Raw genomic sequence first — 72,089 nt, forward strand, 5'->3', positions numbered from 1 at the left:
AAGTTGGAGGTCTCACTCCGACTAGGGCAGGGACGTTCGCAGCTTCGCATGAGCGAGGAAAGGTCCAGCGGGAAGGAAAAAGTTATTCCTTTAAGCCTGAAGGTCAGGGAAAGGCTGAGCGACAGGCTTCATTGCCGAGAGCGGAAAGGAGATCCTCCCGCCGAAAGGCAATAAGATCGTTATTGCTGGAGAAGAGGCCTCAAGGGAAGAGGTATATCTCCCACGACACCAACCACCGAAGACTCTTCACTTCGCCTGGAAGACCCCTGCGGATGACTATCGCAGATGACGCGACCTCCGTCCCGCGACTGTAGCAGGTTGTCTCTTCTTGAGGAGGAGGCGTAGTGTCTTCAGGCATGAAGCCGAAGCGAAGCCCCGGCTCGTGAAAGATGTTGCAGTGTGGTTGTTTGAGTAGCCTGTGCCGTGGGAGAAGCTCTCCCGGGAGTTCCGTCAGGGGAAGCAGAGGGTCCGGAAACCGTACTGCGCATAGTCCCAGTGGAGCTCTCAGGGCCATTGAAAGGTTGACAGACAACCTGGTCTTGTTGAGACCCATTCTCAACAGACCACAAAGGAGGGAAGACGCAGGCGTCGATGTTGTCCCACCATCACCGGAATGCATCTTGCCAGAGTCTCGGGGTCTGAGACTGGGGGGAAGAACAGCGGAAGCTTGAGGTTCCAAGCTGTCGTGATCAGGTCCCCCAGACCAGGACTTGCTGGTTACTCAAGGTCAAAGACCCCCAGGTACACTCTCTCTACGAGGCTCTGCTCGGATAGTCGGAGAGAACATTCCTCTGCCTGGAATGAGAGAGCCGATGGTGGTATTGAGAGTATCCCAAATCATCTCAGTATCTCTACTGCAAGATGCGAAGGTGTGAAAATGCGTCCCCTGCTGGTTAGAACACGCCAGAATCATGAAGTCGATGCGCACGGAGCGACTCGGCAGGAGCTGTAGGATCTGTAGAGGGGCCAGACTACGGCCCCTAAGCCTGCCTGAATGATGGAGAGGTATCCTTCAGGTCCTGAACATAGGCCTGGACCGGAACATGCCCCCCCCCCCCCCCCCCCTTTACTTTGACGAGTCCGAGAACAGCATAAAAAATGTGGGGAAAGGAGGAGAATATCCACTCCCATCAAGAGGTTCCATAGGTCAACACCCATTGCAGGTCTAATCGTTCCGCTGGTCCCATAGGGGCCAGAAAGTCCGGTTAATCGTTGCTTTGAAACCACCGGAACTTGGGCCGCCCCACAGGGAACTTATCCTGAGGCGACCGTTCGGAACTTTAGACGGGTTAATGAGGAAAAGAGAACTAGGAAACGTTCCAAGGTAGGGCTGAAAGCTCTGCTTGACTGAGAACAGGTACTGCGACTCTCCTCAGCCTTGCCACAGTCAACTGAAGGGAAGGCTCGGAGGAGGTAGCAACAGAATCTGGCGTCCCCAGGCGGTCACCCATCCAAGTACCGACCAGAACCGACGTTGCTTAACCTCGCTGGACGGACGAGAAGCGGGGTTTCCAACGTGGTAAGGCCGTTGACTCAATATCATGGCTAGATATTCCAGATGTTGAGGCAGAAGAACAGAAGACTCCTAGCAAAATACCATGAGCCCACACTCATGGTAAGCATCCGAAAGCTTGTCCCGGCGCTGAAGAAGGTTGAACCCGAGCCTACCGGAGTTGACCAGACCTCCAAAAGGCGAAGGAGGCGGAAGCCTGCACCTGAGCGGCCATGAGGAAAGCAGGGAGAGTTCTCTGGGGAAAAAATCTGCGATGCCACGGCGGGATCGCCACACTGCATCTTAAGCAGGAATACCTGAAGTCTAGGCTGAATTCCACGAGCTTCCTGGAAGATGGATGGAATGGAAACTGAAAGTACCCGTCCTTCCGATCCAGGGCCTAAGGAGTCCTGTCGCCTCGTTACCAGTCTGATCGATTCTGCTGTTCCACGCTGGACGAAGTTTGTTCGACAAACTTGATCAGGGCTGAGAGGTCGACTACGGAACTCCCGTCTCAGATACTTCCTTACAAGAAAGGATCGACTGAAGAAGCCGGGGGTGAAGCCGTCGACGATCCTATGGAGGACCTTCTCCTAAGGCATGGATCATTCTGCCCAAACGGGCAAACTCTTGCCGACCCTATGGCATAGAGGTTCAGAGACACTGAATTCGCTGACAGAGACGGCAGGCGCGATATCCTTGGCTGATCACAGAGATCGTGCAGGAATGGGCATCGGGAAGCTGTCATCCGGATGAGTAACCTTAGACATCCTCCCAGCGTGAAACCTGCAAGGGGGGGTGCCAATCCTAGAGTTCGTGAACTCTGCCGCTCCCTCTAGGACCATGCCCTCCCGTGCCACCTGTTCCTGACAGGAGGGAACTGCAATTGGACACCTTGTCTCAGTTGTCGTAGCCGGTCCGATAACTTAGGCCGACGTAGCTGAAAGAAAGAGGCGCTGGAGCCCTGCAGGGTCTGGAAGAAAGCGCCTTGGAGGAGTGAAAACGGAAGTCGACTTCCTCCGCACAGACGCTGTCTATGTCTCTGTCCTTGGGCACAAACTAACTCTTCTCAAGGATGGAAGGGTGTCTGAGGTTGTCGACATCCACGGATGAGACACCCGAAAGGAAGCCCTCGGTCATTGCGTCCAGATGGTCCAACATCGAGCTTGCCCGCAAGTTCGATACTTGACGACGAAACGCCAAGGTGCTTGAGCCCGAGAGGAGGAAAGTACCCATGACCTTCCTGTAGCTTCCTTGAACAAAACCTCGGGTCGCAACCGAGGAGGGAAAGGACCTGGTAAGCCCCTTTCACGAGATGGAGAAGAGGAAGGGGTAAACCAGTCACCCCTTGGACGATGGAGAAATCTCGAACGGAAGGACCCCGCCAAAAAACCCTTCCAGGAATGACGGGGAAGGGCTAACCCAGGTTCTGGAAAGAAGAATGTTGCTCAGACCTCCCTGAAGATTCTTCCTATTCTTGCATGTGCCATGCTCTGCGTTTACGGGGTGAGGCCGTGTTCTGGAAATACGCTCCAGAAGACTCGTCAGGCTGGCCATGCTGCGAAACCCCAATGGGAATCGCGGTCGCAATCGCCCTGGCGCTCGCGCGATGGTAAATCAATGGTTTGTGCGTGGGCGAACGTGGAAGCGCCCATGCGCGGGCACGCAGGAACGCAAACGAAGGTGAGCGAAGGAGCGCAGAAGGAGGGTGAGTGTGGTAGGAAGGGCGAGCAAAGGATACTGCAAGAATTAAGCCGACGTTCGCGCGACGGAACGCCGCCCGTCCGCGCGACGGAACGCCGCCCGTCCGCGCGACGGAACGCCGCCCGTCCGCGCGACGGAACGCCGCCCGTCCGCGCGACGGAACGCCGTCCGTCCGCGCAACGGAATACCGTTGGTTCACGCGTGGGCGAACATTGGAGAGCATGTGCGTGGTCGCGCATGAGCGTAGGCGTGCAGGCACGTGGGCGTGCGGACGCGCAGGCACGTGGGCGCGCGGGTGAGCGCAGGCGGTCGGGAGACCGATGACGCGTAGGCGGGCGATGGCGCGTTGACGAGCGATGGCGCGTTCTGGCGAGCGATAGCCCGCAGGAGAGTGAAGGCGCGTCGGCAAGCGATGGCGCGTTGGCGAGCGATGGTGCGTTAACAAAACGCTAGCGCGCAGGTGAAGAATCGCGTGGGCGCGTAGGCGATTGCCAACGCGAGAGAGACTAGTGATGGTTAGCATGCATCGCGCTAACAGAAGGCGCGCAGGTGCATCAGGAAGGTGAGCGCTGAAGCAAGCTGTTAATCAGGCGATCCTAGACGGTCAGAAAACCCATTGGTGCGTGGCAAAGAAGGGCGCGCAGATGTGCGCTGGCGATTGAAGAAAGCTGGCGCACAGAAGGACAGAAGTAAAGGTGAGCGCTGGCGAGTAGGAGGAAGATCTACGGCAAGACTCAGCTACCGGAGATCGTGGTCCACAGCAGACGAGCGCTAGATCGCTACTGATGGTGTTCAGGGGAACTGACACGCGTGGCCGATCGATGGCGATCGGTGACGCGTAGGAGATCGCTGACGAGCAGGTGAACGTTGACGCGTCTAAGGTCGCTGGCGAGCTGGTGATTGCTGGCGAGCAGAAGGCAACGCGTGGAAGCCTGTGCGTAGAAGAAGAGTCCTTGACCCAGCCCTGAACCGAAGTTCTAGATCGCGAGGGCGAACGTGGGCGCGTAACAGGAACCATCAGGAACAGCAGAGATGATCATCAGGAGAGCGCTGACGAACAGGAGAGCGCTGGTGAAGAGGAGAGCGCTAGCGACCAGGAAAGCGCTGGCGAACAGGAGAGCGCTAGCGACCAGGAAAGCGCTGATGAGCAGGAGAGCGCTAGCGACCAGGAAAGCGCTGATGAGCAGGAGAGCGCTAGCGACCAGGAAAGCGCTGATGAGCAGGAGAGCGCCTGTGCGCTAACACTGAGCAGGAGCAGAACACAGCAGAAGGGCACGCAGGGGAACCCTGACACGCAAGGGAAGAACCCCCGTGGGAGGCAACCCTTTGCCCCGAAGGGATCGTTGTCCGTTGGGAGACTGATGTCCGTCGGAAGACCGTTGTCTGTCCGCCGGGAGACTGATGTCCGTCGGAAGACCGTTGTCCGTCGGGAAGACCGTTGCCCGTCGGAAGACGAGGTCAGACTGCTGTCCATCTGCACCAGGGGCGGAAGATCAAGAAGAAGGAGTTGTAGGCTGCATACGGAAATTCAACAAATACAATTAGAGTCATAAACTGAGACAAAACGTACGGCGTAGCAACCCCCTCACACGGGAAGGAAGCTACAAAAGGCGTAGTAAAGTAGTAAAAGGGTGAACGACCTCAAGAGAGAGAGAGAGAAAGACCGAAGTCAAACTCGATCGCGACCCAAAAAAATACACCGTGGTGGCCTAAACTGCCGAGGGCTCCACGGAGATATCGTACACTACACACACAAGTACAAATCTCTGAAAAGGAAACTTACTGATTTCTATACTCAAATATATATACAAACATGAAAAAATGTTTACATATATATTGAGTAAAAGAAAAGTAAGTGATTAAGTAAAGACAAAACAAACAATGGCTGCCAAGCGAGGACAAAGACAGAGATGTCTGTCCCAGTCCGAGCCAAAAGTGAAAGTGAGCTTCACCGGTGTGTGAGGGGGGGGAGGGGTAGCTAGCTACCACTCCCCTAACCCCCGCTAACTAGCGCGGGGGTAATACACCCTCGTTAAATTCTAATGGCTCGCCATTTCAGCTACGCTAAAAGGTAAACCCAATGTAAATAGCGTGGTTTGTATTTCAGTTACGGAACAACTGTACTTTGAACAACTGTACTTTTTGGGGGGTGCCAAGAAATTTTTAAAATCTCCAAAGCACAATATCAACAGATAAAGTACATAAGATTATCAACTCTGCTTAACATACAGCACATGGCTATACAAAATACCGTAATTATGGTAATCAATAGTTATCTAAATCAAATAACCTCTGGAAGCTAATACTACACATGGAACACTGAAGTGCTGGCTAAATAGTAAAAACCGTGAAGAATCTGACAGCTAAAGTTAAAAAAAAAATTAGTCCAGACCTGGTTGAACGCAAAAATATAAGTTTGACATCAATAAATGACTGACAAATCGTTCGATCAGTCTGGAAATATTGCCATACTACAAATCGAGGAGTACGTCATTGAGATTTGTGGAAAACAGGCGGTAGTTCTTAATGGTGATGAGCTTGTCTCCTTGATTTATTCCTTGAGAACATATTGACAACCAATATCAAAGAATTAAGCTAACCAATAAGATAGGGAGGGTAAGCATCTTTGGCTGGATTACGGTAAGGAGGGTTTAGTTAGGATGAATCCCTGCTTTTCACTATAATCTATAACATCTAGACGAGGAGTTAGGTATGATTAGAATGCATTCTGCATCTAGCTTTATAATCTACCATATTGCAATCAAGATCCAGTTGGTTGGAAACGCTCATTGTCAGGTAGGACTCGGCATCTTAGATACTGTTCTCTTGGGATGCAGATTTATTTTCAACAATAAGAATTGTAGCATGTAGGTCAGGATAGGATGCAGACCCTAGTGAGTAAAGGTACCAACTTAGGTCGGAACAGGGATATCAAGTGTTATTGTATTCAGATCAGATCAGATTCAGGTTGAGGCTTTGCCTTTGCAATGGCGCCTCTGTGTCTTTTAGTTTTGTGTGTTCCTTATTTTCACTAGTTTTTTCTCTTTTCATCCACATTTGTTGTAGTACACTTTTCTTATTTTCAATATTTTCTTCACAAAAAAGGAATTTTCCAACTGTTTGTGCACTATCTTCTTCGTATGGTTGTTGGAGCTTAATTGCTTTTATTCTTATATCACTAAACTGTGGACAATATAACAAAGTGGTTAGCATTTTCTTCTACATCACAGAATACAGAGTTTATATTTCCATCTTAGTGTTATTGTATTTGACTCAATATTCCTTCGTTAAATTACAGCTAGCTAAATCAAGTTACGTTTGGAATCAAAAAGGGTGTAATCCAGCCATCTATTTAGATGTACCCAGAAAAACTCCTGCATCCTTAGTTAGGTTAGGAAAGGTTTTAGGTTGTCTTCATGTTAGTATTTCAGTAGAGCAATTGCCTTTTATGGCATATTTTAATGCTTCACCAGTTACCTTTAATTCATGGAGTGAATGCAGTTTGTTGGGACAGGCGTAAACTTTCTTATTACTTGTCAAATCAATTTTCTTTATGGATAAAATTATGTTTATCTTTGTTTGAAATGCGATAATATGAAACGAGTTTTACAATTTACGAAATATGATTTAGTGTTACCTTGCCATGAATGGAGCCAGTTGGGAAGCAAACACAGGGCTGAGACTTAGTATTGGGATTAGCTAATGATACGGCAGTCTGAGCGGGATTACAGATCGCCCCCCCCCCCCCACCCCTGCGTAGATAAGGATACAGCTCCTAGGTTAGGTTAGGTGGGAAGCCTTAAGTTGGGTGATGTGCTGCTGTTCATTTCCCTTTTAAATTGTGGTTTTTCCAACATATCTTTTGAAATTTTATACCCAGTCTGCCCCAACCAACTAGAAAGGCACCCATATTATTACTGTTTACAAACATTATCCATATACCAGTACTCTTCATTTTTTTTTTTTATCACCGCTTGGAGAAAGTTTACCCTACCTCTAGGGAAAAGATACATAGATATACAAAGAACAATACTTAAGGGCACGGCTGCCATAGTTCATGTTTTAAAGAATATGAGGTTTTAATATTTAAGAGTGCTGGTGAAGGGTAAAGGAAGTTATGCATGCGTGAGAGAGAACTACAGGATTACCTCAATTGGGATGCATCCAAGCCACCGGTATACCTTACCTAACTCAACGTAGTAGGGGCTGTATGTATGATAGCGGTCATCTGTTTGTATGATGACGGTGTGACGGTCTGAACTATCCCCCGGTCTCAGAATTCTCCTTGACATTGTATAATGGTTCTTTTCCGCCATTAGCTCGCTTCGCTCGCATGAAAATAAAACATCAAGCTCGTATGTACTGGCAAGCGGTATGTTGAGCTGCGCACGCTAATATTACAGGAAAATAAAACATCAACCTCGTATGCACTGGCAAACGGCAATGTTCGCGCATGCGCAGATTATCAAGGAGAATTCTGAGACCGGGGGATCGTTCAGACCATCACAACGGCCGGCCAAGAATAAGGCGATTTAAGGGGGGGGGGGGGCCATTAGTTAAGTAGGTAAAGACACGACTTGTACATTAGGTTAAGCGAGGAAGTTTATGTTAAGTGGTGTTCATGAGTAGACGTTTTGCAGAAAGTGTCTTACAAATAACTAGAAAATGGGAAGAAAATTTCCATTTTCTAAGCACGCGAGGAACTGGCCGCTGATATACAAAAGCTCTCATAGTAAGTCGATTCTTAACCTTCCATAGGATGACGTCGTCTAACCTGATGAGCAGGATTTACTGCCCCAGATCTCCCAAAATATTTTCACCACCCTAAACCCCAGGTTCCCAATCAGTGGGCCCCGTTGCTAGCATATATATTGGGGTATAGCTCACTATTCATTTGCGTCAGAAATAAAGATCATTTTCATAAAAATGAGAGTTTCCCTATTAAATAAATTTTCTTTATTAGAAAATATTGTCCTGACCAGAACTATAATTATACCTTTCCTTGTCATTGAGAGAGTACAGTATATTCTCACACATAGTATAGACATCTATAAGGGTAGAGCTTTGTATATTTGCACCTTTTAGTAATCATATATATATATATATATATATATATATATATATATATATATATATATATATATATATATATATATGTGTGTGTGTGTATGTGTGTGGTTTTATCATAGTTACATATATGTTAAAATTACGAACACAAACGTCAAAGCAATTAGAGAAAATAACACATGGTTCGCCTACGAGACATCAACTACTCATCCAAAATCATTAAAAATACATCAATAATTAAATTTTTACCCTCATTAACAGCAGAATTTGAGGTATTTGATATTATCTACCAATATAACTCAATGTGAACAATGTTTAAATACCTAAATAGATCCAGATTAGCCTCGAGTTGTATTGCCGTGAAATTTGCAATGTTGTGGTGAGAGCAACGAGGAACCTGGAACGCAGTGTTGCCAGATGGGTTAGTGTGAAAATCCCTAAACATCGTGATAAAAAATCCACAAAACCACCCAAAAATCCCCATTTCCAAGAATATATTTTCTTCTCATACAGAAATTACTCACTATGCTTCATGTAATTGTAAATAAACTAATTGCAACAATATAAGGGTTTACTCATCTCTATTTCTTCGTCATAGATATGTGTACAGAGTATCGTCACCAGTCATCCAAAATCCCCAAATCTAAGGATAAATTCCCAATTGTAGGGATAAGTCCCCAAATCTAGGGATAAATAGCCATATCTGGCAACCCTGCCTGGAACGTGTTATTTAATGTTTGGTTCGTCAAGTCATAACCTCTATAACGGCTACCCTTCTTTTTATGTGTTTTACTTTACAATGTTGTTTTATAGTTCGTATAATATTTCTCTTTTTTTGTTATAAAATTTGTAAATAATATTCTATATTCAAATATATTTCCATCATTTTTTAAATAATATCTATATATTCCAATTTGTTTTAGTTTTCCTCATTTTCCTTTTCAAATAGTACCACGCTTTTTGTTTGTTTAATATTTCTCTTTTTTTGTTACAAAATTTTTAAATAATATTCTCTATTCAAATATGTTTCCATCATTTTTTAAATATCTATATATTCCAATATATTTTATAGTTTTCTTCATTTTCCTTTTCAAATAGTAAGTCTTTTTATTGTTTCTTCTGTCTTTTCTGGGTGTGGTTTCAATAGTAAAATTCAATCATTCTATATAGTATTTACTTTTTTAGTCTAATAAGAGTTGCATAAAAGTTTCTTCTTCCTCTTCACATAATTTTAATTTTGTATCACTTTCAAATTTATTCCTCCATTGAAGATCTAGTGAAGTTTTGCTGAGAAAAAAAATGTATAGGATATGTCCCCTGATATCAAGAAAAAATCTCCTTGGTTCGAGGGGGAGACTTTAGAAAAAATACAGAAAAGACATAAAGAAAGATAGTGGAATCTACTAAAAATTGACAGTGCACGGGTGGGATACAAAACAGTAAAGTGCCTAAAAGTAAATGAAAATAAAAGTGAATTTATGGTAGTAACAAATAACACCACTGAAGAACCCTTGGCTGTCTTCCTAGTTTCTCATCTCTCACTAGACATTATGATTGCAGTTATGGTACCAGTGTAAGCTCAATATGCTGCAAATTTCAATTTTCATTGTAATTAGTTACCTTGGACATAAACAGCACAGATTGCTTACTTTTATTTTAAACCCTGATAGCCACTCTAATGTAAATAAGTTAAAGTTGCGGGTTTTAGATCTCCCCTGAGACGATCTTCATCATCTCCTCGGGCAACCATGAGCCAGCAGGGACTATCACTAGCCCCCTCTAACCTCCCCCGCAGGGAGTACCCCCGATAGAAGGTCTCACACTATTCGCGCCTTAGCGAGGACGCGAACTCGGGACCTCTGAAACAGAAGCCCGCGACGCTACCAACCTAGCTAATGGGCAACTTCTTTGGTTGGTAATTCCAATTCACAAAATTCTATGCTACTGCTAAACAAATGCTCCGTTGTATCACATGCCTATCTTCAAAAGTTACAGAGGGCATTATTCTCATTCCTGTTTCTATAAGGTTTTCTTAGATCTATCACATAAATTCAACCTTTTTATCACTACTATGACAGGTTCCTTAGCTCAAAAGTATAATAGCTTTGTACATTACCATTTAAAATCTTTGTCATTTTTGCTTTAATTTTTTTCCTTTGAAACTGCATATACTGTAGTTTATATTTCCGTTCCTCAACTCTTGTCACACTAATAGAGCAGGTGTAGAGCGCTGCAATATGCAGAAAGTTAATTGTCATTATTAACAGACGCGGAAGAGAAGCTTGGTCGATTAGTGACAGAATTTGGAAGGGTGTGTGAGAGAAGGAAGTAAGAGTTAATGTGGGTAAGAGTAAGGTTATGAGATGTACGAGAAGGGAATGTGGTGTGAGCTTGAATGACATGTTGAATGGAGAGTTACTTGAGGAGGTGGATCAGTTTAAGTACTTGGGGTCTGTTGTTGCAGCAAATGGTGGAGTGGAAGCAGATGTACGTCAGAGAGTGAATGAAGGTTGCAAAGTGTTGGGGGCAGTTAAGGGAGTAGTAAAAAATAGAGGATTGGACATGAATGTAAAGTGTTTTCTGTATGAGAAAGTGATTGTATGGATCGGAGTTGTGGGGAACGAAAGAGACAGAAATTGAATGTGTTTGAGATGAAGTGTCTAAGGAGTATGGCTGGTGTATCTCGAGTAGATAGGGCTAGGAACGAAGTAGTGAGGGTGAGAACGGGTGTAAGAAATGAGTTAGCAGCTAGAGTGGATATGAATGTGTTGAGGTGGTTTGACCATATTGAGAGAATGGAAAATGGCTGTCTGCTAATGAAGGTGATGAATGCAAGAGTTGATGGGAGAAGTACAAGAGGAAGGCCAAGGTTTGGGTGGACGGATGGAGTGAAGAAAGCTCTGGGTGATAGGAGGATAGATGTGAGAGAGGCAAGAGAGCGTGCTAGAAATAGAAATGAATGGCGAGCGACTTTGACGCAGTTCCGGTAGGACCTGCTGCATCCTCCGGTGCCTTGGATGACCGCGAAGGTAGCAGCAGTAGGGGATTCAGCGTTATGAAGCTTCATCTGTGGTGGATAACAGGGGAGGGTGGGCTGTGGCATCCTAGCAGTACCAGCCAAACTCGGTCGAGTCCCTTGTCAGGCTGGGAGGAACGTAGAGAGGAGAGGTCCCCTTTTTTGTCTCATTTGTTTGATATCTGCTACCCCCCCAAAATTGGGGAAAGTGCCTTGGTATATGTTTGTTTGTACAAGAACAGTATTACAGTACCTGTTTATAATCATTTCACATTCATTTCCTAACTCTATCTAATCTAATACGTTGACAATAAAGGCTGTTGGTGTTACCTCGTCTGGTTTTCACAGGATCCTTAGCTTTAGGATATTACATTTAATATCTATTCTTTTTTCATCTCTACTGCTCAAAATATGTTCTGTGACGTCAGGTTTCTCAGCACAACTAGCATTGCCTATCTTCTTCACTGGATTTTCTGCATCTGTAATTTTCTAGATATAAAATGAACAATCTTTTTTCATCGCAATAGTTTGTTTGGTGTAATTCCCACTTACAAGTCTTAAATTAATTATATCTGACTTATACTCTTCTAATTTACTTTTCTACCTTATTTGCTTTTTATCTTTCTTGAGTTTCTGCTTTTTATTTTATTTTACCTCTGCCAGTTTAGCTTAATTCCATCGTTTTTCAAATTAGACTTTCCTGTTTCCCTGTCATTCACCATGAATTCTCTTTTGGTGGCATGAAACACATTGACTTTTAATACAAAATTATAATCCACCTGACTTTTCCCTAGTAAGGTGTTCCTGTTACTTGATTAGATATTGCTTCAGGTAATGGCCACCAAAGTCCTAAATCTTTAATTTCTTTTTCTTTTACACAACTCCCAAATACTTTCTCAAATACAAATTTTCAATCTTACCTACATGACAAAACTCCCATCTGGTTACTATTCCCACATTTCCTAATTTCTTTCAGCAAATATTCCAACTATTCCTGGCTTATTTTGAATTTTTGCTGCTGTCTCCATTTAAACATTAATTAACATCTTTTACTGTTTTAATTCTTCCGCTGCAGTGGTTAGCACTTCCCTCAACTTTCTTAAGTTTCCTGCAGTGCGCGATTCATGCAATTGAGGTACGTGAACAATCGAACATCTTTGTTTGCAATGGACGCTCATATTCTGGAGAACACCCATTAAGATGAGCACGATCTCTACGTCTATATAGGTGAGAATGACGAGAGCTTCTGTTGAGAATTTGATGGTGTGAAGTAGAAGGATGGTTCCACAAATTTTCCATAGAAGGAGAGCTCAAGCAGTTTGGCCTATTCAGGTAAGTGGTAATTGGTTACTTTCCCTTCGAACTAGTACACTATACTGTATCTCCTTGGTCTGCTGTCCTGAAATTATAGACTAGGAGGGTAAGTTTACATCGGTTATTTTTGCTACATGCTTAGCAGGTAGAGACGATCACTTGCAGTAATTTGTACATTCTAGTCAAGTGTCTTTAAGGACATTTCCTCCGCGTTCAGAGGAATTCCCGGCAGCTTACTAAGAGAAGTCAGACATATTGCTACTTCACAGTTTCTTTCGTAGTTTCCGAGGCAATATCACCATCAATCTTTATCACCTCGGTGGATGGAGACGGAGAAGGGTCAGAGGTCAAATTACCATGAGAGGAAGGAACTACACTCATTGCAGGAGGAAGACTGAGAACAATCATGGTCTCTGCATGAGGGGCATAACAAAAGGAAAGCATGTCTGCTCTTGGTTTCTCCATCAGCAAACAGACTTTCACTGAAAACTGAAAGAAAAAAATTAAATACTCAATGTAAAGTTTGTGGTAGCCTATTGGAAATGTTCATGTTTGGCAATTTGCTGGACTGGGGTCTGAGACCCAATCAAGTTCAATAGTTTCTTGTTGTGTCTGCAACCTCACCATCCTTGTGAGCTAAACATGGGAGCATATAGGTCTATCTGCTGAATCACTAACAATCTTTGGTTGGCCATTCCAAGCAGGGCTGGATTTAGGTATGTGGAGGCCCCTGGGCAATCTATGTGTGGAGGCCCACCCTGCTTGAGGCGGGTGGCGAGCGAAGCAAGCCTCACCGGGGGGCGCTGTAAGCTCCACCGGGAAATCATCATTGCCGGTCCTGCCAGTCATGAATTTTTGTCATCTTAATCCCATGTGCAAAATAACCTCTCCTGACTGTACACTCGAGTATAAAGAGATTATGAAAAGCAATTTCATGAAAGAAGATAAATCATTTATATCCACAATTTTGTTTTATTCCTGACATAAAAACTTTTATTCCTTATATATTTACTGAAATTAAAAATTATTTAAGCTTGGGTCCTTTTATTGAGGCCCCCTAAAATGTGGAGGCCCCTGGGCAGGTGCCCTCTTTGGCCCCCTCTAAATCCGGCCCTGATTCCAGTTCATAGCTTGGGTGCAGAGGGGGTTTGTGCAGTGATCATGTGTATATATATAAAAGGGCAGAATCTAGGGCATTGTCCTGCTTGCCTCTGCCATTCATGAACGACCTTTAAGGTCTGTGCACCTCAGCAGCTAATGTCTAAATGATGTCTCAAGTGTGCTGGCGAAGGGTAGTAATCCCAGAAACCGATACACATAAAAATTCTAACAGCCGTATGACAGCGAAGCTGTAATTATACTCTTAAGTTTGCATTCGTGTAGAAACAACTATATTTTATGATTTGAAAATTGAATCACATTATTTTTTTTTCAATTAAACTAAGTCTAAAAATTAAGAACAAAACTATACTCATTATGATGTACCAAAGTTTGGACAATACAATAACTTATATTAAATATTCTTCCTTAAAGAACAATTGAGTTTTAAGAGATGTTTTTGGGGCATGAAAAAGTAGGATAAATCTATTTTCCAATCACATGTATTTTATCACCACTGTAAGGTCACTTAATATAAAACAAAAGAATTAATAAAAACATGGAAAATATTTGAGCCTCCATCTAAAACTAAGTCAATTATAAATATCTTTGAACTGCCCCTAGATACGTGGGTGGAGTTAAAGAGAGAGAGAGAGAGAGAGAGAGAGAGAGAGAGAGAGAGAGAGAGAGAGAGAGAGAGAGAGAGAGAATACATTCATCACTTAAAAGATACGTACCTTAGAGGAGGATTTAAGAATTCTTTTATTCCACTCATGATTTTCTTTTAAGAGAACACCGTGCCAACCTAAACTCTACAGCATAAGTAAATTGCAAGGAAACCATTTTCAAACTTCAATATTGTAATTTAGTAGTCTTAAATGAAGTCTTTGGTGTGGCCAAACCTTTGCAATTCGTCATCAAGTTTAGTCACCAATCATCAGAAAACATTTCCAAAATTGCTAAATGGTAGTTGTATTCCTTCATGCTTAACCCTTTTACCCCCAGGCTATTTGGAAATTTCCAACCCTTAACCCCCAGGGGTTATTTTTTTCCCAGCACATTTTGCAGTATATTATTTTTAAATTGCTCTAACAGCCTTAATTTTTGTCATAGAGAGGTCAGGATGGTCTCATTCTCTTGGAAAATGCCTGAATTTTCTCAAAAAATTATCAAAAATATGAAAAAAAAAAATCTTATAGCAGTTTTTTGCCAGGACGTACCAGTACGTCCATGGGGGTAAAGGGATGGGTTTTGTGAAACATACCAGTACGTCCTTTGGGGGTAAAAGGGTTAATACTGTTACTTTTGTTTTAAAGAGCAGTACACAAAATGTAATACTGTATTCAGCAGGTAAACTTTGCCCACCTGTATATTCTATCTGTCATATAATAAAATGGTAGAATAAATAACAACACTGTATAGTAAACTATGCCTTGCTTCCACTAAAAAACGCTTCCCAACTTAGCATCAACAAATGTCAAAATATTCTATTGATTACTTTATTAATTTGCTTTCCTTACATGTACAAATCCTGATGGAAAATTGTCCATCAACACTTCTCATTCAAATTTCTGTTTCTTCTTTCGCTCCTTCTGCGCCTTCTTGATATCCTTGAAGTCCCTTTTAATTTTCTTCGCTGGAAAGCCAGGTTTTCCGACTCGCTTACGTTTCTTAGAGAAGAAATCTAAAATGAAACGGAAGAGACATTAAGAGATGATATAAAAATTATCATAAACAACACTTGAATAAATGATATACAGTTATGTATTACATTATATCAAATTTCATAGTATTTTGGAGATAGTTCTGAATCAAGCCGTCAAAGTCATATCTGGCTGGATATTAAAAATTACCAAATTTGGTGATTTTAATAAAACTTATAACATAAATGGTCAATTATATCAACACAGTAAAATCTATATTAAAGTATCAATAAATGTATTCATCATTAAAACAGATCATACAGGTTATCTGAAGATCAAAGAGACATGATAACACTGTATACAGTAAAACAATTAATGTTACTTTTAAGAAGATTTGAAACTGAGATTCAAGTATTATGAGAACATTAATATGACTGTGAAATTTGAGCATTTCCAGCATACTATAATGTATTCATCATCCAAAGAGAACCTTAAAGTTCCAGAAATGGCAATATTTAAAAACTCATAAAAGCAAGATGAAATCTTTTGACTTAATCATCAAAAATTAAAAAAAATAAGTTGTAGATTTTCCTAGCTAAACAAACCTAGGTCTTTTAAATTAGGGATGTCTTCAGCTGCATTGGAACAGCCATTAAATCATTAAAAAAAAACCAAAGAGGCACTCAGTAAAATGCAGACCTCCGCCGCGACAGCTTATTTCTCGACCTTGACCTTTTATCTCAACATGTATTAATTGGTGTGGATTTTCACACACTCAAATATGAACCAAGTTTGAAGTCTGTAACAATGATGTCTAAACTCATGACTGATTATGTGAATTGCACATTTTGCTTGACCATGACCTTCCAAAATTTAATCATTTACAGCATTTTACATAACAGTTAATCCTTGCAAGGTTCATTACTCTACAATTAAAATTGTGGCTAGGAAGCTGTTCACAAACAAACAAACTCACACAAATTAAATACTGTACACACAAACAGGGTAAAAAACATAACCTCCTTTCAACTTCACTGGTAGAGGTAATTAATTGGTTAATGACAGTTAGTATCGGAATGGTTTGGTCAGTCATCGACCCCCCCTCCCCCTTGCCAGGAGGATGGAGGAGTTTTTTCTTGGCAGATATAGTCTGTGGAAAGGTGCTCCATTGTGTAATTCACTAGTATCAGATGTCAGATTGGCATTTAACCCTTTTACCCCCAAAGGACGTACTGGTACGTTTCACAAAAGCCATCCCTTTACCCCCATGGACGTACCGGTACGTCCTTGCAAAAAAATGCTATAAAAATATTTTTTTTTCATATTTTTGATAATTTTTTGAGAAAATTCAGGCCTTTGCCAAGAGAATGAGACCAACCTGATCTCTCTATGACAAAAATTAAGGCTTTTAGAGCAATTAAAAAAAAAATATACTGCAAAATGTGCAGGGAAAAAAATAACCCCTTGGGGGTTAAGGGTTGGAAATGTCCAAATAGCCTGGGGGTAAAAGGGTTAACAGTTGTAGAATGCACACCAAGATTAGGAAAATCCTCCACATTGTGATAGGAACAAGAAAGGTTAACGCATACTGTACACTTTACCCTCTACCGGCCTACGGTGTTGATGTTCGATCCGAGCAGGACCGCTCCCTTTCTCCCGGTGCAACAGTGGTAACTGAAACCTCGCCTTACCCTTGCTTGACTGACCCCATAAGTACCAGACACTATCTCCTTAAGGAGGAGAGTGATCACTAATAGTCCCAAGAAACTGCGGAAAGCCCTCCCACACACCATATTTTTCATTGTCTTCTCAAGGAAGACCAAGTCGTGGAATGATCTTCCTAATCAGGTAGTTGAATCAGTAGAACTTCAAAAGTTCAAAGTTGCAGCAAATGTTTTTATGCTGAACAGGCTGACAAGTCTTTTTATAGTTTATATATGACATATTTGTTTTGATGTTGTTACTGTTTGTAGAATGATTTATTATTAATTTGTTCTCATCATTTATTTATTTCCTTATTTCCTTTCCTCACTGGGCTATTTTTCCCTGTTGGAGCCCTTGGGCTTATATCAACTTGCTTTACCAACTAGGGTTGTAGCTTGGCTAGTAATAATAATAATAATAATAATAATAATAATAATAATAATAATAATAATAATAAAAGAAATAGAAGAGGGAGAACTCTTTCCCTTTCCAACCATTCTTGCTTCACATAGAAATCACAGTCTGGGTGACCAATAAAGACACCTTGATTGCTCTGAAGATAAAGCTACAAGAGCTTCTACCAATGCAACACAAACCACTACACTTGACATTACAACACAGGAATCAACTTCTGGGGATCACTGTCAGTGCAAGGTAGCAGAGAAACTGCCATAAAGTGAGAAGAGGGTGGGCTGTTGCTGCTTACAGCCATCCCTTCTGAAAGGTACATAAAACTTTTTTTGTGAGAGCTCTCGCTTGAAAGCCGAAGCGCACCTAAAGGTAAGTGTATGATGAAGTTAATTTTCTTCCTATGGGTATGCAATCCATAGTAACAAAAGATACCTTACCATACGCTCACCTTTAGATGAGCTGCTTCTGCTTACAAATGAGGATGCTCACAAAAAAGATTACTAATCCCAAGCAAATGTATTGAAAAATCCAATAGTCGAGAGATGAAAGCAGTGGCAAGTCTGTGCCCAGTGAAAGCAGTGGCAAGTCTGTGCCCAGTGAAAGCAGTGGCAAGTCTGTGCCCAGTGAAAGCAGTGGCAAGTCTGTGCCCAGTGAAAGCAGTGGCAAGTCTGTGCCCCGTGAAAGCAGTGGCAAGTCTGTGCCCAGTGAAAGCAGTGGCAAGTCTGTGCCCAGTGAAAGCAGTGGCAAGTCTGTGCCCAGTGAAAGCAGTGGCAAGTCTGTGCCCAGTGAAAGCAGTGGCAAGTCTGTGCCCAGTGACCAAAGACAAAAGTGGCTATTCTATGACAGGCAGGTGGGTGGGACTTTTTCCTCATGCCAGCTGACACTAAAAACAATAATTTTGTTAACAATTCAATGGCCATTTCAATGCCACTGAAGCCTAATTCTATTCTTAAGGAAAAAATATTTGTATACACATAGGAACAAATATCCGGTAAAAAAGCTTTCTCAAAAGTACCTGTATTACCTAAATACCTTGTAACCAATATCAAATGCTGGAAGTAAAAAACGTCCAATGGCACTGAGAGAAGTAGAAATATCCAGACGCAGAATACATCCAATGGGACTCAAAGATTTAGGCATTAGCTTTCTCCAAACAAAGCTCGCCCCAAAAAATGATTAAATCCAAAACTACATAATTCTCACCTGGGTCAGGTTCCTCCCCAACTTCCTTTCTGAAGTAATCGGCATCGTCGTCTTCATCTTCGTCGTCAGCCTCTTCTCCCTTGCTGTGATCGCCTCCTTCTTTGACCTCCTTTTTGTTCATACCCATTCCAGCTATGCATTTCTTTTTGTGATCTTCCTTCTTTTTCTTCTTCTCCTCAATATTTGCTTCTTGCTGTTTCCTTCTCTTCTCCTTTAATTTCCTGTAAATAAAAAAATCAGTTGATAAAAAAAAGGATAGTATAAAGAAATGGCTACCAGACTTAAAGGTATCATATACTTCAGGGAACATTAAGGTTTTAGCTGCATGTAAGCATATCGTATAAAATAAATATGACATAATTTCCATGAAATAAAAACTCACAATAATCAATGCAATAAATAAATTTACTCCTTACAAAACATCAATTCTTCCACATCTATGTAAACTACTTTACTGATTTTATTCTACAGATATTTTAGTAAAAGTTCTTCCAAGCATCTGGTTGGAGGACTTTAAAGGAAAGCTATTTAGGATCAATACATATCTCGAAGTCCTACGTTGGGTGCTCTGAATTAACATACCTGGCTTTCTTACCTCTAACAAATTCAACTTATCTGCCCACTTAATCTGTACCAATTGATCTAGGCTTGGTTTTTATTGAACTTTCTTAGATTCTTGCCCCCCTTCATCTGTCTCAATTGATCTCAGCTTGATATTTATTGAACTTTCTTAGATTCTTGCCCCCCTTCATCTGTTCCAATTGTCCTCAGCTTGATTTTTATTGAACTTTCATAGATTCCTAAACCCCTTTATCTGTCCCAATAGATCTCAGCTTGATTTTTATTGAGCTTTCATAGATTCTTAACCCCCTCATCTGTTCCAATTGATCTCAGCTTGATATTTATTGAACTTTCTTAGATTCTTAACCCCCTTCATCTGTTCCAATTGATCTCAGCTTGATTTTTATTGAGCTTTCATAGATTCCTAAACCCCTTTATCTGTCCCAATAGATCTCAGCTTTGTTTTTATTGAACTTTCTTAGATTCTTAACCCCCTTCATCTGTTCCAATTGACCTCGGCTTGATTTTTATTGAGCTTTCATAGATTCCTAAACCCCTTTATCTGTCCCAATAGATCTCAGCTTGATTTTTATTGAGCTTTCATAGATTCTTAACTCCCTTTATCTGTCCCAACTGATCTAGGCTTGGTTTTTATTGAACTTTCTTGGATCATCAAGGAAGGGAGGTTGAATAGCAAGCCTCCTTTCCCATAAAATCTGAGTTACTAACATAGATAAATGAGGTAAAAGAATTATCTCAAAGCAAGATCAGCTGTGTGTGTCTACATATCCTCACACGAGCTCGCATAGAAAAAAGTCGATTTCATTGCCAGATTTATTCCTTGAATAAGTCTTCTATAATGAAGGTATACCAATAATAAATAAGGTAAAAATGATTTTATTACCGTCATATATCTAAATATAGAGTAAATAAATATCCCAGAACTCTGTGCTTTTTACGTTGACCTTTGCTAAATGAATGTTACTCTAGTTATCTGAATTTAACCCAGTATATCCAAGATTCGTCCTAACAGTGTCCATTGTTGTAAGATTCTACTGTACTGGTAAATGGACGCATCTCATTAGCCAACAAAAAATAATACTATCTTAGGAAAGGAAAGACTTTTCCAACCTAACCCATTACTCACAATGTACGTAACTATGACTCCTTGCAGTATATATATGCGATGAGTTAATTAAGGATATTTAAAAAAAAACTAACGTTAAAATCCATGTACTCACAATGTACGTAACTATGACTCCTTACCATATATATATGCGATGAGTCAATTAAGAATATTTTGAAAAAGCTAACATTAAAATCCATGGACTGAGAGCAGTGGGTAGATGATATTTCAAATAAGGAAGTTTTAGAGATGGTTTAAACATCTGTTAGTCAGAATAGGATTAGATATGCAAGTAGCAGAACAATGACCAGTAATAATGTCCAGGAAATTACTGGAAAGGGGGAAGGTGCCCCAGATGAAGACCTTCAAATAGAAAAGATAAAACTTGTTTCTAGTCTCCCTTCCTGAAGGGTAAATCTGTTGTCCAAATCTTTATTATTATTATTATTATTATTATTATTATTATTATTATTATTATTATTATTATTATTATTATTACTTGCTAAGCTACAACCCCAGTTGGAAAAGCAGGATGCTATAAGCCCAGGGGCTCCAACAGGGAAAATAGCTCAGTGAGGAAAGGGAACAAGGAAAAATAAAATATTTTAAGAAGAGCAACAATATCAAAATAAACATCACTTTATAAACTACAAAAACTTTAACAAAACAAGAGGAAGAGAAATAAGATATAAGATAGAACAATGTGCCCAGGTGTACCCTCAAGCAAGAGAACTCTAACCCAAGACAGTGGAAGACCATGGTACAGAGGCTATGGCACTACCCAAGATTAGAGAGCAATGGTTTGATTTTGGAGTGTCCCTCTCCTAGAAGAGCCGCTTATGATAATGATGATAATTTTAGTGATGATAAGAAACATAACAATGAAAACTATAACTTACTTCTTCTTCCTTATATTTTCTTCTAGAATCAACTTCTCTTCGGCAGATTTGATCACATGACTATGATACAGAACTTGACCTTCCAGAAGTCCACTTTCCACTTTATATACCTGAAAAATATTGTTTGTTTAGGAAGGGCAAAAAACAATTAGTTTATAAAATATTTTGTTTAGAAAAGGCAAAAAACAATTAGTTTATAAAATATTGTTTGCTTAGAAAAGGCAAAAAACAATTAGTTTATAAAATATAGTTTGTTTAGAAAAGGCAAAAAACAATTACTTTATAAAATATTGTTTGCTTAGAAAAGGCAAAAAACAATTATTTAATAAAATATTGTTTGTTTAGAAAATGCAAAAAACAATTAGTTTATAAAATACTGTTTGTTTAGAAAAGGCAAAAAACAATTAGTTTATAAAATATTGTTTGTTTAGAAAGGGCAAAAAACAATTAGTTTATAAAATATTGTTTGTTTAGAAAAGGCAAAACACAATGTTTACAAAATATTGTTTGTTTAGAAAAGACAAAAAACAATTAGTTTATTAAATATTGTTTGTTTAGAAAGGGCAAAAAACAATTAGTTTATAAAATATTGTTTGTTTAGAAAAGGCAAAAAAACAATCATTTATAAAATATTGTTTGTTTAGAAAAGGCAAAAACAATTAGTTTATTAAATATTGTTTGTTTAGAAAGGGCAAAAAACAATTAGTTTATAAAATATTGTTTGTTTAGAAAAGACAAAAAAACAATCATTTATAAAATATTGTTTGTTTAGAAAAGGCAAAAACAATTAGTTTATTAAATATTGTTTGTTTAGAAAGGGCAAAAAACAATTAGTTTATAAAATATTGTTTGTTTAGAAAAGGCAAAAAACTATTAGTTTATAAAATATTGTTTGCTTAGAAAAGGCAAAAAACAATTAGTTTATGAAATATTGTTTGTTTAGAAAAGGCAAAACACAATGTTTACAAAATATTGTTTGTTTAGAAAAGGCAAAAAACAATTAGTTTATAAAATATTATTTCTTTAGAAAAGGCAAAAACAATTAGTTTATAAAATATTGTTTGTTTAGAAAAGGCAAAAAACAATTAGTTTATAAAATTTTGTTTGTTTAGAAAAGGGAAAAAACAATTAGTTTATAAAATATTGTTTGTTTAGAAAAGACAAAAAAACAATTAGTTTAAAAAATGTTATTTTTATTAGTAAAATAAATTTTTGAATATACTTACCCGATAATCATGTAGCTGTCAACTCCGTTGCCCGACAGAATTCTATGGAGGGATACGCCAGCTATCACAATACTAGAAGGGGGTGTACTTACCAGCGCCACCTGTGGCCAGGTACTCAAGTACTTCTTGTTGACACCTCCTCAATTATTCCTCGGTCCACTGGTTCTCTATGGGGAGGAAGGGAGGGTCGATTAAATCATGATTATCGGGTAAGTATATTCAAAAATTTATTTTACTAATAAAAATAACATTTTTCAATATTAAACTTACCCGATAATCATGTAGCTGATTCACACCCAGGGGGGTGGGTGAAAACCAGTGTACAAGATTAAAGGATAGCTAAGTATCCCATATTTCATATAACAGTTATCTCAAATAACAATGAAATAATAAGTACCTGGTAAGGAAGTCGAATTGAACCGTTACTCTGCCTCTTTTTTAAGTTCGTCTTCCTTACTGAGCGCAGCGTTCCTCTTGGAGGCTGAATCAACCCAAAGGTGCCAAAGTATATGGGGTTGCAACCCCTACTAAAGGACCTCTACAAAACCTCTAACCCAGGCGCTTCTCAAGAATGAATAGACCAACCGCCAAATCAAAAGGATGCGGAAGGCTTCTTAGCCTACCGTAACAACCATAAAAAACAACAATAAAAGCATTCAAGAGAAAGGTTAAAAAAAAAGGTTATGGGATTAAGGGAATGTAGTGGCTGAGCCCTCACCTACTACTGCACTCGCTGCTACGAATGGTCCCAGGGTGTAGCAGTTCTCGTAAAGAGACTGGACATCTTTAAGATAAAATGATGCAAACACTGACTTGCTCCTCCAATAGGTTGCATCCATTATGCTCTGCAGAGAACGGTTTTTATTAAAGGCCATCGAAGTAGCTACGGCTCTTACTTCGTGGGTCCTTACCTTCAGCAATGCAAGGTCTTCCTCCTTTAAGTGAGAGTGGGCTTCTCTAATCAGAAGCCTTATATAATACGAAACCCCATTCTTGGACATGGGCCTCGAAGGTTTCTTGATGGCACACCATAAGGCTTCTGACTGTCCTCGAAGAGGTTTAGACCTCTTAAGATAAAATTTGAGAGCTCTGACAGGGCAAAGAACTCTCTCTAGTTCGTTACCTACCATGTTGGAGAGGCTAGGTATTTCAAACGATCTAGGCCAAGGACGTGAAGGAAGTTCGTTCTTTGCTAGGAATCCGAGCTGAAAAGAACATGTTGCAGATTCGGTTGTGAAACCAATGTTCTTGCTGAAGGCATGAACCTCACTGACTCTCTTAGCTGTTGCAAGGCAGACGAGAAAAAGAGTCTTGAGGGTAAGGTCCTTGAAGGAAGCTGACTGGAGAGGTTCGAACCTAGGTGACATAAGGAACCTTAAGACTACGTCTAGGTTCCAGCCTGGAGTGGATAGACGACGCTCTTTAGACGTCTCAAAAGACTTAAGAATGTCTTGAAGGTCCTTGTTGGAAGAAAGGTCCAAACCTCTGTGGCGGAGAACTGAAGCCAACATACTCCTATACCCTTTAATCGTAGGGGCTGAAAGGGATCTCTCATTCCTAAGATGTAGAAGGAAGTCAGCTATTTGGGTCACAGAGGTATTGGTAGAGGATATTGAATTGGCTCTACACCAGCTTCGGAAGACCTCCCACTTAGACTGGTAGACTCTACGAGTGGAAACCCTTCTCGCTCTGGCAATCGCACTGGCTGCCTCCTTCGAAAAGCCTCTAGCTCTAGCGAATCTTTCGACAGTCTGAAGGCAGTCAGCCGAAGAGCGTGGAGGTTTGGGTGCAACCTGTCTACGTGAGGTTGACGTAGAAGGTCCACTCTTAGAGGTAGAGTCCTGGGGATGTCGACTAGCCATTGAAGTACCTCTGTGAACCATTCTCTTGCAGGCCAAAGGGGAGCAACCAGCGTCAGCCGTGTCCCTTCGTGCGAGATGAATTTTTGCAGAACTTTGTTTATTATCTTGAACGGTGGGAATGCGTACAGGTCGAGATGGGACCAGTTCAGTAGAAAAGCATCCACATGAACTGCTGCAGGGTCTGGAACAGGGGAACAGTACAGCGGAAGTCTCTTGGTTATGGAGGTGGCAAACAGATCTATGGTAGGTTGACCCCACAAGGTCCAAAGTCTGTTGCACACACTCTTGTGGAGGGTCCATTCCGTGGGAATGACCTGATTCCTTCTGCTTAGGCGATCTGCTGAGACGTTCATATCGCCCTGAATGAACCTCGTGACCAGAGTGAGGTTTAGACCTCTTGACCAAATGAGGAGGTCCCTTGCGATCTCGTATAGGCTCCTCGAATGGGTCCCTCCTTGCTTGGAGATGTAAGCCAAGGCTGTGGTATTGTCTGAGTTCACCTCCACCACTTTGCCTAGCAGGAGGGACTTGAAGTTCAACAGGGCTAAATGAACTGCTAGTAGCTCCTTGCAGTTGATGTGGAGTAATCCTTGTTCTTCGTTCCACGTTCCCGAGCATTCCCGTCCGTTCAAGGTCGCACCCCAGCCCGAGTCCGATGCATCTGAAAAGAGATGAAGATTGGGGGTCTGAATAGCCAACGATAGACCCTCCCTGAGAAGGAGGTTGTGCTTCCACCACAGGAGAGTGGTCTTCATCTCTTGGGTGATTGGGATAGAGACTGCTTCGAGAGTCGAACCCTTGTCCCAATGAGCTGCAAGATGGAATTGAAGAGGGCGGAGGTGGAGTCTCCCTAGCTCGACGAACAGGGCCAGTGATGAAAGGGTCCCTGTGAGACTCATCCACTGTCTCACCGAGCAACTGCTCCTCTTCAGCATGCTCATGATGCACTCTAGGGCTTGGCTTATCCTGGGGGCCGATGGAAAAGCCCGAAAATCCTGACTCCGAATCTCCATTCCCAGGTACACAATGGATTGGGAGGGAATGAGTTGAGACTTTTCTATGTTGACTAATAGACCCAGTTCTCTGATTAAGTCTAAAGTCCAATTGAGATTCTCCAGACAGCGACGACTCGTGGAGGCTCTCAACAGCCAGTCGTCTAAGTAGAGGGAGGCTCTGATGTCCGATAAGTGTAGGAATTTTGCTATATTCCTCATCAGATGAGTAAAGACCATAGGAGCTGTGCTTAGGCCAAAACACAGGGCTTGGAACTGGTAGACAACCTTTCCAAAAACGAATCTCAGGAAAGGTTGGGAGTCTGGATGAATAGGAACGTGAAAGTAGGCATCTTTCAAGTCCAACGAGACCATCCAGTCCTCCTGCCTGACCGCTGCTAAGACCGACTTCGTCGTCTCCATCGTGAACGTCTGCTTGGTGACATACGCGTTGAGCGCGCTGACGTCCAGCACCGGTCTCCAACCTCCTGTCTTCTTGGCCACAAGAAAGAGACGGTTGTAGAAGCCCGGGGATTGATGGTCCCGGACTATAACCACTGCCTTCTTCTGCACAAGTAGCGACACCTCCTGGTGCAATGCTAGCCTCTTGTCCTCTTCTTTGTAGTTGGGAGAGAGGTTGATGGGTGATGTGGTCAGAGGTGGTTTGAGGCAGAATGGAATCCTGTAACCGTTCCTCAGCCAACTGACAGACTGGGCGTCTGCACCTCTCTTCTCCCAGGCTCGCCAGAAGATCTTGAGTCTGGCTCCTACTGCTGTCTGGAGATGCGGAGAGTCAGTTTTTTCCTTTAGATGTCCTGGAGCCTTTCCTGGACTTGCTCCTGTAAGAGTCTGGACGGGAGCTTCCTCGGCTGGGGGTTCTACCACGAAAGGGCGGAAAGAACCTCGTAGCAGGGGAATCAGCCACTGGGGAGCGATAAGTCTTGGGGACTGAGGTAGCAACCTTAGACTTACGAGCCGATGAGGCTACAAGATCGTGTGTGTCCTTTTGTATCAGGGCAGCAGACAAGTCCTTAACCAGCTCTTCGGGGAAGAGGAACTTCGAGAGCGGAGCAAAAAGGAGTTGTGACCTTTGGCAAGGTGTAATGCTGGAGGAAAGGAAGGTACACAGCTGTTCCCTTTTCTTCAAAACCCCTGATACAAACATCGACGCAAGCTCACCAGATCCATCCCTAATGGCCTTATCCATGCAGGACATTAATAGCATGGCAGAATCCTTGTCCGCAGGAGAGGTTTTCTTGCTGAGGGCCCCCAGGCACCAGTCAAGAAAGTTGAACATCTCAAATGCTCTAAACAGTCCTTTCAGTAAGTGATCAAGGTCTGAGAAGGTCCAGCAAACCTTAGAGCGCCTCATTGCAGTTCTCCGAGGCGAGTCTACCAGACTTGAGAAGTCAGCCTGGGCAGAGGCAGGTACTCCCAAGCCTGGTGCTTCTCCTGTGGCATACCAAACGCTCGCTTTCGAAGTGAGCTTAGTTGGCGGGAACATGAAAGAAGTTTTGCCAAGGTGTTGCTTAGTCTGCAGCCACTCCCCTAAGATCCTTAATGCTCTCTTAGAGGACCTTGCTAGGACTAGCTTAGTATAGGAGGACTTAGCTTGTTGTATGCCCAGCGAAAACTCAGATGGCGGAGAGCGGGGAATAGCAGAGACAAAGTGGTCTGGATAAACCTCCCTAAGCAGAGCCAAGACCTTACGAAAGTCAATAGACTGTGGAGAAGGCTTGGATTCATCCACGTCTGACGAGGGATCCAGGTGTGCCTCCTCATCATCAGACGCCTCATCACCAGAGTGTAGCGAAGATATCGGACAAGAATGCTGAACAGCAGAGTCAGAACGAGTAGGAACAATATTAGTGGTTTCCTCTTCAAGTAACTGTTGAGGGAGAACCTGAGGCTCAGACTGCAAAGGCTGAATAAAAGATGAAGCAGAAGGAAGGCGCATGGGTGGAGGAGGCTGACTCCTAGCATGAGTGGTTGAACCCAAGGGTTGCGCTTGCTGAGCGGTTGGTGGAAGCGGAGTAGCAAGTTCCTGTTCCTGTGGTGTGAGCGGAGCGTGATGAGGTTGAGGCTGCGCAGAACAAGGTAAATGTCTCGCAAGCTGAGGCTCCTGAGACGCAAGGCCAAGGTGTAGTGGAGCTTGCCTTGTGGATGGTTGAGCTCGCTGCAGCGAGAGCTGAGGAGACTGACTCATGGACGGGAGAGGTTGTTGTACCTCAACCGAGTGTTGCACCACTGGTGGAGCAGCAAGGGGAGGCGGAGGAAGAGAGGTATAATCCTCCTGATCCCATAGCAAAGGTTGCCTTAAAGAAGGCGGAGGCTGAACACCACTGGGAACAGCAAACTCAGACCGTGGCTCAACATCGTACGCCTGGCAGGTGGTACTGCGATCAGGCGGAGCAAGCGCAGGCGGAGCGAGCGCAGGCGGAGCGAGCGCAGGCGGAGGGAGTGTAGGCGGAGGCGGAGGCGCAACACTCTCAGCCCGACACTCACGCATCAAGTCCGAAAGCTGAGCTTGCATGGACTGTAGTAGAGTCCACTTAGGGTCGGCAGAAACTACAGTAGGCTGAGGAAAAGCCTTAACAGTCGAGCTCTGTTGTGGCAGAACCTTACTCCTCTTGGGCGGAGTGCAGTCGACAGATGACTGAGGCGAGTCAGAGCTGAGCCAATGACTGCAACCTGGCTGAGCACTCGCGGACTGGACTCTGCGTTTAAGTGGTCTCGAGACCTGAGACCAACATTTCTTCCCTGACAGATGATCAGCGGACGAGAAAAAGACGGGCTCAATCGTCTGCAGGTGGGAGTGACGGTCTTTGGAAGACACGCCCGCAACCACCGAGGATACTTCTGTGCGCCTAACAAGGCCTGCCGAACCCTTATGCCCTTCGACATTGCTTCTCCCCTGGGCTTGGGAGCTTGCAAGAGGTCCCGGACTGGGAGGACGACTGGCTCGCACAGAAGTATCCTCACGCACCACACTGGCACTGACACTAGCACTTGGCACTGCACTGACACTAGCACTCGTCACAGCACTGGCACTAATTCCACCCACTGCACTCTTGACCTTAAGTTCCTTGACTTCGGCCATCAGAGACTTATGGTCACTTACCACTGACTCTACTTTATCGCCTAAGGCCTGAATAGCACGCAAAACAACAGACATATCAGGCGGAGGGCAAACAGTAGGTTCGGGGGTAGCCACTACAGGGGTAGGAAAAGGTAGGGGATCATGAGGTGAGGAAAAAAGTGAAGAGTGAGAAGAACTCCTCCTAACTCTACCTCTCTCTAACTTAGATGAATATTTTAAAAGACGGACAAATTCCAGTTCCGAAAGTCCGGCGCATTCCTCACATCGATTTTCCAACTGACAGGGCCTGTCCCTACAGTCAGAACAAGCGGTGTGAGGATCTACCGAGGCCTTCGGAATACGCCTATTGCAAGACCTACATCGTCTATGGGAGGGGGCTTGCGAAATGTCAGACATCTTGAATCCAAAGAGTTAGCCAAAGGGGTTTCCAAAATCAAGCAAAAGATCGTTAACCGTTAATCAGGACTATATAAAAGCTATCTAGCTAATATAAGAAGGTTTCCAGTAAAGCGACAGCCGAAATCTGAGAGAATACTTCACCAATTAGCCGTGAACAAACTCGAAGATCATAAGCGTATCCCAGAACGTCTTGCCGGAAGCACGACAGAGGAATAATTGAGGAGGTGTCAACAAGAAGTACTTGAGTACCTGGCCACAGGTGGCGCTGGTAAGTACACCCCCTTCTAGTATTGTGATAGCTGGCGTATCCCTCCATAGAATTCTGTCGGGCAACGGAGTTGACAGCTACATGATTATCGGGTAAGTTTAATATTGAAAAATATTGTTTGTTTAGAAAAGGCAAAAAACAATTAGTTTATTAAATATTGTTTGTTTAGAAAGGGCAAAAAACAATTAGTTTATAAAATATTGTTTGTTTAGAAAAGACAAAAAAACAATTAGTTTATAAAATATTGTTTGTTTAGAAAAGACAAAAAAACAATTAGTTTATAAAATATTGTTTGTTTAGAAAAGACAAAAAAACAATTAGTTTATAAAATAGTTTGTTTAGAAAAGGCAAAAAACAATTAGTTTATAAAATATTCTTTGTTTAGAAAGGGCAAAAAACAACTAGTTTATAAAATATTGTTTGTTTAGAAAAGGCAAAAAAACAATTCGTTTATAAAATATTGTTTGTTTAGAAAAGACAAAAAACAATTAGTTTATAAAATTACAAGTGCTCTTGCAAATCCATTGCAAATATGTACTCTTCATAATGTAATAAATTATTAGTGCGAGGGTGGGATTGGAAGGAATAATCATCATTTTTTGTCAACTCTTCAATTTACTGAGTTTGACTTGATAAAAGTTCTCTCTATTCTCTTCTATCTTGGGGCTAGGTCTTCATCTATCCCCTTTTGCAACAATTTCCTGAATTCTCTTATAGGTCTTCCCCCTTGCCACTTCTATACCTATTGCTTTTCCGATTGACTCTTCCTCAAACATCATCACATGTTCAAACCATCTAAATATTTGAGTTCTTGGGTTTTTTTCAAGCCTTTAGAGACCATATCTCTCCCTTTATTCTGTGTTTGCGATACAATCCATCAATCGTACTCCAGCCACAAATCTTAACCCTTTTACCCCCAAAGGACGTACTGGTACGTTTCACAAAAGCCATCCCTTTACCCCCATGGACGTACCAGTACGTCCTTGCAAAAAAATGCTATAGAAATTTTTTTTTTCATATTTTTGATAATTTTTTGAGAAAATTCAGGCATTTTCCAAGATAATGAGACCAACCTGACCTCTCTATGACAAATTAAGGCTGTTAGAGCAATTTAAAAAAAAATATACTGCAAAATGTGCTGGGAAAAAAATAACCCCCTGGGGGTTAAGGGTTGGATATTTCCAAATAGCCTGGGGGTAAAAGGGTTAACATTATAACGTCATGTTACTGCCATAGCAATACACACTTAGATATTATATATATTTTTAAGGAACAGTACTCAAAATATAGTCTACCACGTTGGATGAGTTATTTCACGTTCTACTGGGTAGTAGTATGCACTATCAAAACAACTGCCTTCTCAGTCAGAAGCAAAGGAATAGCTTCCAGTAATGTTTTTATTCTACTCTTTGTTTCCAGTGAATGAAAGTCCCCAAAATTGTGGTATGCTACATTAGTTAATGAGATATGTATTAAACACAATGGCCTTACTGTATACTCTTATAGCATAGCTCTACAGCCATTAGCCTTCTTTTGTTTCAGTTATCTCAATCAATGGATCATGGTTATGTTCAAAATATATACTATGACAGACCATGGAACGTTACTCTCCTTAATTTTCAGCATCAACACAGAAAGGGGTTAAAAACAACATACATTATCTAATGAGCCACCGTCACAAGGACATACTTATTAAAATCAGTCTTGACAGTATTCATATTTCTGATGTACATACATACATACGTATACCAAGGCACTTGCCCCAATTTTGGGGGGTAGCCGACATCAACAATGAAACAAAAACAAAAAGGGGACCTCTACTCTCTACGTTCCTCCCAGCCTGACAAGGGACTCAACCGAGTTCAGCTGGCACTGCTAGGGTGCCACAGCCCACCCTCCCCCGTTATCCAACACAGATGAAGCTTCATAATGCTGAATCCCCTACTGCTGCTACCTCCGCGGTCATCTAAGGCACCGGAGGAAGCAGCAGGGCCTACCGGAACTGCATCACAAACCTTATAGTTTTAAAACCCTACGAATGAGAATTCCCAACAAAAAATATTTCCGCAAAACCAAATCTCTACAATACCTTGATCTTCCTAATCGGGTGGTTGAATCAGTAGAACTTCAAAAGTTCAAAGTTGGAGCAAATGCTTTTTTGTTGACCAGGCGGACATGAGTCTTTTATAGTTTATTTATGACATATTTGTTTTTGATGTTGTTAATGGTTTATATGTGACATGTCTGTTTTGACGTTGTTACTGTTTTTAGAATGATATATTGTTAATTTGTTCTCTTCATTTATTTATTTCCTTATTTCCTTTCCTCACTGGGCTATTTTTCCCTGTTGGAGCCCCTGGGCTTATAGCATCTTGCTTTTCCAACTAGGGTTGTAGCTTGGATAGTAATAATAATAATAATACCTGCAAGGTCATTCGAGGGCCAAGCTCACTCAAGCGTACGGACGACTTCAGAGCGACCTTGGACTTTTTATCGGGAACTGTAACGCGTGCTTTGGGGTCATCTTCTACTTCGCTATCAGACAGCATTCCTGCCCTGTTAAGTAACATAAGAGCATATTAAGTATGAATAAATTTATTAAATGGATAATCAAACACTATTAGTAACAATGTCTAGTTTATACTTGAGAGCAGAAAAAAACAACATATTCTCAGTGCACACTCCAAGCAACTATAAAAAACACTGTCACTGTTATTTTAAACACCTTACAATACAGTATTCACAAATACAACATTAGCAACATAAACAAACACAAATAATAGTATAAATTTTAATGATTTAAAAGTTCAATTCCGTTCTTTAACAACAAAAGACACAAAAAAAAAATTGGAAGATTGTGACATATTTTTGAACTGATTAATAAAATTTATAGAAGAAGACTAATGGAACAGGAAGTTTATAAAGTAGTAATGTTGAGATTAGAACAAATTGCAGCTGGGTTCTTTTCCTTCCCTGGAACATGCTAGTCTCCCTGATTTTGTACAGGAAGGCTGATTCCAGCAACCACCTATCAACTTAATAGCTTATTTGGGGTCACTACTAGGGTCATTGGCACTGTGATCCTCACTGGATTCACTGGCACTGGGGACACTGAAGGTTAACCCTTTAACCCCCAGGCTATTTGGAAATTTCCAACCCTTAACCCCCAGGGGGTCATTTTTTTTCCCAGCACATTTTGCAGTATATTTTTTTTAAATTGCTCTAACAGCCTTAATTTTTGTCATAGAGAGGTCAGATTGGTCTCATTCTCTTGGAAAATGCCTGAATTTTTTCAAAAAATTATCAAAAATATGAAAAAAAAAAAATTTATAGCATTTTTTGCAAGGACGTACCGGTACGTCCATGGGGGTAAAGGGATGGCTTTTGTGAAACGTACCAGTACGTCCTTTGGGGGTAAAAGGGTTAAGTAGCCTTAGCTACCAGTTCCTTCAAGAAAGATAAGCAGGACCTTCAGGCAGGAATTAAAGGAAGGTTTTGCCTCCATTTAGGTCAAACTTGTCGTTGCTTATCTGCACGGCAATCAGAGAGTTTGCAGCACATGTTGGAGTGTGGCAATCACTGGGGGAACACCACACACCACCAAAGCTTGAGAAACTTGCAGATGTACATTAGAGTTCTCAAGGTTCCTGTTGCATATTCCTCAGGGACTGAAACATGCCATATACTGAGAAATAGCTCTTTACATTAATGCCATTACTTCAATATAGTCTATTTAAAGAAAAAAGACCAGAGGACTTTGGTACATTGGGAACGTCTCGACATTCTCTTACGTTCATCATTATCAATATCAACCGCTGCTAGTGTACCAACCGTGTGTCACACGATCGTACATAGTTCATTTTGTGTATATATTATGATTCTAGTGTCACACGATCGTACATAGTTCATTTTGTGTATATATTATGATTCTATCTTCGCTCTTCCCTCGCACTAAAACTAACCTGAATAAACATGTCTGTTTTTCTCATCGGTAACGGTGTCTGTTTTTGAACATGAAAATTCTTGCTGCTTTGAGCTTTTGTATATAAAGGAGTGTTCTATAATAAACTTACTCAGTCGCTTTCATCCGTCTTTGAGTCACAACCTTCTCTCGGCCCATCACTTTGGTGAAAATGAACTACGTGCGATCGTGTGACACACGGTTGGTACACTAGTCAACTGCATGACAAAGGCCTCAGACATGATCTTCCACTCGTGTCTTAGGTTACTGGTAGTTAATCAAGTCACTCATTGTTTAGTCTGATCTTGCAGAAACAGAGACTTGCATTTGACACCTATATAGAATATACTTTTTCTATTGATATAACATCACAAATTTCAAAGTATCTGTAATGTGTATATTTCCTAGCTACAGATACCCAAGACCAGTATGATATCGGCAAAGCTGAAACAACCATTGTCTTGGCTAAATACTTTTAAGATAAAATACTGAAGGGTAATTGAAGCCTGAGTCTAAAACAGTAAAAAATCTTGGAGTTCAGAATTTGAGAGGAACTATGAGCATTAACGAAAACAGATACCAGGGTGCACCATGATGAAGGCTGAAAACAGATGACAGGAAGCAGTAATAAACTAGAGGGTCACTCAATAGAGCACAGACCTCCTCCGCAGCAACTTATTTCTCGACCTTGACCTTCGACTTTAACATGTATTAATTGGCGTGAATTTTCATACACTCAAATATGAACCAAGTTTGAAGTCTCTCTGACAACGATGTCCAACTTGTGGCCGGTCACGTGAATAGGACATTTTACTTGACCTTTACCTTCAAAAATTATTCATTTCCAATTTTTTTACATAATAGTTAATCCCTGCAAGTTTCATGACTCTAGGATTAAAACTGTGCCCAGGAAGCTGTTCACAAACACACAAACAGGGGGCAAAAACATAACAGCCTTCCAACTTCGTTGGCGGAGGTAACAACAGTAATGGAGCGAGCACAATGTTATTATTATTATCATTATTATTATTATCAAATACTAAGCTACAACCCTAGTTGGAAAAGCAGGATGCTTTAAGCGGCTCCAACAGGGAAAATAGCATAATAGTGACCTGTGACAATGCAGAGCTAGCAATCAGCTGGGTGAATGAAAATAGGAGCAAAATCAGGGGAGGATTCCAGATTAAGAGTTTCACTGCACCCAGGAAAAGAAGAAAGGTCAGGTTGAGAGTGAGGATGATCATGAATGGGTGAAAGTGGTAAGTAAGAAAAAGGGTAAGAAGGGAATGGTTGAGGATAGGAATTTAAGTGTTGGATTGGATTCATTATATTCAAAAGTTCAAAGTTGCAGCAAATGTTTTTATGTTGAACAGGCTGACATAGGTCTTTTTCTAATTTATATATGACATATCTGTTTTGATGTTGTTACTGTTTTTAGAATTCTTTATTGTTAATTTGTTCTCCTCATTTATTTATTTCCTTATTTCCTTTCCTTACTGGGATATTTTTCCTTGTTGGAGCCCTTGGACTTATAGCATCTTGCTTCTCCAATTAGGGTTGTCGCTTGCTGATAATAATAATAAAAATGATAATAAAATGAGGAAGAAGGAAACAAGAATCATGGACATAGAATATAAGAGCAGGATCACTTCTTTGAAATCGATTTATAACTTCAGTAGTTGTGATGCAAGCTTGCTCTTCTACTTCATTGGCCAAAAGCTTTGCTCAGACAGCATCTATAACAATTAAAACGCTTCCAGGAGTCTAAAATTACTGCCAGATCTTTGCTGAGACAGAATATATAACATTTAAAATGCTTCAAGGAGTCTAAGATTACCTCCAGATCTTTGCTCTGACAGCATCTATAACATTTAAAATGCTTCCTAGAGTCTAAAATTACTTCCAGATCTTTGCTCAGACAGCATCTATAACAATTAAAATGCTTCCAGGGGTTTAAAATTACTTCCAGATCTTTGTTCAGACATCTATAGCATTTAAAACGCTTCCAGGAGTCTAAAATTACTTCCAGATCTTTGCTGAAACAGCATCTATAACATTTAAAACGCTTCCAGGAGTCTGAAATGACTGCCAGATCTTTGCTCGGACAGCATCTGTAACATTTGAAACGCTTCCAGGAGTCTGAAATGACTGCCAGATCTTTGCTCGGAAAGCATCTGTAACATTTGAAACGCTTCCAGGAGTCTGAAATGACTGCCAGATCTTTGCTCAGACAGCATCTATAACAATTAAAATGCTTCCTAGAGTCTAAAATTACTGCCAGATCTTTGCTCAGACAGCATCTATAACATTTAAAATGCTTCCTAGAGTCTAAAATTACTTCCAGATCTTTGGCGAGACAGCATCTATGTTGTGCTCCTGTTGTAGTTACTACAAACCTCTTACAACACCTGCTACTGTTACACTTGCAGCAATATCTAAATCGTGATTTGTACAAGAATTATATCACATTAAAGTAATGGAATGATCTTCCTAATCGGGCAGTTGAATCAGTGGAACTTCTAAAGTTCAAACTTGCAGCCAATGTTTTTATGTTGAACAGGCTGACATAAGTCTTTTTTATAGTTTTTATATGAAAGATTTATTCTAATCTTGTTACTGTTCTTAATATATTTAATTTTAATTGTTCATTACTTCTCTTGTAGTTTATTTATTTACTTATTTCTCTTTCCTATACTGGATAAGCCCTTGGGCTTATTGCATCCTGCTTTCCCAACTAGGGTTGTAGCTTAGCAGTAGTAATAATAATAATAATAATAATAATAACAATAATAATGGGGAAAGTGATGATAAAACAAACAGATAATATAATAGGGCAAAAATATAATGCTCAAAAGCTAAAGTATGAACCAAATAAATATAAAACTTCACTTACTTTGTTATGAACTCTGACACATCTGTAAATTTGCCCAAGTTAGGTACTTTACGGCCCATCAATTTCTTGACACTTTTGGACACCTCCACAGGAACCGTACGAATAGCATAATGCCGGAGATCAAACTGTTCTTTTTCCTCGTCGTAATTGAATAGGCAGCACCTCCTTATCTTATCCGGGGAGGCCTAGAAAGATATAAATTACTTATTAATCACAGTGGGGTCTGTTGTTGCAGCAAATGGTGGAGTGGAAGCAGATGTACATCAGAGAGTGAATGAAGGATGCAAAGTGTTGGGGGCAGTTAAGGAAGTAGTAAAAAATAGAGGATTGGGCATGAATGTAAAGAGAGTTCTATATGAGAAAGTGATTGTACCAACTGTGATGTATGGATCGGAGTTGTGGGGAATGAAAGTGATGGAGAGACAGAAATTGAATGTGTTTGAGATGAAGTGTCTAAGGAGTATGGCTGGTGTATCTCGAGTAGATAGGGTTAGGAACGAAGTACTGAGGGTGAGAACGGGTATAAGAAATGAGTTAGCAGCTAGAGTGGATATGAATGTGTTGAGGTGGTTTGGCCATGTTGAGAGAATGGAAAATGGCTGTCTGCTAAAGAAGGCGATGAATGCAAGAGTTGATGGGAGAAGTACAAAAGGAAGGCCAAGGTTTGGGTGGATGGATGGAGTGAAGGAAACTCTGGGTGATAGGAGGATAGATGTGAGAGAGCCAAGAGAGCGTGCTAGAAATAGGAATAAATGATGAGCGATTGTGACGCAGTTCCGGCAGGCCCTGCTGCTTCCTCCGGTGCCTTGGATGACCGCGGAGGTAGCAGCAGTAGGGGATTCAGCGTTATGAAGCTTCATCTGTGGTGGATAACGGGGGAGGGTGGGCTGTGGCACCCTAGCAGTACCAACCGAACTCGGTTGAGTCCCTTGTCAGGCTGGGATAAACATAGAGAGGAGAGGTCCCGTTTTTGTTTCATTGTTTGTGTACGTAGAGAAGAGAGGTCCCCTTTTTGTTTCATTGTTTGTGTCGGCTACCCCCCCAAAATTGGGGGAAGTACCTTGGTATATGTATGTATGTACAAAAGGCTTTACAAAGGAGTCTCTGTGCTTCAAAGGTAAACAATTTGAACTGTAAAGAAACAACATTAAAAGAACAAAGGGTGAAGCCCAGTAGAAGTAGAGTTTAACATGAGATTTACCTTTCATACAACCACATTACTCAAATTCTGTAAATAAAAATGTTTGCTTCACAACTTCACAGACCATCATGGTTTACTTTAGCTGACAAGGTAATCAACTAGAGATAATTGATACATACATACATACATATACCAAGGCACTTCCCCCAATTTTGGGGGGTAGCCAACATCAACAAATGAAACAAAACAAAAAGGGGACCTCTACTCTCTACGTTCCTCCCAGCCTGACAAGGGACTCGACCGAGTTCAGATGGTACTGCTAGGGTGCCACAGCCCACCCTCCCCTGTTATCCACCACAGATGAAGCTTCATAATGCTGAATCCCCTACTGCTGCTACCTCCGTGGTCATCTACGGCACCGGAGGAAGCAGCAGAGCCTACCAGAACTGCATCACAATCGCTCGCCATTCATTCCTATTTCTAGCACGTTCTCTTGCCTCTCTCACATCTATCTTCCTATCACCCAGAGCTTTCTTCACTCCATCCATCCACCCAAACCTTGGCCTTCCTCTTGTACTTCTCCCATCAACTCTTGCATTCATCACCTTCTTTAGCAGACAGCCATTTTCCATTCTCTCAACATGGCCAAACCACCTCAACACATTCATATCCACTCTAGCTGCTAACTCATTTCTTACACCCGTTCTCACCCTCACCACTTCGTTCCTAACCCTATCTACTCGAGATACACCAGCCATACTCCTTAGACACTTCATCTCAAACACATTCAATTTCTGTCTCTCCATCACTTTCATTCCCCACAACTCCGATCCATACATCACAGTTGGTACAATCACTTTTTCTCATATAGAACTCTCTAAATTCATGCCCAACCCTCTATTTTTCACTATTTTGTTTGAGAAAAGGCAAGAAATCTTATTCAATTTAGCCAGAGCAACTATAAAAATTTGTGTAATAAGAAACTCTCTGATGCTCCCTATAAATGACAAGGCGCTCAGAATTCAGGGGAGACATTCAGTATTCTCATGCTACTCAAAAAAAGAAGCGGTACTTTACCGAATCGGGCGTGATGTTCGGGAACATATCAAGAAACATCCGCGCTGTGACTTGAAGATGGAGGTCTCCTTCGTTGGGTTGAATGTTTGTCATGATACACGGCGAATATAAGAACCGATCTCCGTGAGTAAACTGCTTTTTCAATAGAGACAGGACATCTTTTGCTCTGGTATAATTCATTATTCTGAAAATAATTCATATAATCTGATTAACAATCACATTCATTGAACAATGAAATTTGACGCTTACATGCACCTTATCTGTTTACAGGGTTCAGGAGTTCAAACATGTTAGGAATATAAAATATTTTGTAATCATCAAATTGATTCATAGATACAGACCAATAAAACTTAATGAAAAATTAAAATGGATATGAGTAGATACACAGTAGCTACATACCAGCCAATTAAAAAAAAGAAATGATGATGAATTAACTTGGACTATCCTTTTGAAGAGAGTCATGGCTAGATTGAGGGAAATGAGAGAGAGAGGAGGAGGAGGAGGAGGAGGAGGAGGAGGAGGAGGAGGAGGAGGAGGAGGAGGAGAAGGAGAAGGAGAAAGAGGAGGAAGGGGGTTTACTGCTCGTAAATCGAGGTACTAGTGTGCTTGTGTGCTTGAAAAAAATATATATATATACCAAACCATAAGGTAATTTCCCGAAACTCTAATGACAGTATTACTCTTGAGGGATATTTAGTGATCTGATATATGAAGCACTGAAAGAAGTTAAAGTAAGAGAATAGTGCTTACTTTTGTACAAAACCTTGATAAGTTGTCTCACAAACTCACTTAAATATTGCTGATTTTCTATTTGCAGTTTAAAATTATTATTAAATGGATTACTCCATCATTCTTTAGTTTGTACAGCTAAATGTATTTTCTACATTGGATGTTTTGTAATGAATTACTTCAAAATATCAAAGCTTTAGGTGTAATCAGTCAAATCTTATAACTTAAACTGTTTCTTAATTTACCATTGTTATACTAACTAGCTCTTAAAGGTTTAAAGGTCGCTCATGAATGGCAGAGGCAAGGGACAGTGACATTGCCCTAGCAATCAGGACAATGCCCTAGAGACTGAACATATATGATATGATCAGCGCCCAAGCCTCCTCTCCACCCAAGCTAGAACCAGGGAGGGCCAGGCAGTGGCTGCTGATGACTCAACAGATAGACCTACAGGCTCCCCCAAACCCCCCAACCTTAGCTCACAAGGATGGTAAGATTGCAGACACTAATGGCACTAACGAGTCTGAGCGGGACTCGAACCCCCGTCCGGCAAACACCAGACAGAGACGTTACCAATCAGGCCACAACAACCCTGTGATACAACATTGCAATTCAAATACAGTAAGCTACAAGTTTCTTTCATCAAATAACTTAATAATACTTATTTGTAAGTACTAAATACCCAGTATAAAAAATTATTAAATCGATTCACTACACATGAAAAAATACTGTCAAGTACTCACTTAAACGTCACTGTAGGTCCCCGAGGTATTCTGCATAATTTGACATACATTCCAAGGGATGTTTGTGTGAAAGCAACTAAGTGCGTAAGATTTAGCTGGGCAGATACGGCAACAAAGTCTTTTATTACGTTTTTCTTAGTACCCTGAAAAACATAAATCAAGAATTAAGGGCTAATCTGGAAATAAAAATATCTGAATAATCTTTGTCATGAATACAACCCTCTTATTTTACAAGTATATATTAAAGTACAGTCATTATTTACTGTACTCAGGTTACACCTTCTGACATGGTTACCTGTAAGCTGAAAAATAAGGTTAAACAATGCTAAGTTACCCTTTTCTTACAGCTTCTGTGTCAATTATAATAGTAACAATGTGCTGTGCTTGTTTTAAATTTGATTTCATTAGGTAGTCTTCATATCATAATGTTTAAATGGAAACAGATTTTTCTTTAATCAAACAGTATAAGGAAATAAAATGTCTATGAATGTTATCAAAGCTGACTGCATATGGTTCACTGTTAATTGAGATAGATTTATTTCTATCCTCAATGTCACTCCAGATCAGCCAGCGAGGAATGGGAAGGATGTTGATGTTAGAAGTCTAGAGTGCCTGCAAGGCAGAGGTGAATGCCTAGTGTGTGTAATGGTTTCAATGTACTGCTGATGAGCCTTCATTGCACATACTAACATAATTCAGGAGTTAAAGGCATTGACTTATTTTGATCTTCTTTGGATCTACCTCCTGTTGTGAGAAACATCAGGCAGAACGGAGGAAAAGCTTAAAGAGTCCAGGTAATCCCAAGGGTGTTGGAAAGCATCCTAGAACACTGCCCATGGCTCTGGGACAGGGAAACAAAACACAGAGTTTCCCGTTAGGCTGTGCCAATACATTTCTCTTGCCTGGGATGTATCTGGCTGAAACCTCCACAGTGTGGTCATCATCAAGTACGAGGTGTTCGATGTCGAACGGCCGTGGCCCTCTGCACAAAACATCTCCATTCATTCCGGTCTTGAGCCTTCGTTTCCAACTCCATCATCGTTAGCCCGCACATCTCCTTGATATTGTCACTCAATCTAGTTTTAGGCCTTCCTCTTGTTCTTGTACCATAGACTGATCCAATTAGTAGCGTTCTGTCCAGAGTATTGTGTTTCCGAACCTGGTGTCCAATAAAAGTTAGTTTTCTTTCATCCAAAATGTCAAGTAATCTTTTTTCGATATTGATCTTTTGTAGAACTTCCACGTTAGTCTTTTTCTACAGTGTGGTACGGCACCAAAATGTGCATCTGCTTTGTTGAGTCGAAAAGGAGAAACACTATGCCCCTCTGCCTGTTGGCATAAACTACTACAGTGGCGTTACCGCTCATCAACACTACCAAGTGCCTCATCAAACGTTCTTGGAATACTTGCAGAGCTCAAAAAGCTGTTTACATTTCCTACATGATGTGGAAATGCTTTTCTTCTCCTAACCACACACTTGACTGGGAAAAGTTGCATATGCGGAGGTAGGGAGTTGAGTGGGCCTCCGTTAATGAGGTTTTCTTTGTCTATCCACCAGCTAAGATCAGCCCATAATATCCATTTTAATGGGACAAGTTGGTTAAGAGGATCCTTAGAACCCAACCAGGGATCCTTCAAACACCACTGAAAGGATCTCTGGCAGAGAAACCCATGAGGAACAAGTTTTTATAATGAAAAAAGGTGGGCGAGCTGGAAGTACTGTACTGTCTAGGACAGAAAAGTTGGGCTATTACTTTGAGCTTGCTAATGCGATCGTCTCATGGATAACTCTTGCTACTGCCGTGTCCCTCAACATACCCGGAAATTTCAACCTCTGCTTAGATGTGAGACTTGACTTATCCCAAATTATCAAAATCTGCAACAAAAGGCAAGAAGACTAGTTCGACGAATCATAGAGGAGCAGTTGAGTGAACACCTGGGCAGCAGTGCAAAATCCAAAACACAGGAGGTACTTTCAAGAGGACTGATGAATGGGTATTTGTTGCTTGGTACTTGGTTAGTTCTATCTGAAGGATGCATACATCCTTCAGATAGAACAGAGCACAGACCGCACCATTTCTATAATGATCAATGACCAGTCTACAAGCCCCAGTTGACTTCTCACCAGAAAGAGTCAACTCTTAAGCCTAAATAGATGTTTCAAATTACTTCGAAAGCACCCTTCTCCCTCTCACAACAATGTTAGGGCTTACAAAGTTGTTGGAGGATAGATGTTTCAAATTACTTCGAAAGCACCCTTCTCCCTCTCACAACAATGTTAGGGCTTACAATCTTGTTGGAGGATAGATGTTTCAAATTACTTCGAAAGCACCCTTCTCCCTCTCACAACAATGTTAGGGCTTGCAATGTTGTTGGAGGATAGTTTGTGAATGCTATCGGTCTGCAAGATCAAGGGGATAGGGGTCCAGAAAAGATAGCAAATTCCCTTCCAGAAAGACACTCATTAGTCACAGCTTGGCCTGATGTCTCTGCAAGGTTACCCAATGGCCTGACAAGCCTCCCCCTAATTACAGAAGCAAGTGAGGGGGAATGCCGACATCTGCATCTACATCTATCTCCCTTTCTGAACTGGCCAGGTTGGGGTCCTCGAAAGAGCTGTGCAAGCACAGGTTCCTTCCAAGTGGAAAACGTTGTAGGTGGTCCTGATCGAGGTCTAGAGAAGGTCGAAGAGACCTCAGACACAACTGCAAGACCAAATGATAAAAAAAAACACAAATCAAAAGATTAAAACAGTCGGACGAGGGTGCTGAGAAGTACGTCACTACTCTCTGGTAGCTGAAGTCGAAGTGAAGGTTGCTCTACTCCAGCTGGGTGGGATTTACCAGCCACCTGGCGATCAAATGTTTACCTTGTGAAAGATTAACAGTTGTACCAGCTTCGCCGAAGTCTTACCTCTATCAAAAGTCTATGGTTTATATTACTTATAGGAACCAAAAGGCTTTAATGAGATACACAGTAGTGTACTGTCCCACTTTAACCCTTTTACCCCCAAAGGACGTACTGGTACGTTTCACAAAACACATCCCTTTACCCCCATGAACGTACCGGTACGTACTTGCAAAAAACTGCTATTTACAATTTTTTTTGCATATTTTTCATAAATTTTTGAGAAACTTCAGGCATTTTCCAAGAGAATGAGACAAACCTGACCTCTCTATGATGAAAATTAAGGCTGTTAAAGCAATTTAAAAAATATATACTGTAAAATGTGCTTGAAAAAAAAATAACCCCCTGGGGGTTAAGGGTTGGCAAGTTCCAAATAGCCTGGGGGTAAAAGGGTTAAGTACAGTATCCACATTACAGTACAACATATTTACAAATTTTTTTGCATATTTTTGATAATTTTTGGAGAAACTTCAGGCATTTCCCAAGAGAATGAGACAAACCTGACCTATCTATGATGAAAATTAAGGCTGTTAAAGCAATTTAAAAAATATATACTGCAAAATGTGCTGGGGGAAAAAATAACCCCTGGGGGTTAAGGGTTGGAAAGTTCCAAATAGCCTGGGGGTAAAAGGGTTAAGTACAGTATCCACATTATAGTACAACACCATACCTTCAATCTGGCAGGTACATTCGGCTCCATCATCCACTGAAAATCGTGTGAGAGTCTCTTCAAGTCCATTGACACACTGCCACGGGTCAGCACCAGGCAATGTGGTTCTTTGACACTTTCATTTATAGCTTTCGCTTTGTCCTTCCTACGCTGAAGAATACGATTCTGTGAAATAAAAATTAGTGGTAAATAATAACATTACACTCCACTTAACCCTTTTACCCCCAAAGGACGTACTGGTACGTTTCACAAAAGCCATCCCTTTACCCCCATGGACGTACCGGTACGTCCTTGCAAAAAAATGCTATAAAAAAATTTTTCTTCATATTTTTGATGATTTTTAAAAAAAAATTCAGGCATTTTCCAAGAGAATGAGACCAACCTGACCTCTCTATGACAAAAATTAAGGCTGTTAGAGCAATTTAAAAAAAAATAAACTACAAAATGTGCTGGGAAAAAAATAACCCCTTGGGGGTTAAAGGTTGGAAATTTCCAAATAGCCTGGGGGTGAAATGGTTAAAATTCTGCAATCAAAGGAGCTCCAATCTAAGAACAGATGCGAGTATAATGTCACCTGTTAATGGATTTTGAAGAACAAAAATGAATGACTGAAAAATAGGCATAAAAATAAACAAATCAAGTTTTAAATTAATGTCTTTAAGCAGTTATTGACTTTTCATTTTAAAATCCTATAGATAATTACAATCATTCAACTTTATAATGACAATAAGATCAGCATTATCGTATACTGTATTTGAATAATTTACAAAAAGCGATGAAAGAAGATATGCCAAAGTGCTTGAAAGATTGGATTATCGATAAGAATGCCAAACTTGAAGATGTACAAATTTCACCTAAGTTATTTACAAATGAAAAGATGAAATGCAAACTACAATTATCGTGAAGGTTTAAAATCTAATTTTGAAGACTTCAGCTTTTATTTCCAAAAAAATTTTTTAGTTAAATATCATGAAGTCTAACAACAGTAAGAGGCTACTTTGAGAAACAAGACTATAAGTATCTTTAGCTTTAAGGTCAAGATAGGTTAGAAGGTCCCGCCAAATACTGTAGCATAGTTTTTAAACTTAGGTCAACTTAAATCTGGGTAGAAGAGGTGTTAACCAGATAGAATCAATAGACACAGACTATATAACAAGTTAAATGATATCATAAAGTCTAATAAAAGTAAGATGCTACTTTGAAAAATAAGAATATAAGCATTTATAGCTTTAAGTTTATAGTTTTATAGTTTATTTATGACATATTTGTTTTTGATGTTGTTTATAGTTTATATGTGACATGTCTGTTTTGACGTTGTTACTTTTTTTACAACGATTTATTGTTAATTTGTTCTCTTCATTTATTCATTTCCTTATTTCCTTTCCTCACTGGGCTAGTTTTCCCTGTTGGAGCCCCTGGGCTTATAGCATCTTGCTTTTCCAACTAGGGTTGTAGCTTGGATAGTAATAATAATAATAATAGGTTAGAAGGTCCCGCCAAATAATGTGGCATAGCTCTTAATTTAGGACAACCTAAATAAGTGCAGAAGAGGTGTTAAGCAGATAGAATCAATAGACACAGACTATATAACAGTATACCTGATTGTGCATGCATCTGATCAAAATATTATGCACTACGTTAAGTAAGCAAGAAATGTAGACAACTCGGAACCCTAACTATCTCATCGACGTGTACAAGTGGTCAACCCTATACCCAATAACAGGCCTCAAAACAGGAGCGAGTTGGTAAGGAAATTCTTTCTCACGAAAAGAGGACATATAATGTCTATAAATGTTCTGATTTATTTTGTATTATGAGAGTTATTTATGAGTGAATTTTGGCTTATTACGTTTAAGTAAAATTACTACAGTAGTAGGTTGGCCAGGGCACCAGCCACCCGTTGAGAAACTACCACTAGAGAGTTATGGGGTCCTTTGACTGACCAGACAGTACTCCATTGGATCCTTCTCTCTGGTTACGGTTCAATTTCCCTTTACCTACACATACACCGAATAGTCTGGCTTATTTTTTATAGATTCTCCTCTATCCACATACATTTGACAACACTGAGATTACCAAACAATTCTTCTTCACACAAGGGGTTAACTACTGCACTGTAATTGGTCAGTGGCTACTTTCCTCTTGGTAAGGGTAGAAGAGACTCTTTAGCTATGGTAAGCAGCTCTTCTAGGAGAAGGACACTCCAAAATCAAACCATTGTTCTCTAGTCTTGGGTAGTGCCATAGCCTCTGTACCATGGTCTTCCCCAGTCTTGGGTTAAAGTTCTCTTGCTTGAGGGTACACTCAGGCACATCATTCTATCTTATTTTTCTTCCTCTTGTTTTGTAAATATTTATTTTAGTGTTGTTACTGTTCTTAAAATGTTTTATTTTTCCTTGTTTCCTTTCCTCAATGAGCTATTTTCCCTGTTGGGGCCCCTGGGCTTATAGCATTTTGCTTTTCCAACTAGAGTTGTAGCTTAGCAAGTAATAATAATAATAGTAATAACTGCCAAATCTAAAAACTATTCAGTTATAGTATAAATAACCTTAGACACCTATCATTTTCCTTGTATAAAATTTCTTATAACATATGAATGTTGCATAAGTATTGATAGTACTTCATGTACAGTATACAATATTAAAGGTATCTATAACATATAACATACAGTAGATGAAAATATAGTAATTGTACTTATGTGAGCTATAGGCCATTTCTTTTAGCGAGGCATATTTGCACCGACTCGCAGCGGTGCCCTTTTAGCTCGGAAAAGTTTCCTGATCGCTGATTGGTTAGAATTATCTTGTCCAACCAATCAGCGATCAGGAAACTTTTCCGAGCTAAAAGGGCGCCGCTGCAAGTTGGTGCAAATATGCCTCGCTAAAAGAAATTGACTATAGTTCATACATCATTCACAATTACATGGAAAGATTCCAAACATATTTACCTACTAAATACAAAAATGCCCACCTGCGACCCCCCTTACACTGCCGTATTCTAAGTTAGCCGTAAGCAACCATACAGGTGGCCGCTATCATACATAAACCCAAATTTCTTTACTCCTAATTTAACCGTAAGCAACCATCTAGGTGGCCGCTATCATACATACACCCAAATTTCTTTACTCCTAATTTAACCGTAAGCAACCATCTAGGTGGCCGCTATCATACATAAACCCAAAATTTCTTTACTCCTATGTATTAATCAGCCTCTGATGCCCTATTTACAAATATTCCCTGGCCCTGAATAGCTTCGACATACCCTACTTGTCTAAAGGTAGTCACAACATGCATACGTTCCTAGCCTAGGGTCAGCATAGCCTCCACGGAGCCCAACCTATACATATATATTTTCAATTAAATCTCTGAAAATAACAATGAAACTTTATATTAAATTAGATCTATGAGACTGATAATTGAACTTACATTCTTACTGTGTGGTTTCTTTTTCGCCATTGTTGAATATATTAATAAAAATCACAAATAAATGTAGACACCGAAAGTCGAGAAAATGCAGACGCCAAAACTCGAGAAATGACACGTGTGAAAAGTAGTAGTAATTGGTGTATGACAACAAAGCCGCCTACGTAACGGCTCTCCTTCTCTTGTGAGCTTGCCCTTTAATCTAACTTACATTTTGAGTTTTGGTATTATTATTATCATTATTATTATTATTACTAGCCAAGCTACAACCCTAGTTGGAAAAGCAAGATGCTATAAACCCAATGGCTCCAATAGGGAAAAATATCCCAGTGAGGAAAGGAAATAAATAAATGAGAACAAATCAATAATAAATCATTCATATTTTGAGTTTTGTTATTATTATTATTATTATTATTATTATTATTATTATTATTATTATTATTATTATTATTATTATTATTATTACTAGCCAAGCCACAACCCTAGAAGGAAAAGCAAGATGCTATAAGCCCAAGGGCTCCAATAGAGAAAAAAATAGCCCAGTGAGGAAAGGAAATAAGGAAATAAATGGGAACAAATCAACAATAAATCATTTTATATTTTGAGTATTGGTATTATTATTATCATTATTGTTATTATTATTATTATTATTATTACTAGCCAAGCTACAACCCTAGTTGGAAAAGCAAGATGCTATAAGCCCAGGGGCTCCAATAGGGAAAAATAGCCCAGTGAAGAAAGGAAATAAGGAAATAAATGGGAACAAATCAACAATAAATCATTTTATATTTTGAGTTTTGGTATTATTATTATCATTATTGTTATTATTATTACTAGCCAAGCTACAACCCTAGTTGAAAAAGCAAGATGCTATAAGCCCAAGGGCCCCAGTAGGGAAAAATAGCCCAGTGAGGAAAGGAAATAAGTAAATAAATGGGAACAAATCAACAATAAATCATTTTATATTTTGAGTTTTGGTATTATTATTATCATTATTGTTATTATTACTAGCCAAGCTACAACCCCAGTTGGAAAAGCAAGATGCTATAAGCCCAAGGGCTCCAATAGGGAAAAATAGCCCAGTGAGGAAAGGAAATAAGGAAATAAATGGGAACAAATCAACAATAAATCATTTTATATTTTGAGTTTTGGTATTATTATTATCATTATTGTTATTATTACTATCCAAGCTACAACCCTAGTTGGAAAAGCAAGATGCTATAAGCCCAAGAGCTCCAATAGGGAAAAATAGCCCAGTGAGGAAAAGAAATAAGGAAATAGATGAATGAGAACAAATTAACAATAGATCATTCTAAAAACAGTAACAACGTCAAAGCAGTTATGTCATAAATAAACTATAAAAAGACTTACATTATTTAAAAGGAAATTAGTTACCATTTGTGTGATAAATCTTTAAAATGTTCTTTTAGCTGTAATAACTTTATTTCAGTATAGGATTATGAGGATCAAATAGCATTATTACTTTTATCTTGATTTCTTTAGTATTACTATAGTGACTGTAGTACTTCTATTAAAACTATGATTATTATTATTTTTATTGTTGTTGTTATTGTTATTATTATTAATTTTATTGTTGTTGTTGTTATTATCATCATTATCATTATTGTTGTTGTTTTCTTTACCAGACCCCATCTGCACTGCAACCTACTTCTGCAGAACCCAGCCTCTTTTTCTCCTCACACCTTATGAAAATAGTTCTCAAAGTTGGATTATTATATATTCACTTCGTTACAAAATCTGCAATTAATTATAAATCACCATAGATACACAAAATATCAATTTAAAAGTATTTCTCATTTATATATTTACAGAAGTCTAGTTTAAATTGATTATTTGAATCCTAATCATTTATATTCATGACAAGAATTTGTGACCCCTCCCTTTAAGTCTACACCCAAAAATTTACAAGTTATGACTAGTTAAATTCACTATACATTAATTATTTCCATCATTATTAAGAGCAAAGCTGTATCCCTAGTTGAAAAAAAATTCTAGCAACAAGTAGCCTACAGAATGGACATGGAGAACAATAGAATAAACTATGAAACAGAAATAAAAGGCTGCATATAATAGAATAATTTTCCCTGTTGAAACCCTTTTCCATCTACAGTTGTAGCTTAGCAAGTAATAATAATAATTATAATAATAATAAAGGGATTTTGACGAAGGAAAAATCTATTTCTGGGAAGAGGCCTGTGATGCCCGGTGAAAGGTCCTTCTTTGTACCTTTCCTAATATAAATCTTCTAATAATTATAATTATAATAATAATAATAACAATAATAATAATATAGATGATGTCTTAACTACAAAAAGGGACCTACGTCTTGCTTCAAACAAGCAGATTTTTACTTTATGGAGGTATTTCCTCTCAGGAGGCATGTCTTCACAAGAGCTATTTCCCCGAACGGCCTCGTTCAAAAGGTTTAAAGGTCGCTCATGAATGGCAGAGGCAAGGGACAGTGACATTGCCCTAGCAATCAGGACAATGCCCTAGAGACTGACCATATATTATATGATCAGTGCCCAAGCCTCCTCTCCATCCAAGCTAGGACCAGGCCAGGCAGTGGCTGCTGATGACTCAGCAGATAGACCTATAGGCTCCCCCAAAACCCCCAACCTTAGCTCCCAAGGATGGTAAGGTTGCAGACACTAATGGCACTAGCTAGTCTGAGCGAGACTCGAACCCCCGACTGGCAAACACCAGCCAGAGACGTTACCAATCAGTTTCTATAAGCCGCTACAATGAATTAGCAGTGCACGCGGATAGTAAATCATCGCTGTTGGGAAAATTCTTCCAAGCGTACAGTGCGCGAAGGGTCTCATTACTCTTCTAATGCACGCAGCATCAACCAGCTCGTGTGGTGAGCTTTAAAGTGTCCAACAGAAAAAACACATTTGTAACATACTTTAATGCTGACTCAGATATTTAATTTGGAAAATTATTCCACAATTTAGTTAGTTGGAATTATCTTCTCGAATACTTAACAGTATCGAGGCCTCTAAAAGTCTGCACGGCAAAAATCGTCTAAGAGTTTTGTCATGTTAACGTTTTTATCTAATTTCTGAGTTAGTAAATTGTTTTAGTGTTATGGCTATTTTTCATTCTGAATTATATTGTATTCATTTGTGATGTTGGGTTTATAAACTGGGTGTGTTTATGAACTTATGGAATGCATCAAGTAAAATTTGTTTCTTTTACAATTCCTTTATTTATAGGTAAAAATTTTTTGGTTTATGAGTTTTTTCCCAGAACGGATTAAACTCTTATACCAAGGTACTAATGTATATAGTTAATTCAAATAGTTTTTCAACTTTTCTTCATAGGGCTCAATATCATACGGAGTGGTTACATTCTGTTTCTTCTACGGATTGCCAAGGCTTAATTATTTCTATTACTAGCCAAGTTACAATGCTAGCTGGAAAAGCAGGATTCTATAAGCCCAGGGGCTCCAACAGGAAAAATAACACAGCAAGGAAAAGAAATAAGGAAATAAACTGTATGAAAATTAACAGTAACAACATTAAAAAAAAAGTGTCTTTCATATATAAACTACAGAGAGATACCTTTATTAGTCTGTTCAATATAAAAACATTTTGCTTCAAGTTTGAACTTTTGAGGCTATTCACAAAGTCTGGTAATTGCATGGACCTATAGTCAATTTTTTTTATTGAGGCAGATTTGCACCGACTCGCAGCGGTGCCCTTTTAGCTCGGAAAAGTTTCCTGATTGCTGATTGGTTGGACAAGATAATTCTAACCAATCAACGATCAGGAAACTCCTCCGAGCTAAAAGGGCACCGCTGCGAGTCGGTGCAAATCTGCCTCGCTAAAAGAAATGGACTATAGTATACACTTACTCACCTGGTGTTATACCAAGCAAAGTATGTCCTCCCGTTGGGTTATCTGATAATACCGTGATTTCATTAGTAATTAAAACTGAGCAACCTGCCCACGATGTATCCTACTCTCTGAAGATATACAGGTATAAAATTTCAAACTGAAATGGCAGTTTGATTGATCTTTTGCATTGGAATTGGTGACAGTTTTATAAAATAACAGCCGGTTTTCTTTATTTAAAATCTGGTCAACATAACTAATACACGTGTCGCTTTTCATTTGTTAAAATACCAAGTGAAGGACACACCCTCGTTTAATGATCAATATAGAAGTGGTCATCATTTTTAGAAAGGTAACAGATCAAATTTAACTTAGAACAACTAGACTCAGTAGAGGTAGTACTTAATATCATACAAGTTTCACCTGAAACGAATGTTGCAGTCACTTAATTTTCAATCTGTTTACCGTCTCTAATTTACATGTTGTTCCACTAACAGCTACCGAGACAAGTGCCCAGTCCAGCTATAACAATCAGTACTTTCAAGGTTAACATGATTCTTAAAATTACCAGCCTGTCTGAGATACCTAATAACCTTATTTTACCCTCCAGAGAGCATGTTATGATCGAGGTTTCATCAGGTGCAAGAAACAGCATCATTAAAGTAATAAATTTGTATTAATATTTTTTTAGACACTGTGGTTTGATGTAAATTGTCACGATGATATGAAATCTAATTAGTTATAACCTTCCATTGCAACATTCTAATCCAAATGTAATTAATTATAGAAGCATTGAGGAATGTCAGATTACTGAAACAAAGATACAACAGGATATTGGCAAAAGAATTTTTTTAATTCAAAGCTTCCAGAGAATAAACATAAAAACATTTGGCGGTATTCAAGAATAATTATTTATAGCTATCCATTCAAATCAATTAGGACCTATAAAATGTCATTCAAGAAAACTAGGTGATATAACAGTAAGATAACTTAGCCTGCCTAATGAAACAAGATGCGGCTAATTACAAAATCATCGTTTATGGCAACTAGATACGATACCAAAGAAGACAAAGGCTTCATATAAATATTTACATTAATTAGATAAGTGTAAATCATTCAAAGATAAGGAGATTGAAAACCTCTAGATACTATTAATCTAACTCCCAGATATACTCTTTTGCAAGCAGTTAGGTGACTACTAACTATCAAAACCATTCTTTCCTTTTAATTTAAAATATGGTAACGACTTTAAACACACGGGTCACGCCATCATCCCCATATTAATAAATTTACCCTTACAGAAAGCGTAGGAGCATTATTTGGCAATAAAGCGCATATTAGTAAATGGAAAGTAATAGGGTGTAAGGGCAATATTTTTGGTTAGGCACTCGACACTAGATAGATCACACTTTTCCAGTATGCTTAGATCTTTCCTCATGATGAGTCAAATTTTTGGTTTTCTTCACAATGAGCTCTATAAAGAGGAGGCATATTTCTTAAGGTGAATAGGCAACAATGACCTTACATGTCAGGATGCCTGAAAACTTTAATTCAATCAATCAATCTTAAGGTGAAATTAAACAATTGCTAGAAGAGAACTCAGATACTGATAACCCATCAGATGATAAGAGCTTTTGATATTAAAAGAGCAGATTTATTTTATGAGTGATAAATTTTCATTGCTAAGTAACAGGACAAGAATAAGTAGAGAGAAAGAGAGATCTCTTTGCTCTTGTTGCTAATCCTGGTAGGAAATTTTTAAAGTTATGAAGAAAACCTTTTAGAATACCTTGATGATGATGAAGGACATAATATATCATAATTGGTTAATTATACACTTAAAGTGTGACAAGATGCCAATACTGTATTACTTCCTTATTTGAAATGTACCGAATGGCATGAAATATGTTATTTTCATTAGTAAAATAAATTTTTGAATATACTTACCCGGTGATCATATAGCTGTCAGCTCTGCTGCCCGACAGAAAAACCTAAGGACAAAATACGCCAGCGATCGCTATACAGGTGGGGGTGTACATCAACTGCGCCATCTGTCGAGCAGGTACTCAAGTACTCCATGTCAACACAGAACCAATTTTCTCCTCGGCCCACTGGGTCTCTATTGGGGAGGAAGGGAGGGTCCTTTAATCTATGATCACCGGGTAAGTATATTCAAAAATTTATTTTACTAATGAAAATAACATTTTTCAATATTAAACTTAGCCGGTGATCATATAGCTGATTCACACCCAGGGGGGTGGGTAGAGACCAGCATTACATGTTGACATTATTATGAGCTAAGTATTTTGTATTTCATTTTAGCAGTTATTCAAAATAACAAACATAAAATAAATAAGTACCTGGTAAGGAAGTCGACTTGAACAATTACTCTGCCTTTTTAAGTACGTCTTCCTTACGGAGCCTCGCGATCCTCATAGGATGCTGAGCGACTCCTAGGAGCTGAAGTATGAAGGGTTGCAACCCATACTAAAGGACCTCATCAAAACCTCTAATCTAGGCGCTTCTCAAGAAATGACTTTGACCACCCGCCAAATCAAGTAGGACGCGAAAGGCTTCTTAGCCTTCCGGACAACCCAAAAACAATAATAAAACATTTCAAGAAAAAGATTAAAAAAGGTTATGGAATTAGGGAATTGTAGTGGTTGAGCCCTCACCCACTACTGCACTCGTTGCTACGAATGGTCCCAGAGTGTAGCAGTTCTCGTAAAGAGACTGGACATTCTTAAGATAAAAAGACGCGAACACTGATTTGCTTTTCCAATAGGTTGCGTCGAATATACTTTGCAGAGATCTATTTTGTTTAAAGGCCACGGAAGTTGCGACAGCTCTAACTTCGTGTGTCCTTACCTTCAGCAAAGCTTGGTCTTCCTCATTCAGATGGGAATGAGCTTCTCGTATTAACAGTCTGATAAAATAGGATAAAGCATTCTTTGACATAGGCAAAGATGGATTCTTAACTGAACACCATAAAGCTTCAGACGGGCCTCGTAAAGGTTTTTAAATAGGACTTAAGAGCTCTTACAGGACATAAGACTCTTTCTAGTTCATTTCCAACCATACGATAAGTTTGGAATATCGAACGATATTGGTCAAGGCCGAGAAGGCAGCTCGTGTTTGGCTAGAAAACCAAGTTGTAGAACATGTAGCCGTTTCGGATGAGAATCCGATGTTCTTGCTGAAGGCATGAATCTCACTGACTCTTTTAGCTGTGGCTAAGCATATCAGGAAAAGAGTCTTAAAGGTGAGATCTTTCAGGGAGGCTGATTGTAGCGGTTCGAACCTGTCTGACATAAGGAATCTTAGTACCACGTCTAAATTCCAACCAGGTGTAACCAAACGACGCTCCTTCGTGGTCTCAAAAGACTTAAGGAGGTCCTGTAGATCTTTATTGTTGGAAAGATCTAAGCCTCTGTGACGGAAGACTGATGCCAACATGCTTCTGTAACCCTTGATAGTGGGAGCTGAAAGAGATCGTTCTTTCTTCAGATATAAGAGAAAGTCAGCTATTTGAGTTACAGAGGTACTGGTCGAGGATACGGATACTGACTTGCACCAGTTTCGGAAGATTTCCCACTTCGATTGGTAGACTCTAAGGGTGAATGTTCTCCTTGCTCTAGCAATCGCTCTGGTTGCCTCCTTCGAAAAGCCTCTAGCTCTCGAGAGTCTTTCGATAGTCTGAAGGCAGTCAGACGAAGAGCGTGGAGGCCTTGGTGTACCTTCTTTACGCGTGGCTGACGTAGAAGGTCCACCCTTAGGGGAAGTGTTCTGGGAACGTCTACTAGCCATCGAAGTACCTCGGTGAGCCATTCTCTCGCGGGCCAGAGGGAAGCAACTAGCGTCAACCTTGTCCCTTCGTGAGAGGCGAACTTCTGCAGTACCTTGTTGACAATCTTGAACGGAGGGAATGCATATAGATCTAGATGTGACCAATCTAGTAGAAAGGCATCTATATGAACTGCTGCTGGGTCCGGGATTGGTGAGCAAAATATTGGGAGCCTCTTGGTCATCGAGGTTGCGAAGAGATCTATGGTTGGCTGGCCCCAGGTGGCCCAAAGTCTCTTGCATACATCCTTGTGGAGGGTCCATTCTGTTGGAATTATTTGTCCCTTCCGACTGAGACAATCTGCCATGACATTCAAGTTGCCTTGGATGAACCTCGTTACTAGTGAAATGTCTAGACCTTTTGACCAGGTGAGGAGGTCCCTTGCGATCTCGTACCATGTCAGAGAGTAGGTCCCTCCTTGCTTGGAGATGTACGCCAAAGCCGTGGTGTTGTCCGAGTTCACCTCCACCACTTTGCCTTGAAGGAGAGACCTGAAGCTTTTCCAGGTCAGACGTACTGCCAGTAGCTTCTTGCAGTTGAAATGCATTGTCCTTTGACTCGAGTTCCATAATCCCGAGCATTCCCTACCGTCTAATGTCGCACCCCAGCCTACGTCCGAGAAGAGAACGTGGTTGGGAGTCTGAACAGTCAGGGGAAGACCCTCTCTAAGGTTGATATAGTCCTTTCACCAAGTCAGACCAGACTTTATCTTTCCGGAAACCGGGATCGAGACCGCTTCTAGCGTCTTGTCCTTTAGCCAGTGAAAAGCTAGATGGTATAGAAGAGGACGGAGGTGTAGTCTTCCTAGTGACACAAATTGATCCACGGATGACAGTGTCCTTACCAGACTCATCCACAGCCTGACTGGGCAGCGTTCCTTCTTCAGCATCTTCTGGATGGATAGCAGGGCTGGGGGTTGATCGTCTTGTTCAGCAACGTCCTCATCAGAGGGTTCCTCATCCGAAACTGATGAGGAAACGGCAACGGAGTGGGCAACGTCCGACTCGCTGAATCCGGTCGCACTGGTGGATGCGTGACGGAGCCGGACGCAATATCATGGTACTGCTGCACAGTCTGTGAACTGTCAACAACCATGGGTGCGCGAGGAAGTACAGCGTCAACCCGAAACTGTCTAGACTGGTCTGGGTTGTGCAGTCAACACCCTACCGGGTTGCTGAGGTTGACGCACTGCGTCACAACAAGTCACCTCTGCTGGTTGTTGAACGTCTTCCTAGTGAAACACTGAACGTCAACAACCCCCTCCGAGCGTCGCTTAACGTCAACGTGCGACTGGCAACCCACACTGGGTCGCATCGGTGGAGGAACCACCTCAACTGGCAGACGCGAGTAGGATACCTCAGCGTCAACAGGGCGCACAACCAACCGGTTGGAAGGTTGTTGGCCAGAAGGTTCTTCTCCGTATTTAAGTCCTCTATCAAGGACACAAGCTTGGACTGCATGTCTTGCAGCAAAGCCCATTTAGGGTCTACGGGAGCAGGTGTGGCAACAGACGGGGTTAGCGACTGAGGCGGAACCATTTACCATCCCTGGAAGCCTTGTTATGTGTGACATAATAGTACAGCAAAACTTCAAAGGCTCGACAAAAGTTGAGAAGTTGACCTGTAAACAACTTGGAGCGTCTCCTGGCTAGGCGCCAGGGCGAGTCTACCAGAATTGAGAAGTCTACCTGGGCAGAGGCATGAACTTCCAAGCCGAGAACTTCTCTCGTGTCCTATCAGACTCTCGCTCTATAAGCCAGTTTAAAAGAAGGGAAATCAAAGGCTGTATCCCTAAAACTCCTCCTGGTGCAAAAACCAGTCGCCTAGCCAACGTAACGCTCTCAAGGAGAGCGAGAGAGCACTAGCTTAACAACAACGGCTTCGAAGTAGCTAGGCCTAGTGTAAGTACTGACGTTAGGCGAACGAGGAGCAGCAGTTACAAGATCCTTAAAAAATCATCATGATTTAATTAAAGTCCATAGGAGGCTAAGCAGCTTAAGGCTCCTCTCCAAATGACAGAGTCCTCAAAGGAATATCAGTAGGAGGGAGAACAGCACTTTCTCATCTACAGGAACCTTGTCCGAGAAAAGCTAGGTTATCTCAGTGAGGGTCTCACTGGTGCATTAGCAGCAGACCAGAAGGCAACGTTATGTAACTGCTTGACAGTCTGTGAACTGTCAAAAACTGAACTGTCAACCACAACTGGTGCGTGAGGACATACAGCACTGGTGCATTAGAAGCAGACCAGAAGGCAACGTCATGTAACCTTGACAGTCTGTGAGCTGGCAACAACCATAGCTGTGTGGGGAAGCCTCTACTCCTGACTGACTAGTCTGTTGCGGGCGAGTAGCGGAAACCACAGTGGGTTGCGGAGGTTGAAGCACAGCGTCAAAACAAAGCAACTTAACTCCACCCTCCTGTGTTGTGGTAACTCGCGAACGTCAACGGAGGGTAGCGTGCGTCTGTGAACGTCAACGTGCGGCTGGCAGGGTACACTGCGCATGGGTGGTGGAACTCTCACAGGCGGAGTGTGGGAGCAGGTAGCGTCAGCGTCTACTGTACGCACAACCGTGGTTGGTTGTAGGCTAACGGGTGCAGCGTCAACCTTCTCCGCACGATACTCCTGCATAAAAGATGCTAACTGTGTCTGCATAGACTGTAGCAAAGACCACTTAGGGTCTACAGCAGCAGGTGCGGCAACAGACGGTGTTACTGCCTGTTGCGGTACCGCTTTGCTTCTCTTAGGAGGTGTGCAGTCATCGGAAGACTGCAGCGAGTCCGAACTGACCCAGTGGCTACAACTGGGCCGTTGGACTTGCGCGGAAGGGACCGACTTACGCTTAATAAGCTGCGAGACCTTAGTCCAAGGTTTCTTACGAGAAACCTCTTCCGCAGACGAGAAGTAAATGGGCTCTCTCGTCTTTGTGTGGGTGGGGCAATCTTGGGTAGATACGCCCGAAACCACGGAGGGAAAACGTCTGTTCGTTGATCAAGGCCTGACGAACCCATAAGTCGTTCGACATTACTTCTCCCCTGGGCTTGGGAGCTTGCAAGAGGTCCCGGACTGGGTGAACGACAGGCACGAACAGACGAACCCTCGGACGCAACACTGTAACACTTTGCGCATATCACTTTATCACTTCGATTTTCTGTTTTGCACTTATTTCACTGAAATCGAAACTTTTACTGATTTCTACCTGAAACACGCAATCCTACCATTCATTAAAAGGTAGTAATTGCGAAAACAGTCGTATAATGCAACAGAAAACATATATAAAGATAAAGAATTCAGTGGCTGGGAAAGAGACTAAACACTAGTTCAAATAAACTACGTTTACAATCTCTCACCGCACATAGCCTGGGGACAAGAATAAAACCCTAGAAACGTTTTACCTTCTTCCCCGTACAGCGACTAGGGAGGAGAGTACACGAGAACAACGTTACCCGCTTGAACGGAACGTTTTTTCTCCTCTCTCTCCCTCCGTCTCTATCTCTCTCTCTCTTTCTCTCTTGATTTCGCACCTGAGAGAAGAGCCCAATTATATATCGTCAAAACATGTTATTTGGCTAAAGGAGAAAAACTGAAAGGTTTTCCAAATAAAAAGTTCCTTTAATTTAGAAATTAAACCATTTAAGCTAAGAAAGAATGAACGAAACGTCAGAGTCGGTTTACTCTTACTGCAAAGTGAAACCGTGATACACTCTCTCTCTATCGTAACGATAGAGCGCATGTTGAACGTCCTGAACGTCAACAACTGCGTAGTCTAAAAAACTAAACGTTAGTTCATCTTTGAAAACAGTACGAGACTATCAAAGAAATTCTTTCATAAAACATTAAATTTAAAAAGTTTTAAATTCTTTAAAGGCTAAATACGATATAACGGGCTCAACGTTGATTAACTTCGGTTCCAAGTTAGGACCGCCTACTATCAGGAAAGGTCGCATATAAACAAAACATAAAAATTTATTTTTATATGTTTATAATAAATGGAAAGTTAATCGAAGAGGCCTAATAAAGGCGGAGAGATATAAAATATATAGATCTATAACGTGTTAAGCAAAATTACTAAAAACCTAAACACACTTCCGTCTAAGGGAAGGGTCGGCCATTTAAAAGTGAAAGAGAGTCCATACTCTCTTTGTCACCATAATTAAATCTATCCAAAACGAGTTCAAGTTTTGAGATGAAGATAAAACCCCTGCATAGCGAAAGCTCAAAACTGGAATAGTGTACTTCACCAAATAGTTGTGAAAACAAATCCAGTTAGTAACAGCGTATTTAGTAGGTCTTGCCAGTGGCACGACAGAGAGAAAATTGGTTCTGTGTTGACATGGAGTACTTGAGTACCTGCTCGACAGATGGCGCAGTTGATGTACACCTCCACCTGTATAGCGATCGCTGGCGTATTTTGTCCTTAGGTTTTTCTGTCGGGCAGCAGAGCTGACAGCTATATGATCACCGGCTAAGTTTAATATTGAAAAATATACAGTACTATATACAGTATATATAAAAAGCTGGACTTACCACTTTGACTGCAACTCATTACTAAAACTTAACCTCAACATTTTATTTTCTCCAAGTCAAGAAATCATTGAATAAAGTATAAAATCTGAACATTCTTTTCAATCTAAGTTTCTTGGGACAACTCCCCAAACAATTTTTCTTCATGAAATAAATGCCTGAATGACAAAATATATTCTGAAGCTCCGTCCCTTTTATTAGCTTTCCATGAAATATTTCCTTGCACACATCTCAAAGATGATTATGATTAAAATCTAACCCTTTTACCCCCAAAAGGACGTACTGGTACGTTTCACAAAACTCATCCCTTTACCCCTATGGACGTACTGGTACGTCTTTGCAAAAAACTGCTATTTGTATTTTTTTGCATATTTTACAAAAGAATGAGACCAACTTGACCTCTCTATGATGAAAATTAAGGCTGTTAGAGCAATTTAAAAAATATATATTGCAAAATGTGCTTGAAAAAAAAAATGCCTGAGGGTTAAGGGTTGGAAAGTTCCAAATAGCCTGGGGGTAAAAGGGTTAAAAGATCAAGTTAGATTCTTTTACAAGTGATATTACACCCTAGCAGTACCAGCTGAACTCGGTTGAGTCCCTTGTTAGGCTGGGAGGAACGTAGAGAGTAGAGGTCCCCTTTTTGTTTTTGTTTCTTTGTTGATGTCGGCTACCCCCCTAAATTGGGGTAAGTGCCATGGTATATGTATGTATGTATTACAGTGTAAATGAATCATAAGTACCCTCTCTTTTTACTTCATTGGAAGTACTATTAACTTATAACTCAAATAAATGCATTTACAGGATACAAAAACACTTCCGAGCTATGAAATCCTTATCTTTACTTTTATATATAAGATCAAACACATACAAAACTGGAAATAAATTGAAACCAGTACTGTGAGTTTACGTAAACATGAGGAACTTCCAATAATAAACGAGAGCTGTGCCAAGATCCGGATGAAAATAACATGAGGTTTCTCCTAAAGACTCAATTTTCTTAATGGCCATACCTGGAAAAGAAAGGAACAAAGTTTAGGAAAAGTGGAACACAAAAATTTTTATTAATCTTTGGTTTTAACATTAAGAGATTAGTTCACCAAACTTTCAACTGAGCTCCTCAAGGTGCTAGAAGAGTTGGAAGACCCAGGCCTACATGGCTGAGGACTATGATGCATGAAATAGATGATGAATGGATAAATATAGAGACGACTGGTGAAATCTAACCGAGGCCCTTTACGTCAATAGGCGTAGGAGGAGATAATGATCGTGAAAAGTATTTAAAACAATGTACAATGTTGCTAACCTAACATCAGACCTAGTTTGGGTGATCCCATTCTAATATAGTTTAATGAAAATACTATGGATGAATTGTTTAGACCTCTTAAAACATTACTAAACTTTCTAGCAGCTACAAATACAAATGGGATAATCTATCTGTGTGTCCATACACAAAATGGGCACTTGCCATTTTGACCTGTATGACAACTACACCTAAAAATACATACGTGTTCATAACCCTTTCACTAGTTTACTTACAAGGTGACTTTGTAAACAGCTATCACAGTTCTTCTAAATATAAGCATTCTTTTACAAAACAATATCAACTATGTACCTGGCAATCTGCCAGGCTAGGGTTGCAGACCTGCTCATACCCAATAGTTTCTTGTAGTGCCTGGAACCTCATCATTCTTATGGGCTAAGAAAGGGGGAGAACCATCTAGGTCTTCCTGCTGAATCATCAGCAGTCATTGCCTGGCCCCAGCTTGGGTGTAGAGGGGCCTTGAGCGCTGATTAGTGTTATTATCCCTAGCTTTGTATATACTGTACTGTATGGTCGGTCTCTAGGGCATTGTGCTGCTAGGGTATTATTACTGCCCCTTGCCTCTACCATTCATGAGCAACCTTTAACCCTTTTACCCCCAAAGGACGTACTGGTACTTTTCACAAAACTCAAACCTTTACCCCCATGGACGTACCGGTACGTCTTTGCAAAAAAAATGCTATTGAAATTTTTTTTTTCATATTTTTGATAATTTTTTGAGAAAATTCAGGCATTTTCCAAGAGAATGAGACCAACCTGACCTCTCTATGACAAAAATTAAGGCTGTTAGAGCAACTTAAAAAAAACATACTGCAAAATGTTCTTGAAAAAAAATAACCCCTGGGGGTTAAGGGTTGGAAATTTCCAAATACCCTGGGGGTAAAAGGGTTAATAAGGTATATAGCTATCTTTCTCACGCTAGTTTCCCGTTTAAAGCAAAGACCTTTTGTTTATTCTTCCATTTTTTAAAATATATGCATAGAATCTGTCCTATTCCAAAGCAGCCATAAGGCTAATCTAAAAACCTTATAAAACGTACATTAACTTGCAACAGTTAAACTTACTTCTGGAATTCCCATTCTCGGTTATCTAGAGGACATACTTGACGCGTCTTCAGCCATCTCGAAATGCAGTGGAAGTGGAATGCATGCTGAAATGAAAACAAAATAGTAAAATACAATGCAATTCTAAGGTTATTAAAATAAAAATTTTCATTCAAAGAATCCAAAATACCAACTTAATAAAGCTGTTACTCAGTATTTAATTATCAATGGTAGACTGCATTTACTACGGAAGAAACTATTTGTAATCTATGGCAAGCGAAAATTGCCTATGAAGGATTACCCGACTTTCTCAACATACCAGTTACCGAAGCTATATTTTAGTTTCGAATGGTCATGGATATGCACATGTGTTTATCAAATACAAGTTGTAAACAATGAATTCAAAGGATTGGATCTATCAATTTAGGCTACACAACAAAATGCTGGGGAATGTGAAACACTAAAATGCATTTAACCCTTTTACCCCCAAAGGACGTACTGGTACGTTTCACAAAAGCCATCCCTTTACCCCCATGGACGTACCAGTACATCCTTGCAAAAAAATGCTTTAAAAATGTTCTTTTTCATAGTTTTGATAATTTTTTGAGAAAATTAAGGCATTTTCCAAGAGAATGAGACCAACCTGACCTCTCTATGACAAAAATTAAGGCTGTTAGAGCAATTTTAAAAAAATATACTGCAAAATGTGCTGGGGAAAAAAATGACCCCCTGGGGGTTAAGGGTTGGAAAGTTCCAAAGAGCCTGGGGGTAAAAGGGTTAAGGTAAAACCCTACAGTTGCACTGTGAGGTAAAAGTTAGAAGAGGTTGATAAACAAGAGGAAACAAGAATTGAGGTAAAGAGGATATAAAGCAAATGCAACTAAGGGATGAAAGAATACTAAAGGAGTTAATTACTGCAATATGATTGTCCACTGACCACTTTCCTTGTGGCAAGGGTAGAAGAGAATCTTTAGCTATAGTAAGCAGCTCTTCTAAGAGAAGGACACTCCAAAATCAAACCATTGTTCCCTAGTCTTGGGAAGTGCCATAGCCTCTGTACCATGGCCTTCCACTGTCTTGGATTAGAGTTCTCTTGCTTGGGGGTACACTCAGGCATGCTGTTCTATCTTATTTCTCTTTCTCTTGTTATTTTGAAGTTTATATAGGTTATATGTGAAGAATCTAATTTAATGTTACTGTTCTCGAAATATTTTAATTTTATTGTTTATTCTTCTCTTGTAGTTTATTTCTTTCTTTCTTTTCATCGCTGGGCTATTTTTCCTTTTTGGAGCCCCTAGCTTATAAGCATATTGCTTTTCCAACTAGGGTTATAGCCTAGCTTGTAATAATAATAATAATAATAATAATAATAATAATAATAATAATAATAATAACAATAATAATAATAATAATAATAATAATTTCTGGGTCGACCTGTGGCGGCCGGTGAAAAGAGTCCTTCTTATATATCTTTTCTGATAAAACCTTCCAATTATACCAGAGAAAGATAAAAGCATGGAATGCTGAGGTTACAACGCTCGCGCGAGCACCTTTTGGGTGTCGTGTATAAAGCAAAGGCGCGTGAAATCCACTATTCACAGGTTGTCTTCCATTTAGTTAATTCCTTCGTCAAAGGGATGGGCCAATACAAAGGCCCTAGCCAACCCCCAGCGCCACACCACCCACGCCACGACGCGAGCGCCATCTGAACAACATCCTTCTGTATTGGCCATGATGGCTTGGAAAGGAAAGGGTGGGATCGTGTAAAATAAAGGGGAAGGGTTTCACCGGGCGCCACAGGTCTCTCCCCAGAAATAGATTTTTCCTTCGTCAAAATCCCTTTTCTGGGTCGACTTATTAATAATAATAATGAGACCCTGAAGATAACATTAGATCAAATTAAATATAACTTCATAATTCTTTCGCATCAAGGATTACTATCTCACTCAACAGCCTTAAACAAATCTGGATTCATCTTCTTTAATGCCCTTAACCCATTAGATATTCCAAGTACCATAGATTATGGCTTCTATTTTTCACATCTATCAATACAGTCCTCGACTTACAAACACTCGGAGATACATAAACAAGTACAACTGAAAATTATCATCATTATTACTACTTGCTAAGCTACATCCCTAATTGGAAAAGCATGAAGCAAGAAGACCAGGGGACACAACAGGGAAAATAGCCCAGTGAGGAAAGAAAAGGAAAAATAAAATATTTCAAGAATATGAACATTAAAATACATATTTGCTATATAAACTATAAAAACTTTAACAAAAGAAGAGGAAGAGAAATTAGAAAGAATAGTGTGCCTGAGTGTACCCTCAAGCAAGAGAACTCTACCCCAAGACAGTGAAAGACCATGTTACAGAGGCTATGGCACTACCCAAGACTTGGAAAACAATGGTTTGCTTTTGAAGTCCCCTTCTCCTAGAAGGCCAAAATCTAACAAAATTTGAGTTACAAACAGCTTCTTACAACCAATTAAGTTTGTAAGTTAAAGACATTCTATAATAATTGAGATCGATAAATGGAAAACTTAGAAGAGCTCAAATAAATTATAAATATATTTACTTACATTACACACACCCCAGGCAACCGTGCACTCTTCGGATGTCACAGAGGCTTGATTTGCTTGACATTCGATGCACAAGTCCATAATGTGATTACGACAAATGGCACAGTTATCTACGACAATGTCTGCAAATAGAAAAAAAAATAGGAAAATTTATTAACATCTTGAGTAAGTTCAAATTCAAATGGAATCAACTTAATAAGAGAGAAGTAAAAATGTTAGATAAACTGTACAGTACGCAGTAAATTAGAGTTATTAACATCTTAAATAATTGAAAATTCAAACTAAATTAACTTTGTATTATCAATAACAAAGAAGTAGAACCATTAACCCTTTTACCCCCAAAGGATGTACTGGTACGTTTCACAAAACACATCCCTTTACCCCCATGGAAGTACCGGTACGTCCTTGCAAAAAACTGCTATTTACATTTTTTTTTTTTTTTTTTGATAATTTTTTGAGAAATTTCCAGCATTTTCCAAGAGAATGAGACCAACCTAACCTCTCTACGACATAAATATGTTATTTTCATTAGTAAAATAAATTTTTGAATATACTTACCCGATAATCATGTAGCTGTCAACTCCGTTGCCCGACAGAATTCTACGGAAGGGATACGCCAGCGATCGCTATACAAGAGGGGGGTGTACTCACAAGCGCCACCTGTGGCCAGGTACTGCAGTACTTCTTGTTGACACCACCTCAATTTTTCCTCGGTCCACTGGTTCTATGGGGAGGAAGGGTGGGTCAATTAAATCATGATTATCGGGTAAGTATATTCAAAAATTTATTTTACTAATGAAAATAACATTTTTCAATATTAAACTTACCCGATAATCATGTAGCTGATTCACACCCAGGGAGGTGGGTGAAAACCAGTGTACATGTATATCAAGAAGCTAAGTATCCCGTATTTCATATTATCAGTTATTCAAAATAACAATGAAATTACAAGTACCTGGTAAGGAAGTCGACTTGAGCCATTACTCTGCCTTAAATAAGTTCGTCTTCCTTACTGAGCGCAGCGTTCCTCTTAGGAGGCTGAACAACTCTAAGGTGCTGAAGTATCAAGGGCTGCAACCCATACTAAAGGACCTCATCACAACCTTTAACCTCGGCGCTTCTCAAGAAAGAATTGACCACCCGCCAAATCAACAAGGATGTGGAAGGCTTCTTAGCCGACCGTATAACCCATAAAAAGTATTCAAGAGAAAGGTTAAAAGGTTATGGGATTATGGGAATGTAGTGGCTGAGCCCTCGCCTACTACTGCATTCGTTGCTACGAATGGTCCCAGGGTGTAGCAGTACTCGTAAAGAGACTGGACATCTTTGAGATAGAATGATGCGAACACTGACTTGCTTCTCCAATAGGTTGCATCCATAACACTCTGCAGAGAACGGTTCTGTTTGAAGGCCACTGAAGTAGCCACAGCTCCCACTTCATGTGTCCTTACCTTCAGCAAAGCAAGGTCTTCTTCCTTCAGATGAGAATGTGCTTCCCTAATCAGAAGCCTGAATAGTAAGAAACTGAGTTCTTAGAACTTGGAAAAGAAGGTTTCTTGATAGCACACCATAAGGCTTCTGATTGTCCTCGTAAAGGTTAAGACCTTTTTAGATAGTACCTAAGAGCTCTAACTGGGCAAAGTACTCTCTCAAGTTCATTCCCCACCAAGTTGGACAGGCTTGGGATCTCGAACGACTTAGGCCAAGGACGTGAAGGAAGCTCGTTTAGCAAAAACCGAGCTGCAAGGAACATGTAGTCGTTTCAGATGTGAAAACAATGATCCTGCTGAAGGCGTGGATCTCACTTACTCTTTTAGCTGTTGTCAAGCACACGAGGAAAAGAGTTTTTAATGTGAGGTCCTAAAAAGAGGCTGATTGGAGAGGTTCAAATCTTGATGACATAAGGAACCTTAGGACCACGTCTAGATTCCAGCCTGGAGTGGACAACCGACGTTCCTTTGAGGTCTCAAAAGACCTAGGGAGGTCCTGTAGATCTTTGTTGGTGGAAAGATCCAAGCCTCTGTGGCGGAAAACCGCTGCCAACATACTTCTGTAACCCTTGATCGTAGGAGCTGAAAGGGATCTTACTTTCCTTAGATGTAACAGGAAGTCAGCAATCTGGGTTACAGTGGTACTGGTTGAGGAAACTGCATTGGTCTTGTACCAGCTACGGAAGACTTCCCCTTGAGACTGATAGATTCTGAGAGTGGATGTTCTCCTTGCTCTGGCAATCGCTCTGGCTGCCTCCTTCGAAAGGCCCCTAGCTCTTGAGTCTTTCGAAAGTCTGAAGGCAGTCAGACGAAGAGCGTGGAGGTTTGGGTGTACCTTCTTTACGTGAGGTTGACGTAGAAGGTTCACTCCTAGAGGAAGAGTCCTGGGAATGTCGACCAGCCATTGCAGTACCTCTATGAACCATTCTCTCGCGGGCCAGAGCGGAGCCAACCCACGTCAGCCGTGTCCCTTTGCGAGAGGAGAACTTCTGAAGTACCCTGTTGACAATCTTGAACGGCGGGAATGCATACAGGTCGAGATGGGACCAATCCAGCAGAAAAGCATCCACGTGAACTGCTGCTGGGTCTGGAATCGGAGAACAATACAACAGGAGTCTCTAGGTTATCGAGGTAGCGAACAGATCTATGGTTGGCTGACCCCACAGGGCCCAAAGTCTGCTGCAAACACTCTTGTGAAGGGTCCACTCTGTGGGGATGACCTGACCCTTCCGGCTGAGGCGATCTGCCATGACATTCATACCGCCCTGAATGAACCTCGTTACCAGCGTGAGCTTTCGATCTTTTGACCAGATGAGGAGGTCCCTTGCGATCTAGAACAACTTCCACGAAAGAGTCCCTCCCTGCTTGAAGATGTAAGCCAGGGCTGTGGTGTTGTCAGAGTCCACCTCCACCACCTTGTTAAGCTGGAGGGACTTGAAGTTTATCAAGGCCAGAAGAACCGCCAACAACTCCTTGCAATTGATGTGAAGTGTCCTTTGCTCCTGATTCCATGTTCCCGAGCATTCCTGTCCGTCCAAAGTCGCACCCCAGCCCGTGTCTGATGCGTCCGAGAGGAGACGGCGGTCGGGTTTCTGAACAGCCAAATGTAGACTTCCTTGAGAAGAAAGCTGTTCTTACACCACGCGAGAGAAGACCTTCTCTCTTCGGAAACAGGAACTGAGACCGTCTCTAGCGTCATGTCCTTTATCCAGTGAGCAGCTAGATGATACTGAAGGGGGGGGGAGGTGGAGTCTCCCTAACACGATGAACAGGGCCAGCGATGAAAGTGTCCCTGTTAGACTCATCCACTACCTGACTGAGCATCGGTTCCTTCTCAGCATGCTCTGGATGCATTCTAGGGCTTGGAAGATCCTTGGGGCCGACGGAAAAGCCCGAAAAGCTCGACTCTGAAGATCCATACCCAGGTAGACAATGGTCTGGGATGGGACGAGCTGAGATTCCTCAAAATTGACCAGGAGGCCCAGTTCCTTGGTCAGATCCATAGTCCATCTGAGAATCTCCAGACAGCGACGACTTGTGGGAGCTCTTAAAAGCCAGTCGTCTGACGGAGCCGGACACAAGATCATGGTACTGCTGCACAGTCTGTGAACTGTCAACCATGGGGAAGCGAGGAAGTACAGTGACAACCCGAAGCTGTCTAGACTGTCTGGGTCGTACAGACAACTCCTTATCGGGTTGCTGAGGTTGCCGCACTGTGTCACAACAAGTCACTTCTGCTGGTTGTTGAACGTCTTCCCAGTGACACACTGACTCCGTAAACAAAAAAATCCTCTAACAAGGACTAAGCCTGGACTGCATGTCTTGCAACACAGCTCAAGGTCTATGGGAGCAGGTGTGGTAACAGACGGGGTTAGAGACTGAAGTGGAACCATTACCTTCCCTGGAAGCATGTTATGCTTAAATAAAAGTCCATAGGAGGCTACGCAGCTAAAGGCTCCTCTCCAAATGACAGAGTCCTCAAGGGAATATCAGAAGGAGGGAGAAAAGCACTTTCTCATCTACAGGGACCATATCCGAGAAAAGCTAAGTTCTCTCAGTGAGGGTTTCACTGGTGCAAAAGCAGCAGACTAGAAGGCAACGTAATGAAACTGCTTGACAGTCTAGTGAGTTGGCAACAACCAAAGATGTGTGACTGAGAAGCATGCGGTAAGGTATGCAGAGCATGCTGTATGCAGATCATGCTGTATGTAGAGCATGCTGTAAGAGAAGCAGAGCATGTTGCATGGCGTGTAACATTTCTCAGAAATTCCATGACCAGTGCTAGATTGAGTAATATCGCATTACTGTCCATTGAAAGTGCACGTGCCGAGGGAATTGATTTAGACTGTTTTGTTGATGAATTTGATAGCCGGCATGATAATCGTAGAATTAAGCTGCACTAAATATACGATCTATAATCTACTTCACCTCAGGACAGGGAAACTCGCCCTGTTGGCAACACTGCATTACTTCATGCATGTTGCATGGGGTTTTAATATCAACATAATATTTACATTACATTCATAACTCATGATACATTTTTGTTTTGAAGATATTTTGCCATATTTGCGATTTGTTAAAAATATATTGCAAGGAATACATATATATTTTTTTATTTAAGTAATACGAATAACCTCCATTATCATAATGTTTGTGTAGGCATACATGTATATGATAACAAATGCAAGTTATGAAAGTAATGAGGTGTTATTATTGTCATTTGTTATTTCAAAGTTGAATGGGAAGAGGCTCAAGTTGAGGAGAAAGTGGCAGATGCATGCGTTGAGGTGGCTGACTCATAGCATGAGGTTCCTGCCTCAAGAGTTGCGCTTGCCTCAAGGGTTGAGGTGGCTGCGCAGAGAGAGGCTCTTGACTCACGAGTTGAGGTTCTTGAGGTGTGAGCTGCGAGAGTTGAGGTAGCGGCTGCGCAGAACGCAGTTCCTGTCTCACGAGTTGAGGTTCCTGAGGAGCTAGCCTCAAGAGTTGAGGCTCTCGCCTTGAGGAAAGTTGAGGTAGCAGCTGCGAGAGCTGAGGTGGCTGCCTCAAGGATGGTAGAGGTTGTCGTACCTCAAAAGGTTGTAGCCTCAAAGATGGTCTAACTGCATGAAAATCTTGCCTCAAGGCATAAGACTCCTGCTCCCATTGTTGAGGTTGCCTTAAGGAAGGTTGAGGTTGCTGCACAACGCTGGTAACTGGCAACTCCGAACGCGGTAAGGTAGCTTGAGGAACCTCAACTTCGTACGCCTGGCAGACTGGACTGCGGTGAGGCGGAGCGCTCGCAGGAGGAGGTGTAACCTTCTCAGCCTGAAACTCACGCATTAAGACCGCAAGCTGCGACTGCATGGACTGCAGCAAAGTCATCTTGGGATCAACAGACGATAAGGTCTGTTGAGGCAAAGCCTTAACAGAAGATGAGGTCTGTTGAGGCATCGCCTTACCTCTCTTAGGAGGTGTGCAGTCACCTGATGACTGCGGAGAGTCAGAGCTAACCCAATGACTGCATCCGGGTTGTTGAACTCTAGAGGTCTGGACTTTACGTTTAAGAGGTCTTGAGACCTGAGTCCAGCGTTTTCTCCCCGAAATTTCTTCTGCAGACGAGCAAAATAAGGGCTCAATCGTCTGCGGGTGGGAGTGACGGTCTCTGTAAGACACGCCCGCAACCACCGAGGATACAGTACTTCTGTGCGCCGATCAAGGCCTGCCGAACCCTTTTGCCCTTCGACATTGCTTCTCCCCTGGGCTTGGGAGCTTGCAAGAGGTCCCGGACTGGGAGGACGACTGGCACGCACAGAAGTACCCTCACGCACAACACTGACACACTTTGCGCTAATCACTTATCACTTTTGATTTTCTGTTTGCACTTATTTCACTGAACTCGAAACTTTAAGTGGTTTGTACCTGAAACACGCAATTCTATCCTTCCTTAAAAGTTAGTAATTGCGAAAACAGAATTACAATGTAACAGAAAAATCTAATGAAAGATAAATAATTCAGTGGCTGGAAAGAGACTAAACACTAGATCAAATAAACTACGTTTAAAATCTCTCACCGCATAAAGCTTGAGAACAAGAATAAAACTCTAGAAACGTTTACCTTCTTCCCCTAAAGAGACTAGGGAGAAGAGCAAAAACGATAACAACGTTACTCGCTTGAACGAAACGTTTATCCTCCTCTCTCTCCCTCCGTCTCTATCTCTCTCTCTCTCTCTCTCTCTTGACTTAGAACCTGAGAGAAGAGCCCAATCATATATATCGTTAAAACATATTATTGTTAAAGGAAAAAAAAAAAACTGAAATATTTCCCAAATAAAAAGTTCCTTTATTAGAATTAAAACCATTAAGCTAAGAAAGAATGAACAAAACGTTAGAAACGGTTACTCTTACTGCAACGTGACACCGTGAAAATTCTCTCTCTATCGTAACGATAGAGCGCAAGTTGAACGTTCTGAACGTCAACAACTGCAGAGACAAAACAAAACGTTAGTTCAACTTTGAAAACAGTACGAGACTATCAAAGAAATTCTTTCAAAAACATTAAAATAGCATAATATGTTAACAGGTAAAACCGAAATGACGGGCTCAATGTTAATTAACTTCGGTACAAGAAAAGACCGCCTACTATTAGGAAAGGTCGAATATAAACAAATATAAAAATTAATTTTAATAAGTTTATAAAAAAGGAAGTTAATCGAAGAGGCCTATAAAAGGCGGAGAGATATAAAATAAATCTATAACTTTTGTTAAGCAAAATTAAGAAAGAGAGTCTATACTCTCTTAGACACCAACACTTCCGTCTAAGGGAAGGGTCGGCCATTAAAAGGTGAAAGAGAGTTCATACTCTCTTCGTCACCATAATTAATCAAATTAATTCCAAAAGCTAGCTAAGCTAATAATAAAACTTCCTGAATAGCGAAAGCTGAAATCTTAGAGCAATACTTCACCAAAAACCGTGAACAAGACTCCAAAATTATAAGCGTATCCATGAACGTCTTGCCGGAAGCACGACAGAGGAAAAATTGAGGTGGTGTCAACAAGAAGTACTGCAGTACCTGGCCACAGGTGGCGCTTGTGAGTACACCCCCCTCTTGTATAGCAATCGCTGGCGTATCCCTTCCGTAGAATTCTGTCGGGCAACGGAGTTGACAGCTACATGATTATCGGGTAAGTTTAATATTGAAAATAAGGCTGTTAGAGCAATTTGAAAAATATATACTGCAAAATGTGCTTGAATAAAAAATAACCCCCGGGGGTTAAGGGTTGGAAAGTTCCAAATAGCCTGGGGGTAAAAGGGTTAAATATAAATTTTAAAGTAAAAAAGAATGATTAACCTCTTAAATAAGTTAAAAATTCAAATGGAGTCAACTTAGTATCATCAAAGAGAAAGAAGTAAAAACATAGATGTATTCAGAGCGCAGAATAAAGATATCCGATGTACGGTACTCAGAGCGCAGAATAAAGATATCCGATGTACGGTACTCAGAGCGCAGAATAAAGATATCCGAGGTACGGTACTCAAGAGCGCAGAATAAAGATATCCGAGGTACGGTACTCAAGAGCGCAGAATAAAGATATCCGAGGTACGGTACTCAAGAGCGCAGAATAAAGATATCCGAGGTACGGTACTCAAGAGCGCAGAATAAAGATACCCGAGGTACGGTACTCAAGAGCGAAGAATAAAGATATCCGAGGTACGGTACTCAAGAGCGCAGAATAAAGATATACGAGGTACGGTACTCAAGAGCGCAGAATAAAGATACCCGAGGTACGGTACTCAAGAGCGAAGAATAAAGATATCCGAGGTACGGTACTCAAGAGCGCAGAATAAAGATACCCGAGGTACGGTACTCAAGAGCGAAGAATAAAGATATCCGAGGTACGGTACTCAAGAGCGCAGAATAAAGATATCCGAGGTACGGTACTCAAGAGCGCAGAATAAAGATACCCGAGGTACGGTACTCAAGAGCGAAGAATAAAGATATCCGAGGTACGGTACTCAAGAGCGAAGAATAAAGATATCCGAGGTACGGTACTCAAGAGCGCAGAATAAAGATACCCGAGGTACGGTACTCAAGAGCGCAGAATAAAGATATCCGAGGTACGGTACTCAAGAGCGCAGAATAAAGATACCCGAGGTACGGTACTCAAGAGCGCAGAATAAAGATATCCGAGGTACGGTACTCAAGAGCGCAGAATAAAGATATCCGAGGTACGGTACTCAAGAGCGCAGAATAAAGATACCCGAGGTACGGTACTCAAGAGCGAAGAATAAAGATATCCGAGGTACGGTACTCAAGAGCGC

At 40.7% G+C, this 72,089-nt stretch overlaps 2 protein-coding genes and 1 pseudogene across 2 annotated transcripts in view; all 3 read right to left on the reverse strand.

Moving 5' to 3' along the window:
• Window positions 1–1,414: 1,414 nt before the first annotated feature.
• LOC137614523 (5S ribosomal RNA) lies at window positions 1,415–1,533 on the reverse strand (annotated as a pseudogene).
• Window positions 1,534–15,176: 13,643 nt separating this feature from the next.
• Window positions 15,177–46,759, reverse strand: ppan (Brix domain-containing protein peter pan). The gene is made up of 9 exons (XM_068344236.1): window positions 46,632–46,759; window positions 43,207–43,371; window positions 39,630–39,772; window positions 38,158–38,341; window positions 35,940–36,124; window positions 31,509–31,641; window positions 21,239–21,348; window positions 18,653–18,873; window positions 15,177–15,375 (listed from the first exon to the last, which is right to left on the reverse strand). Exons 1-9 carry the CDS (start codon window positions 46,659–46,661, stop codon window positions 15,251–15,253), a joined length of 1,296 nt encoding a protein of 431 aa, XP_068200337.1. The 5' UTR covers window positions 46,662–46,759; the 3' UTR covers window positions 15,177–15,250.
• Window positions 46,760–59,675: 12,916 nt separating this feature from the next.
• Roc1a (Regulator of cullins 1a) overlaps window positions 59,676–72,089 on the reverse strand; it is a 29,610-nt gene continuing 17,196 nt past the window's right edge. The window contains exons 3-5 of the mRNA XM_068394474.1: window positions 63,802–63,923; window positions 61,239–61,324; window positions 59,676–59,863 (exon numbers count right to left, since the gene is read on the reverse strand). Coding sequence (XP_068250575.1) covers window positions 59,851–59,863; window positions 61,239–61,324; window positions 63,802–63,923 — 221 coding nt within the window. The 3' untranslated portion in view covers window positions 59,676–59,850. The remainder of the gene's footprint in view (window positions 59,864–61,238; window positions 61,325–63,801; window positions 63,924–72,089) is intronic.

The sequence above is a fragment of the Palaemon carinicauda genome, chromosome 20 (genome assembly GCF_036898095.1).
Source record: "Palaemon carinicauda isolate YSFRI2023 chromosome 20, ASM3689809v2, whole genome shotgun sequence".
Taxonomy (NCBI): domain Eukaryota; kingdom Metazoa; phylum Arthropoda; class Malacostraca; order Decapoda; family Palaemonidae; genus Palaemon; species Palaemon carinicauda.

Coding starts and splice junctions, on each gene's coding strand:
- ppan (XM_068344236.1), bottom strand. CDS start 46,661: ATGGCGAAAAAGAAACCACACAGTAAGAAT. Junction 43,372..46,631: donor AGAAACCACACAGTAAGAAT/GTAAGTTCAATT, acceptor TTTATTTCACAG/AATCGTATTCTTCAGCGTAG. Junction 21,349..31,508: donor GCCCTCGAATGACCTTGCAG/GTATTATTATTA, acceptor AATATTTTTCAG/GTATATAAAGTGGAAAGTGG.